General features: G+C 38.7%; 1 protein-coding gene and 1 pseudogene across 2 annotated transcripts; one reads left to right on the top strand and one right to left on the bottom strand.

Annotated features, from left to right (window-relative positions):
• The first annotated feature begins 14722 nt into the window (after positions 1-14722).
• Positions 14723-42371, top strand: LOC134847554 (structural maintenance of chromosomes protein 3-like). 2 transcript variants are annotated; one of them, XM_063864626.1, is made up of 6 exons: positions 14723-14806; positions 14903-15142; positions 15233-17635; positions 32751-32900; positions 40763-41070; positions 41755-42371. In XM_063864626.1, the coding sequence occupies exons 1-6, from the start codon at positions 14792-14794 to the stop codon at positions 41852-41854; spliced, it is 3216 nt and encodes a 1071-aa protein (XP_063720696.1). In that variant the 5' UTR covers positions 14723-14791; the 3' UTR covers positions 41855-42371. The 2 variants fall into 2 exon arrangements, with proteins under 2 accessions (XP_063720696.1, XP_063720697.1); XM_063864627.1 differs by lacking the exon at positions 32751-32900.
• Positions 42372-54357: 11986 nt separating this feature from the next.
• Positions 54358-56292, bottom strand: LOC134847829 (cytosolic non-specific dipeptidase-like; annotated as a pseudogene).
• Between the last annotated feature and the right edge of the window lie 15797 nt (positions 56293-72089).

Genomic DNA, 72089 nt, shown 5'->3' with positions numbered 1-72089 from the left:
ACACCAAGATCCGGATATGCCTCGGTCGTCTGTTGCGCTCGCGTCATCGACGGCACCCTACTCGAGCCCTGGCCTGTAGGTCTTGCTGTTGGCCTAGCTGGTAGTGGGAATTCCCCTGCGCCATATTCAGTGTTGTTACTCAGGCCAGGATTCCTTGCCAAGTCAAAGCCCCTTACTCCTCCATCCACATTCCAAGACAACCATCTGGTCTGTTCTTGGTTTGATATACCTTCGGTGGTGTAGCCGAGCATCAAGACAGCCTCCGTCGCAGACTCCCTGCATTCACCCTGGTCTTCCAACTGGAGGATGGCATTCAGCATTACCGCCATTCTCTCGTCTATCTGGGTATAGTCCAGGTCCCTCAGGCGTCTGTACAGCTCATCAAGTGTAGGCTTCTTCAGGGCCGCGGGCATGGATTTCCAGAATCGGTCTGCCATTCTTTGTGACTTCGGGGTGTATACAGGTATGTGTTAACCAGCTCAAGAATTACCTTACCGACTCAAGTATTACCCAACTCAAGAATTCTCTAGAAATGTTCCCTTGCAAACACTTGCTGTAGGTTCCGATTATCACTAGTTCAATCAAGATTTCTCTTTCTGTTTCTCGCTTGAGTATAGTTGGATTTTCAACTTTGTTTTTCAAACTTGATCTGAAAACAGGAACCATATTAAAACTTAACATGTCATGTTCCTAACCTAGAGACCACCCCCCCCTTTTTTACCAGTATGGTTAAAATCTTATCATTTTCATTCTACTTAAAACGATTCAATTGGAATTTCATTAAAAGCATGCATATTTATTTTATGTTTTAGCACCGTTAATTCTTTTTTTAAAATTTAATTGTCATGCCAATCACGTCTTAAGATCCCTTTACCTGCGCCGCACCCTAGCACCTAACTCAAGACTCCCCCTTTACACCCAACTCGAGACCCCCGTGTCCCCAACTCAGGCGATGCTCAAGTAGTTTTTTTTGTGCAGATACACCATTATCTCACTTTCCGCAAAGACTACATGTAGGATAGCGTACAATTCCCTCGAGCTCAGTTTGCCCCTGTTTGGGTCATACACCGGCATTGAGACCTCCGTTATTCGTCTTTCAATCATGGAGTCTCGTAGTCTTGTTAGTGCCAACATCACGTGTTCGGGATCAATTGTGTTCCTGTCATTGACCCTCGTCACTAGGAAGCACAGATATTTGCCCGGGACTTGTGCTACTGATGGTGGAAGCGCTGCCATCCCTCCTAGTCCTGGTCTCTGTCTGAACAGGAACTCTACATTCTGGTACTCTCTTTTGAAGTCAGCTTCCAGTCTTGATTTGAAACTCATGTCCGCCGTGATGCAGATCGCGCTAGTCCTGTTTGACAGGATGAAGTCACTATCCGTTATCATGATGTTCTCCGAGTACTCATTGGGTATTTCAAATTTCGTTTTGAAATTCCGACCTATGGTAGGCTCTGGCTCTTCTTCTTCCAGTTCCAATTCGCTTGTTTCTCTCACTTCCTTGAGCTTCTTTATCATCAAATTTTCGGTGTGGGTAAGTCCTACCCCCACTCCCCGGACAAAAATATTTATCGACGTCCCCGTCGATGTTGTCGGGTCTGAATTGTCCTGAGGAATGTCCAGTGGCCTGTCTGTTGCCGTCCATCCGAAAAGAGGGTCCTCTGTCTTCATGTAATTTGCCGCTGATACATCGACTTGTTGAATGCTTTGTCCTTCGTGGCTCTCGTCTTTGACATCGCGCATCCACTCTAGTATCCTCAAGTTCGTGTTCTCCCTCCTCTCTATCTCACTCTGTTCGAGATCCGTCTCCAATTCTGGCGTCGAGTAGTCTTCCTGCGGATAGTGTCCACCATCGTCAATGACCTGCCATTCCTCTCCGGCTTCCAGTTCGCCTGCACTCATTAGTTCCTCGCCCAATTTGTCTGGCTGTATCTTATCGATCAAGAAGTCATCCCCGTACCTGTTGTACCTCATGCCGGTGCGTTTACGATTGCCAGTCCTGGTTTCTGGTGGTGTTGGTCGATCCGGCTCCATCCACTTCGGCACCTCATCTTGCTCCGGGTCGTTCCAGTCTTCTTCTACAAATGACCCTGCATCAGACTCCACTCCTATCTTTTCGTTGTCGTCCAAACTCAAGTTCTCATTACCATCATTTTTCTCTCTGGTACCTTTTTCATTCACTTCACACGCTGGCTCTACCACCAGGTACTCAAGACCCTCCATGCCCTTCGGTATGCACCAATCCTCTGGGGACGGGACGTGAGGCTTCAGATTTTCATAATGTGCCGCTCGCCCAGTACTTAAGCGATAGAACCGTCCTTGTTGATGAACCTCCGTTATCATGAATGGTCCCCTCCACTTCTTGAGTAGTTTCTTTGTTCCCTTGGGCGGTATGACATTCTGGAAGACCCACACGTATTGGCCCACTTCATATGGCTTCGCTCGTAATATTTTTTCGTCATATTTTCTGCGTTGCCTCATTTGCGCTTGCGCCGTGTTCCTCCTGCATAGCTCGTTCAACTCCTGTTGTCTTTTGATCGCTTCTTTCACGTATGCCTGAGGCGACGTCCTTTTCCCTTCGTATTCCGGGTAAAAGAATGTCAGAGGCATTGCTCTCTCCCTGCCCGTCAACATCATGAAAGGACTGATGCCCGTCGTTGAGTGCTGTGTACTGTTGTAGGCTCCTACTACTTGTGGCAGGTATTTGTCCCAGTCCGTCATGTATCTTGAGCAGTACACCCTTAACATGTTGACCAGTGTCCTGTTCTGTCTCTCTACCAACCCATTGGTCTGTGGATGGTAGGTCGTCGAGTGTGCTTGAGCAATGTGCGATCACTTCATCAATTCTTTTGTCGAGTCCCCCACGAAAGCTTTGCCGTTGTCCGACTGGAAAGTCATTGGAAACCATACCGCGATATCCAATGCGTTATCAGATGATCACATGTCTCTTCGGCCGATGCTGTCTGGCACGGAACCGCTTCCGCCAACTTTGTGAAGTGATCTATTATAACCAGTATCTGGTTATATCCCGAATCTGTCATGCAGATTTTTTGATGGTCTATCTGCACCACTTCATTGAACTCTGAGCTCTCAACGGACTTGAGGGGGAACTTCATCTTCCTTGGGTCTTTTACCTGGAGACATGCCAGGCAGGCATTCACCCATCTCTCGCAAGCTTTTCTCATTCCTGGCCAATCAAACCTGTGAAGTATCCTTTGTTGTACTTTGTCTATCCCCTGGTGGCCCATCTGGTCGTGTGATCTGAAAAGCACCTCCGTCTGGTACAATTGTGGTAGTATGATGAGGTTGTGTTTGTGTAATATCTTTTCCTCATCTCTCCTCTTGCACGCTACCACCCCATCAGCTGTGTGATAAAGTAAGTCTTTCTTTTCTTTGTAGAACTGGCTCAAGGTCTTGTAGCTGTCTTCCTCAAGTTCCCCCTTCTCCTTGACCCCCGACTGGATCCATTTGGAGAGGTTACAGGTCATTTTGTCATTCTTCTGGGCTCTTATTAGGTCTGACAGCCTATATCTCGCCTTGACATGCTCCTTTAGCGCCATGATCTGTCCATTCATCTCACCAGGGTTGTGGATGTCATCACTCAGCTTCACGCATATCATCCTTTTCACGATTTTCATATCATCTTCTGGCACCAGATTCGTTCTGATGTTTGAGTTGCATGATAGTTCCCTGAATGGTTTCCTTGCCACCGCAATTTTCTCAAGTTCCTCACCACCTCGCATCTCCTGTATGTCCATGTTGTATGTCCCTGAAGATGGATCCGTCTGTAACTCCCTGTCGTGGTGCCTTGTCTTCTCTTCCGCCAATATCATGCACAGACTGTCTTGGTTTTCGCTGCTCTCATCCGAGCCTTCATCTCATCCTTCACGCTCCCCGGACAATTTTCCTTCTCCGGTTCCATCTTCCGTGAACCTGGAACACTCCCCGGACTCTTGACCTAGTCCCAGGTGTTCAGTATCTTCTTTGAACGTCACTTTCTTTTTCCTAAGCTTGGTCTGCTCCAGAATGTCTTCGGGGATTTTGTCAACTAGTGACCGCACGACATCTTTGCTGTCAGTGACGCTTCCTCTTGATGAGTCAGTATCGTTCACTGTCTCTTTTCTCCGAAGTATAGTGACTTCCGGCTCCTCTTTACCCTTCTCTTGGATCACGGGCTTATCATCTGATAGTTTCTCGAGCAACCTCATTAAGTCATCATCTATCTGTGCAGTTCCTGTTTTCACCTGGTTAAGATCATAGCCTTTTGCCTTGAGCGTCTCCTTCACGATCTTCGACTTGAGTATAATCTCAATCGGAATCCTCTTGCTCTTCTTCAAGATGGTCTTCTCTGGAGGCCCTTCAAGCAATTCAGGATGATCTTCTATCGGTTTGCCTGACTTGTCCAGCCATCTCGTGAGTGGAAGACTGTCGTACGTTTCCTTGTCCATGAATGAGAAGCCATCTTTGATTTCAGGTCTGTCTGCTTCTCTTTGCTCTTGTCTCTCATAGAACTCCGTCTTCTTACTCAAGCTGTCGGCATTCTGATGTTTATCTCGCGTTCTATGCTCAATTATCATGTTGTATCCGTCCAGGCGAACTATCCACCTCCCAATGTAACTTTGGTCCATTGAGTACGTTTTCAGCCAGCTCAGTGCTCTGTTGCCGACTCGCAACTTGAATGGCTCACTGCCCAGGTATGCCCTTTATTTCTCGACAAAGGTAACCACCGCGAACATCTCTGCTTTCGGTGCTCCGTACTTCATTTCTGTGTCGCTCAGGACTTTGCTCCCGTACGCTATTGGTCTCAAGACTGTCTTCCCATTCCATTCTTGTTCTTGGTGGAGAATCCCAGAAATCGCGACTACCGACGCATCCGTGTCCAGCACGTACATCCCCTTCTCAGTCGGCATACCAGTACTGGTGCCTCATATAGCTCTTTCTTTATTCTCTGGAATGACTCTTCTGCTGCGTTGTTCCACGTGAACTTCTTGCCCTTGTGTCTCATTAATTGTTGCATCGGTTATACCTTGTCTGCATAGCCTTTGATGAACTCTCTATAATAGTTAGCGAAACCCAGGAAGCTCATCAACTGGTGCTCTGTCTTCGGTGATTTCCAGGTCAGGACTGCTTCCACGGCGTCCGTATCAGGTCTGATGCCGTTCTTGTCTACCATCCTGCCCAAGTATTTTATTGAGTCCTTAAGTATCTCGCACTTTGATGGTTTACACTTTAGCCCCGACCTCTTCATGCATGCAAACACTTCGTCAAGTCTCTCAATGTGGTCTTCCAGTGTTGGCGTCACTATTACCACGTCATCCACGTAGCACATTACCAGGTTGCCATACTTCTTCGTTACGCCTATCAGCGCGTGTGCCATCAACCGCTGAAACGTGGCTGTGGCATTGCAAAGTCCAAACGGCATCCGTTTCCATTGAAACAGACCCAACTCGCAGGCGAACCCTGTCTTGTCCCTGTCCTGCTTCCTTAATGGTACCTGCCAAAAGGCCGAGCCTAAATCAAGAGTCGTAAAAAATTTTGCATCACCTAACTTCGAGAGGCTCTCATCAATTCTAGGTATGGGATAGGCATCCTTCACCGTGACGGAGTTCAGGTATCGAAAGTCACAACAAAACCCCAACTGGTCGCCTTTCTTTTTGGCCATCGCTACTCCACACGCCCACGGTGACTTGGATGGTTCTATCATGTCATACTCTAGTAACGTCTCGATTTCTTTTCTACACGCGTCCGATTTGTGTGGGGTCATGCGCCTCGCCCCCTCCCTGTGTGGTACCGCGTTTTCCTCAAATTCTATTTCATGCTCAACGAAATTACAAAACCCGATATCCGCCTTATGCCTCGAAAAAACTTCCTCGTTCCGCTCTAGTACGTCCTTGATGGCTTCGAGCTGTTCATCTTTCAGTTTGCCCCTCAAATGTTCAATCTCCGGCAGAACCGGTTTATCAGTTTGCATTTCATCTAGTGTGGGTCGCTCTGGAAAGTTCGAACAGCTCGACAGCCCATCGTCCGTTTCTGACTTAAGTGATTTAATAAGACCTGAAGAATCTTTTATTTTCTGCAATTGTCTCAAGATACAAATTTTGTCCCTGTGATTGGGACAATCAACAACTTCATTTTGTTTTGAGTTCTCAATCGTTTCATATCGAGTTTTAACCGGTAAAGCATATCCCAGTTTCCTCCCTCTCTGTATCGTGATCGGTATATCAAGGGTATTCAACAAGACACTGACGCAGAGGCCGCTCTTCGTTATCGAGAATGATCTTCCTAAAACAGCAGCACTTTGACTATTAGGATTTGGAACTATACACACTTGCTTGTTGTCACTTAGTTCATTGTAATTTTTCATCCTCAAGCTTACGATTGCCGCTTCATTAGCTTTTAGCCTCACCCTCCTACTCAAGAATACCGGTGCTTTGTTTTCATTTGCCATTATTAAACTTACCGGTTTGATTGCGTACCTCCTATCCGGGTTCCGTATCCTGAACATTGCGTTATTTAGGTCAATCGTTACGTCGAAATTCCTGATGAAGTCTCTGCCCAAAATGAATTGGTCAGATTCATCTAGGTTTTCTACCACGATAAAGCTCATCCACAGGTTACGTTCCCCCAAATTGAGGGCTATTATCGGCGTCCTGCCCAGCACCCGAAGGGCCCCTTTGTTTGCAGCTGACAGCCGTATTCTCGAGTCTATCAAGTCACCTTTGTCAAAGCCCATCCTTTCCCAAGTTTCGATTGGTATGACGCTCAAGACTGCTCCCGTATCAAGTAACACACGCAACTGAGTCTTTCTGCCACTTATATCTAGCACGTGCCCTGTCACATCTGCCTCCGTCCCGATGTGCATTGCATCTTCTTCAAGCATGGCGCAGTGTCCAATCGATCTCACTTTCAACTCTTCTTTCCCTACGTAGATTTGCCCAATTAGGTCTTCGTCACATGTTATCATTGTCTTGGTATAGATGTTGATCCCATCTATATTTAGCATCACCTCGTGTGGACCATAAGCTTCAGTATATCTGTTATCAACACGTACCGGCTTGCTGCCCCCTCTCATGAGTAGTGCTCTTAGCGCTCTAGAAGTCGTTTGTGGGCTTATACCACTCAAGTAATCTGCGTACACGTCAATGTGCATTATTGTCTGGTCGCTCGGTTCGCTCAAGTTTCTGGTTACCTCGTGGCCGCCCACTGTGATTATCGACATTATTCTCGCCCCAATTTTCGATATGCCGAACGGATTTCCCGTCACCATTTTTACAGTGTTGCAATTCCCGGTCTTTGTTGAGCCTGGTACAGCCTCTGGTGTTGGGTTTGCTCCGGTTAATGCCTCCTTGAAATTCTGTCTTTCGATCTCCAGCTTCAACCGTTGCTCTATTTCTTTCGCAGCCAGATCCTGTTTCACTTTGGCAATTGCCTCCGTCGCCGCTTTCTCATAATTTATCTCTAGAGAATTCCCGGCCGCGGATTCTATTGCACCATTAACATGTGTTACAGCTTTCACTGTCTTCGTTGGCAATTCCGTGCTTGGTGCTCCTAAGTTCTTCGATTCAAACTCGTTTTGCCTGTTCCGCTGATTCTGCACCGCCGCTAATGCCAACTTATGTTTGGGGTGACTCTGGTCCTTGACCGCTTCCCAGAACAAGGGACAATCCATTCTGAAGTGCCCCTCCTGGTTACAGAAGAAGCATCTAGCGCCTATCTTGATGATTAAGCCATTATAGTACTCGTGTTCCTCCATCTGGCTCATGTCCTCCTCATCCGGTGCGTATCCTAGGCTCTTCATGCCTTGTTTGTATGTTGTGCAGTCAGCCACGTGGTGGTCCGCTGACCCGCAGTTCGCGCATGATCTGCGCTTGTCCATATCATCTCTAGGTTTGTACCATGATGACCTCTGGGGTTGGCCTCCCCCCTGTGTGTTCCTGTTTTCTGAATATGAGTATTTCTTGGGCTTCATCAGCATGTATTCCCTTGATTTCTGTCTCATTTCTTCTGGGGTTGGTGCGCTGTCTTTCGACAATGTGTAGTATGTTGCTAACATCGTCCTTAAGTCGTCACTTTTTACCCCATCAATGAACTTCGAGGCAATGCTAAAGTTTCTTCTGTTTGTCGACTCCTCTGGGTCACTCCTTCTTCTCAAGCTCTCGAGATCATCTAGGAACCGATCTATTGACTCGTCGTCCCTCTGCCTTCTCTTTTCAAATCGCATCATCGCTTGGTGACCCTTCATGGCTGACCCGAATCGATTCAGCAATATCTCGAAGATCTTATCCGCGGTGTCGCGTTCTTCTTCTTTCTTTGCGACCACGCATTTTAATGCCGTGCCTTCTAAGTTGCTGAGTATGGCTGTGCATGCTTGTCTTTCATCATTTAAGTTATCTTGCTCTAGGTGTAATCTCATCACTTCCACCCAAGTGTCGATGCATCCATCGGAGTCGTCTTTGAATTCTTTTGGCTTCTTGAAAATTTTTCTTGATTTTCCGTCTCTCCTATCTCTCGAGTCAGTGTTCCTCGTGGCGAAGGCCTCTAGAGTCCTGTTCATCATCTCCCAAGTGCTTGCCCACGTCATGGCATCCGGACCTGCGTTGCTGCTAGCTGTTGAGTCCCCCGGACCACTCGTTGTGTTTGATGTCCTATTTTTTATGATTGTTTTAGCAACCGTTGGTGCTATGCTTACAGCATCCCGGTTTAAAGGCAACGGTGTCGATTGCCGTTTGTTCCTTTGTGGTTCCACAAAGTCCACTCTGGTGCCTTGCGTGCGATCCGCTGCCGGTCTTTCTTGTGGGGTAGAATTTCTCAAGATTGCATCCAACTTCGCCTGTATTGCACACGAACTTTCGGCCTGATTCCTGTTCATTATGTCCATTCTCTTTTCCAGGCTACCTAATTGGCTGTTGATATCATCATATCGGTTTTTCAACTGTTGCATATCTTTTTTGATGTTCTTATCTCGTTCTTCATTGGTGGCATCTACCTTGTCCGACATCTGCTGGAGTCTCTCGTCTGTCGCCTTAGCCAGGTTAAAATAACTATCCAGATACTCGTGTTTGTTGTATTTCAACTCTTTCCTTATTAAGTCTCTATCTTCCTCACTGTACTTCAGTTTCTTGTCGATCTGATTTAGTTTTGTCATCAGGTCTCCAAGCTCAAGGGTAGCTGTTTCATGATCAGCCGTTATCTTGTTTTCGGCTGTCGCTTCCTTTCTGGCTTGTTCTTCCTTTGGGTCGGCTTCTGTCGCCTTCGTGCTCACTGTCCCAAATGTTCGTGCTCTTCCAGCTGTGATTCCTCGGCCGTGTTGTCTTTCGATTTCATTCCGACCATCATCGCCAACTTTTCTGTAAAAGATGACTTCTTTACTTGAGAGTCATCTTTCACCGTTTCTCGGGTATTGTCTGTTGTGTCTTCCAACGCGTCTATCGGCAAAAACTCCACGGTTTTTGAATTTTGATCTTCCATATGGGGCATCGGTGTGGATTCCGTTGTCTTTTTATCCACTTCATCTACGCTCTGGTCTGGTGTCTCTAGGTCGATTTCGATTGTGGGCTCCACCTGTTTTTCCCTCGCATCTTCTCGCGTCTTGCTCTCGGTGCCACTCCTCGTGCTGACCATGCTAACTGAAAAGTTATTTTTTTTTGCCTGGGCTCCTTGATGTCGTTCCACGCAGCGACGAGTTATATTTCGTGTTTGATCCACTTGACCTTTTTTCAAGCACCGGTACCCTACTCCATCTCATTATTTCTATTTACAATTGCTCTTATTTACAATATTATTATATACACATTTCTATTCTAAGAATAAAAAATTTTGTGGAAACAAATTCTTAAAAGAAAATATACAACGTGATAAAAACCTTGTTCCAGTTCTCTAAAATCTTCGAGTAACTTTCTTTATTTGTGGTCCCAACCGTACCGGGTTCCAATCAGTCTTGTTCTGTCTTAATCCTGTCTTAAAACAACTTGTTGTAATTTTACTTCAATTTTTAAACTGTCCTAAGACTTCCAGTTACCGTCCCTACTCTTCTTTGTACCGTCCCAGGCTTCTTTTTACACTCCCAAGACTGTTCGGTAATGTCCCAGTACTTCGTCAGTGTCCCAAGACCCTTGTCCTGAGAGTACTATCCCAAGGCTACTGTCCCAAAGCTAGTGTCCCAAGGCTAGTGTCCCAAGACTACTGTCCCACGATCACTGTCCGAAGACCACTGTCCCAAGACCCTTGTCCCAAGACCCTGTCCCAAGACCCTTGTCCCAAGACCACTGTCCCAAGACCACTGTCCCAAGACCCTGTCCCAAGACCCTTGTCCCAAGACCACTGTCCCAAGACCACTGTCCCAAGACCACTGTCCCAAGACCCTGTCCCAAGACCCTTGTCCCAAGATCACTGTCCGAAGACCACTGTCCCAAGACCCTTGTCCCAAGACCCTGTCCCAAGACACTTGTCCCAAGACCACTGTCCCAAGACCACTGTCCCAAGACCCTGTCCCAAGACCCTTGTCCCAGGACCACTGTCCCAAGACCACTGTCCCAAGACCACTATCCCAAGACCCTGTCCCAAGACCCTTGTCCCAAGACCACTGTACCAAGACCACTGTCCCAAGACCCTGTCCCAAGACCCTTGTCCCAAGACCACTGTCCCAAGACCACTGTCTCAAGACCACTGTCCCAAGACCACTGTCCCAAGACCACTGTCCCAAGACCACTGTCCCAAGACCACTGTCCCAAGACCACTGTCCCAAGACCACTGTCCCAAGACCGTTGACAAGTGTCTGAGCGGTGGGACCTCTTTCTTCTTCGTTATGGGGACTTGTTGATGTACTGTACCTTGTACCACCACTCAAGCTCTAGTAAAATTTTCCCAAAAACCCTCTCTTAAAAGCCAAATGCTGACCCCCCTTTTTCTTATTTCTTTTTAATTACCTCTCTTTCAATGTTCCAAGCGACTTGAGACCAAAACCTGTGCGCAGGTATCTTGTGATCACCTGTTCGTATAAAAACTAAACACAAATCCTCACCAAAATGCTACAAAAATCCAAGCTAGAAAAAGTAATAAAAACGGAAAGATGAGACCACCTAAAATTCAAAGGTGACAAATGTCTACCTTCTATCGAAAAAATGTCTGGTACCTAATTGCCACGCGTTTCCTTCCCCCCTGCTAGCGATCTTATGGGGTATCACAAAAACTGTCTATGTTCGTTCCCCCCTACCGATCCGACCAGGGTACCTACCTTTACTCGAGTTCAAATTTCGATATCCACCTATTATTACCAACGCGTGTTAATGTCTAATGTAACTAAGTCAACGATGTCGACTAATTAGTTAGTCTAATTTTCTCCCTTTTTTACAATTTACAACCACCAACCTCTAACTTAACCAGCCCCCCTTCTAACCTCCCCCCTTTCTAGCCCCCTTTCTTAAGCCTAAAAATTACCTTGAGCGCCGGGTGCTAAGCCTCTCAAGAGAAAACCGTAGACCTGTTTCCAGGCCTGCTTAAGAAAAAACGTTCCTCAAAACCGGGGGATTTCGCTTATCCAATTTTACACTTATCTCCTATAATGTAGTTTGGATTTTAACGATACCCGTTCTGCCCAACTTGCAAACTCGAGATCTGCCAAATCCTTCTTGGCTGCTTTCCCACTCGACTGGTCACCTGTTCCAGTCCAGTATCCTATTGGTTCAGCTCAAGTGTTCCTGAACCACTTTCCCACTCGGCCGGTCACCTCTTCCAGTCGAGTCTCCTATTGGTTCAGCTCAAGTGCTCCTGAACCACTTTCCCACTCGGCTGGTCACCTGTTCCAGTCAAGTCTCCTTGTTGTCCAGCTAAGTTCCAAGCTATCTGAAAACCCTTGACAACGCCCCACACTCGGGCTCTTTATTAAGGTTACTGGGTTAAATTACTAGGTTGATCGAAACGATCGAACTTGTAAAACAGTATGGGTATACTATTTAATTAATATAAAGGTTTGATCCAACTAATCTGGTGTCAAAGTCACTGTCTTTTTTCGTTTTATGGTTTTTGTTCCTTTTTCTATTCTTTTTTGGTTTTTGTTTTGCTTTTTGTCTTTTTGCTCGTGTTTTTGTCCCCCTAGTTGCCCCCCTTTACTCGGTTAGCTAAGCCTCGTTCGGAGAGCGTACCAGGAAGTTTTCTCGAGTTTTCTTAAAAAGCTATCACGGTACAACCGGAAGGTTTGCACGTTCCTGTCGAACCGCACCGCCGGTACTCTAGAATGGGCATTCAGCCCGAAGCTGTCTCAAGTGGGTTCGACTCCGTAGTCTTGATGTCGTAAACACCCAGGAGCGCCATAAAAACACTATGTAACATTCGTCTACTGCAGTCACACATGAGGCTTAAGAAAAATAGGCCCTATAACTATTGGCTCAAGAGTCAGGGACACTATCTCTTGTGTTTTTCTACCTCAAATCAGTCGGAGCCAATCAGGGATATCGATTCGAATCCGAGTATTCGACCCGAATACCGAGTATTCGGCACTTCGAAGCCGAATCCGAATATTAAAATTTTGAAATCCGAATATCGAATCCGAATATTTTTTTTTTTTGCCGAATACCGAATAATCCAGGGTCCACTACTAAAAAACCCGAATATTCCGAATATTGTATTACTGTTTTGTTTCACAATATTCTTCTGTTTTTTTTAAGATGGCTAATGTAGAAGAGTCTGATGTCGCTGCCGAGTGCGAGTATAGAAAAGAAAAAGGAGTTCGAAAATCCGAATAGTTGTTCGAGTAGTAACATTTGGCCGAAGCCGAATCCGAATAGTAAAGGCACTATTCGGCCGAAGTCGAATATCGAATAGTTGGGCCGCGGCGAATAACGAATATCAAAAAATCCGAGTATTCGACATCCCTGGAGCCAATTCGGTTCGTTTGTGACATGAGACTACGACCCGTTACAGCTTAAAGGCTACTACTAAAATATCCCCCCACTCTAGAATTAAAAACGTCCTCATACTTAGGTCTCTAGATACCCAAAATACATGAACGCCGTTAAAAACCGGGTCGGAACAATCCGTTAAGTTACTTTTTATTAGACAGTGGAACTTTGATCCATTTCAGATGGATCAACCTAAGACTCGCCTTACCTCAACATAACAATTATAAAACACACTCTAGAAATTTAAATTAGTACTCACATTGTAGCACGCTCAAGAAAGGGAAGTACTTCAGTCGGTAATTAACTCGAGAATTAAATAATGTAACTAAAATGAGTTTAATGTTTGTCAGTTTTAACAACAAGAACAAGTTTGTACTCTAGACTATAGTTTCTCGTGAACCATTGGGACACTCAAGCTGTCCACTTTTCCACCGAAGGTTCACTCTAGTCCAGTTTAGAATAATACTCCAGTCAAGTCACAATAATCCAGTTCGTGGGAATACGCTTCTTTCTGTTGCGAATGGGACAGCTCTACTCTAGATTATTACTGTGACGGAAATTGCGAATAGCAATTTCCTACTGATTTATCCTGCAACTTTCCCGCGATTGTCACTCGCTTGTTCTGACTTCTCTTTTTTGACTTTCAGTTATCGCGAGAAAATCGTGCATGACAGGCTCCATTCGAATTTTTGAAAAATTAAATTTCACCCCAAAATTAAGTGCTCTTTTCTCAAGGTCAAACTTCCAAATATGAGCGACTGGCACATTTTTCTTTCCTTTTCATAACGAATGCGTCAACAACATCGCCTCTAATTGGTATTTCTCGTGCGACGGAAGGTTCCGCTGTGCCATACGGGGGAATGGTACAATGGCTGGAACATTTTGTGCTATTTGCACAATAACCTGTTGTCCTTGTTTTCATTTGAAATATTTAGAAGTCAATAAAGTATTAGAAAACATGGATAGACACTTACTCTGCAAGTAGCACATAATGTTTCGATCATAGTCTCTAAAATTAAAACAAAATAACAGCTCCTGTTATTTGTGCTTAATAACAGTTTTAGAGAGTTATTCAAATGTTTTTCAATAGAGTAGTTTTTTCTGTATGGTGGAATAAAAGGAGCTGAACGAGAAACTAAATCTTAAGCACATCCGACAGTCATAAAAAATAAGCAAAATGAACGAATTTTTTTTTTAAAGAAAATTGATTAAATAAGCACAAAAAATCAAATTTGTGAAGTTTTTGAATCCCAAAACGGCGTTAAAAATTCTAAGAACTATATATTTTTTTAGTAAAAGTAAATTAGGCCTAAATAAGATTTTGTAATTAGGCATAAACAAGCCAGCTCGCTCGCTTTGTTTGCTCGGAATTATACCAAAGTTAAAAAACTTGAAACGGGTCAAGTTTGTTGAATCACGACTGGAAGGACTTTATACTATTCGATAATTCCGAAAATTATTTGTGGTGCCTGATTTTGCGTGGAAAACAAAATAGAAAAACGAAAACACCCGTATACAAAATTCCTCCCCATTTTTCAAACTGTCGGAACAAAAACGAACGTTTTTGTATAACTATCATCATCAGGTATGTACAACGTTAAGTCAGAGTATTTAGATGAAATTCAAATCCAACCAGCTCTGCTTTTGCTGTATTGCAAGTGACGCGAAACACCGTTTTGTGTCTGTGTAATAATTATTACAATTCATGATAGTTATTAGTGTAAGTGTTTATGAACTAAACTCGCTTAAAGCTTTTTATAATTATATTTCATTTTCTGGAAAAGCTGTAATCATGTTTTCATTTTAAGAGTATTGACTGTATTTTCAGATAAAGCTTGTTTATCTTTAGCCACCATCAGGCTCGCACAGTTTTCTAAACATCAAAGCCCTTTTAAATGCATATAAAGCAGGTTTGTAAGCCGCGGAAGTCGAATGATAGCTTTGTGTTTTACATTTGTTTTTTTTTACATGTTTACAATTTAGAGTTTATATTGTGTCTTTTATAGGTCATTATAGACGGTTTTCGGTCATACAAGGACCAAACAAAAATTGAGCCCTTCAGCAAAAGAGCAAATGTTTTCGTTGGCCTAACTGGTAGTGGAAAGAGTGATATCGTCTATGCGATTGAATTTGTGCTAGCTGATGATTTTTCCAACTTACGAGCTGAGCAAAGATTGGCGTTGCTACATGAGGGGACTGGTCAACGAATCACTACCGCGAATGTAGAAATAATTTTCGACAATCGGGTTAGCGTTTATAGTAGTATAGTTTTTCAATCAATAGTCGTTTCGTTGGATCAATTTTTCATAGATCGCCAAAATTGTTTTTTTTTTAAGGACAACCGACTACCGATCGAACAAGAAGAAGTCTCCCTGCAGCGTGTGATAGGAGCCAAAAAAGATGAATTTTTTATGGACAAGAAAAGTATCCCAAAAAACGAGGTGTTGAGTTTGCTGGAGGCGGCTGGTTTCTCGCGAAGCAAACCGTATTACATCGTAAAACAAAGTGAGATAAATGAAATAGCTACTGCACCTGATTTGCAACGATTAAAACGGATTCAAGAAATAGCAGGAATAAAAGTCCTCGATGAGCGCCGAGAAGAATTGAAACAATGCCAAAAGTGGGATAAGTCGCGCCGAATGCTTGAATATACTATTCAAGACAACGAGTTGAAGAAAAGGAAACAAAACCTGGAAGATTTGAGCAAAAAACGAGATGAGATATCGAGTGCTTCATTACCTCTTCAGGATAAATTGCAAGAAATTCTGAAGCGTGGGAAGCAAATAGGAAAAGATATGGGGGACTTGAAAAACAAGATTTCATCTATTGTCGATGAAAAGGATACGCTTTTAAAAGAAAAGTCAGATTTGATCGAACAAAAGGCGAAATTGGAACTGACGGCTAAAGATTTGCAGGACAAAGTTGACAATGAAGAGAGTATGAAAGAAATTTTGCAGTCAGAGCTGAAAACTGTCAATGATCAAATAACGGAAAAGCAGGAAAAATTTACTCAATTTGCATCCCAGCTTGAAGAGGTTAACGGCAAGGAGGGTATTTTAAGTTTTCGTTTGAATTGTTTAGACCAACATGCAAAATTTTTAAATGCCAAGGAGCCCCTAGTACCTCAGTTTGAGTATAAAGAGCAAAGGGACAAGTGGCTTGGACAAGAAATTAACGAATTGAAACTGGTCGGAGGAAACTTGCAAGAGCAGATACAAAGCCTGAACTCGCATTTGGAGAATGATCGAAGCGATCGCATTGAGCTGGAATCTCAGATCACCAGTCTTAATCAAAATCTAGATGAAGCAGAACAGCAGATTAATCATGCTCTGAGTGAAATTGAAAGAGCCAAGACAAAAGCTTGCAAGCATCAAGAGATGACAGAACGGCTCAAAGCAGATTTGAGATTGAAGAACGAGCTGCTGAATAGTATACAGAAGAGCTATAAAGCAAAAAAAAGGCCACTGAAAAGATTACAGCTAACTTTGGATCAAGTCAACGCTTCTATGAACTCGTATAGGGTTGAAATGGAGACCGAACTATTGCCCCAAATAATTGCACAGCACCAAATTGAAGTGGGAATAATTGCGAATGAGAAAAAGAAAGTGATGAGCGAGCTCAAAGCGATTGGTTCAGAAAGGTCCGAGCTTGAAGAGAAAAGAAAAATGATATTTGAATATGAACTAGGAAATACTTTGAAGAGAAAACAAGAGTATCTCGTTAACCAGTTACAAGATTTAGGAAGCGCGAAAAAGAAACGCAAGCTAGAAAACGATTTATCTTTGATGGCCGAAAGATTTGAGGCTATTAAACCACGATTGGACGAAATTGATACTCAGTTAGATAATTTGAATCTCGATTTACAAAATTTACAGGAAAATTTCGAGGAAAATAAGAACCAAGAAAAAGAAATACAGGACAAAATTGAAGGTAAAACCAAGTATTTAGAGACAATAACCAAAAAGCAACACTTAATTGTTAAGCGAATCGAGGACTGTTCGAAGAAAATAAGAGATTTGGGATCCTTGGCCAATGAATCATTCGGTAACTATCAAGAGATGAACAGAAACCAACTTATTGAGGAGTTGCACAAATGCAACAATGAGTTGGAAAAGTATATTCACGTAAACGAGAAAGCGTTACAACAGTTTGTTAGTACCACAGAAGAGAAGAAGTCATTGCACCGGAAAGCCGAAGTGGATAGGGGATCTCAGGCTATTCAAGACATGATGGATTCTCTTGATAACCAAAGATATGAGGCCATTGAGTGCACGTTTAAACAGGTTTCGAAATACTTTTCAGAAGTGTTTCAGAAATTGGTACCTGGAGGACAAGCGCAATTGGTTATGCGTCGGAAAGAGGCGGACTCTCAAGAAGGTGGCTCGCAACAACCTGAACTCCCCTCAGTTGAGCAGTTTTCGGGAGTGTCTATTAAAGTGTCTTTCTCGGGTAAACCTGCCGAGACACGAGAAATGAGTCAGTTACTAGGAGGCCAAAAATCACTGGTGGCTTTGACGTTTATATTTGCGATCCAAAAATGTGACCCAGCGCCTTTTTATCTTTTTGAAGAAATTGACGCGGCTCTGGATCCGGAACATAGACAATCGTTAGCCAATATGATTAAAGAACTCTCGAATAATGCTCAGTTCATCATTACTACTTTCAGTCCCGAATTGAGTGAAGCTGCAGACAAGTTTTATGGTGTTAAGAGTCATGTTCAGACAATTGGGAAGAAAAAGGTGAAGAATTTTTGTAGAAGATGATTAAATTCATCGATGAGATGAATACTGCTGATGTTTTAACGGTCAAATAATTCCTCAACGTGTTTGTTTCTATTACTTTAACAAGAACTTCAATTTTTAACTTAGTTCGTTCAATTTTTAACTTAGTTCGTTTATAAGTTAAAGCGGAATAAAAGCTTTTCCTAGTAATCTAGTTTTCTCAATTGTGTTAGTTTTATCAAAAAAGCGTCAATTATTAATCTTGAGCTGTATAGTCATCTTTTTTTTGTTTGAATGTCAAAATTTGAAGTTGTTTCAAAAAACGAGTCCAATTTTTATGTTTATTTGCGTTCATTGACTCTTTTTCAACTGTCTGTTGGCTGATTTTTATTTTAAAAAAGTTTTGAGTTATTTAAGGAATACTTGTAAGAGTCAATTTTGACATCAAATTGAAGCCTTTTCGTTGCTTTCCGTATTTGATATAGGACTTTCTTTTTTTTTAAAAAAATCAATTTTTTCAGAGCAATGAAAGTAGTGAGTACTCTTATATAAGTCTTGCTTTCTCGATTTGACTTCTTTTGATTTCTTTTCAAGTTCAGTGCATTTTCATTGTTAGAAAACCCCCTCTTCCTCCCCAATTTTTGATTTGGATTAAAATTGGTTAGCGTTGCGTGTAATATACTCTATCTACCCTATTGGCTGAAAGATCCAGTTTACACCCAATTTAAGTCAACACACACCTCCCTAAATACTTGTAACAATTTAGGCGGCTGGGGGACATGATTTATAGTTGTAACAATCACCCAATCAAAAGAGAGTATTTTACACGTCACACTCGGAAAGCTTAATGAAAATTAAGTAATGAGGTGGAGAATCCTAACTTGGTTAGAGGCAAAGATTTTCAACTATCCAATTTCAAATGAATACAAAAATATAACTTTCAGAATATTGTTGGAGGACGTTTGACTACTTTTTGCCATTTGTTAGTCTTTTTGTTTCCGAAATGCAGCTTCGCTTCTGTGTTTACGGTGTTTGTGTCTATGATTTGGGTTAATTTGCCCTCGATCTGTTGAGAAAATTCGTACGCTGTTCTGTGACTGGAACTGAGGAGTTGTTCGCGTCCACTTCAGTGACCATTTCGGACTGGACCAATGCCCCATTGCCCGGAGTGGCACTGTCCACCACTCCAGACCTACCTCCCAGTTAAACTTCAGGCACAATCCTTCCCTCATACTCATTCTCTAAATTACAATCAAATAAAAATTATGTCTTCTCCATGGCAACCTTTGTTTCCACTGTGAGGGAACTTTTTGAAGAAATCTTTTTGATCCGATAAACGATGGAAAAGGTTCCAATACACTGCCATGCTTACACTTGCGATGCGAGTGTATTAGTACGAGCTTTCTTTTTTTCCAACCCAAGTCGCAGATATTGGTGCCACTTTTGGCGCATCTTTACAGCTTTTTGATAGCAGGTGATTTGACATTCTAATAATAATAAGTTAACACAGTTGATGCATTTTAATTCATCAAATAAACCACAAAAAGTTATTTGTTTCAAACGACATAACAATCATGAAAACTCGATATCAGAAAATTTTTAACTCAATATATCACAATTTTTTGAAAGGCATAATTTATACATAATATGGCTTGGCGATTTGTGATTTGTTACATGCGAGGTTAGTGTGGATGTCTTCATCTTGTTGTATTGCAAATTATTTTAAGGAAAATTGAGTCTATTTGTATTTGCTGCCACTTTCTCGATTTGACTTTGAATTATTTTCAAATTCACTGCATTTCCTTAACTAAGAGGAAAACAAAATTCAGTATCGAACAGCAAAAGCGTTAGGTTTGCCAACAACGTAATCGACTCCTAGTTTCGAAAGTGGATTTTAAATTTCAATTATACCAGTGAAATAAAAAATTTCTCAAAAAGGACTGAGCAGAAACTTTTGTATTTATAAAGAGCTTAAGGCTGTAAATATTTCTTTAGAATTCGAAAGTTAGAATTTTTCAAAACAAGAAGTCCATTCTTTAATAGTAATGAACGTAGGGAGTACTCTTATATAGGTGATTTTTTTCAGGAAAAGTCCTTAAAATTGTTCAGATTAAATTTTGGTTTTTCGCAATTTGACATGTTTTCTTTTCAGGTTCATTTTTTTTGTTGTTAAAAGGAAGACAAACTCAACTATCGAACAGCAAAAAGTCATGAAAAACGTGATCGACTTCTAATTTTGAAAATGGAAATAATTATCAGATATCCCAGCAAATCAAAAGTTTTGCTTTTTGATCCAGCTTTCTCAAATTGGGTTAATTTTAACAAAAAGTGTCCATCATAAGTTGTTTTACGAAATCAAAGAGCTTTAAGGCAATCTATTTTCTTCGAAATTCAAAAATTTTCGGAAGGTTTTAAAAAACAAGTCGTTTTTTTTCAGTTTCTTTGCGTTCATTACTCTGTCAGTTGGCTATGTTTTGGCTTGACTGGAGTAGTATATGTGTGAGGTGATCAGGGGGGGGGGGTGTTTGGAGACCCCCATGTATTCTCTACACCAATGCGATTAAATGTGTTTTCTTTGGTGGCACTTTGGCTATAATTACGATATGTAGCATTGGCAAGTAACTCGCAAATAAGAGTTATCTTATTAAATGTGTTTTCTTTGGTGGCACTTTGGCTATAATTACGATATGTAGCATTGGCAAGTAACTCGCAAATAAGAGTTATCTTATTAAATGTGTTTTCTTTGGTGGCACTTTGGCTATAATTACGATATGTAGCATTGGCAAGTAACTCGCAAATAAGAGTTATCTTATTAAATGTGTTTTCTTTGGTGGCACTTTGGCTATAATTACGATATGTAGCATTGACAAGTAACTCGCAAATAAGAGTTATCTTATTAAATGTGTTTTCTTTGGTGGCACTTTGGCTATAATTACGATATGTAGCATTGGCAAGTAACTCGCAAATAAGATTTATCTTATTAAATTTGTTTTCTTTGGTGGCACTTTGGCTATAATTACGATATGTAGCATTGGCTAGTAACTCGCAAATAAGAGTTATCTTATTAAATGTGTTTTCTTTGGTTGCACTTTGGCTATAATTACGATATGTAGCATTGGCAAGTAACTCGCAAATAAGAGTTATCTTATTAAATGTGTTTTCTTTGGTGGCACTTTGGCTATAATTACGATATGTAGCATTGGCAAGTAACTCGCAAATAAGAGTTATCTTATTAAATGTGTTTTCTTTGGTGGCACTTTGGCTATAATTACGATATGTAGCATTGGCAAGTAACTCGCAAATGAGAGTTATCTTATTAAATGTGTTTTCTTTGGTGGCACTTTGGCTATAGTTACGATATGTAGCATTGGCAAGTAACTCGCAATTAAGAGTTATTTTATTAAATGTGTTTTCTTTGGTGGCACTTTGGCTATAATTACGATATGTAGCATTGGCAAGTAACTCGCAAATAAGAGTTATCTTATTAAATGTGTTTTCTTTGGTGGCACTTTGGCTATAATTACGATATGTAGCATTGGCAAGTAACTCGCAAATAAGAGTTATCTTATTAAATGTGTTTTCTTTGGTGGCACTTTGGCTATAATTACGATATGTAGCATTGGCAAGTAACTCGCAAATAAGAGTTATCTTATTAAATGTGTTTTCTTTGGTGGCACTTTGGCTATAATTACGATATGTAGCATTGGCAAGTAACTCGCAAATAAGAGTTATCTTATTAAATGTGTTTTCTTTGGTGGCACTTTGGCTATAATTACGATATGTAGCATTGGCAAGTAACTCGCAAATAAGAGTTATCTTATTAAATGTGTTTTCTTTGGTGGCACTTTGGCTATAATTACGATATGTAGCATTGGCAAGTAACTCGCAAATAAGAGTTATCTTATTAAATGTGTTTTCTTTGGTGGCACTTTGGCTATAATTACGATATGTAGCATTGACAAGTAACTCGCAAATAAGAGTTATCTTATTAAATGTGTTTTCTTTGGTGGCACTTTGGCTATAATTACGATATGTAGCATTGGCAAGTAACTCGCAAATAAGATTTATCTTATTAAATTTGTTTTCTTTGGTGGCACTTTGGCTATAATTACGATATGTAGCATTGGCTAGTAACTCGCAAATAAGAGTTATCTTATTAAATGTGTTTTCTTTGGTTGCACTTTGGCTATAATTACGATATGTAGCATTGGCAAGTAACTCGCAAATAAGAGTTATCTTATTAAATGTGTTTTCTTTGGTGGCACTTTGGCTATAATTACGATATGTAGCATTGGCAAGTAACTCGCAAATAAGAGTTATCTTATTAAATGTGTTTTCTTTGGTGGCACTTTGGCTATAATTACGATATGTAGCATTGGCAAGTAACTCGCAAATGAGAGTTATCTTATTAAATGTGTTTTCTTTGGTGGCACTTTGGCTATAGTTACGATATGTAGCATTGGCAAGTAACTCGCAATTAAGAGTTATTTTATTAAATGTGTTTTCTTTGGTGGCACTTTGGCTATAATTACGATATGTAGCATTGGCAAGTAACTCGCAAATAAGAGTTATCTTATTAAATGTGTTTTCTTTGGTGGCACTTTGGCTATAATTACGATATGTAGCATTGGCAAGTAACTCGCAAATAAGAGTTATCTTATTAAATGTGTTTTCTTTGGTGGCACTTTGGCTATAATTACGATATGTAGCATTGGCAAGTAACTCGCAAATAAGAGTTATCTTATTAAATGTGTTTTCTTTGGTGGCACTTTGGCTATAATTACGATATGTAGCATTGGCAAGTAACTCGCAAATAAGAGTTATCTTATTAAATGTGTTTTCTTTGGTGGCACTTTGGCTATAATTACGATATGTAGCATTGGCAAGTAACTCGCAAATAAGAGTTATCTTATTAAATGTGTTTTCTTTGGTGGCACTTTGGCTATAATTACGATATGTAGCATTGACAAGTAACTCGCAAATAAGAGTTATCTTATTAAATGTGTTTTCTTTGGTGGCACTTTGGCTATAATTACGATATGTAGCATTGGCAAGTAACTCGCAAATAAGATTTATCTTATTAAATTTGTTTTCTTTGGTGGCACTTTGGCTATAATTACGATATGTAGCATTGGCTAGTAACTCGCAAATAAGAGTTATCTTATTAAATGTGTTTTCTTTGGTTGCACTTTGGCTATAATTACGATATGTAGCATTGGCAAATAACTCGCAAATAAGAGTTATCTTATTAAATGTGTTTTCTTTGGTGGCACTTTGGCTATAATTACGATATGTAGCATTGGCAAGTAACTCGCAAATAAGAGTTATCTTATTAAATGTGTTTTCTTTGGTGGCACTTTGGCTATAATTACGATATGTAGCATTGGCAAGTAACTCGCAAATGAGAGTTATCTTATTAAATGTGTTTTCTTTGGTGGCACTTTGGCTATAGTTACGATATGTAGCATTGGCAAGTAACTCGCAATTAAGAGTTATTTTATTAAATGTGTTTTCTTTGGTGGCACTTTGGCTATAATTACGATATGTAGCATTGGCAAGTAACTCGCAAATAAGAGTAATCTTATTAAATGTGTTTTCTTTGGTGGCACTTTGGCTATAATTACGATATGTAGCATTGGCAAGTAACTCGCAAATAAGAGTTATCTTATTAAATGTGTTTTCTTTGGTGGCACTTTGGCTATAATTACGATATGTAGCATTGGCAAGTAACTCGCAAATAAGAGTTATCTTATTAAATGTGTTTTCTTTGGTGGCACTTTGGCTATAATTACGATATGTAGCATTGGCAAGTAACTCGCAAATAAGAGTTATCTTATTAAATGTGTTTTCTTTGGTGGCACTTTGGCTATAATTACGATATGTAGCATTGGCAAGTAACTCGTAAATAAGAGTTATCTTATTAAATGTGTTTTCTTTGGTGGCACTTTGGCTATAATTACGATATGTAGCATTGGCAAGTAACTCGCAAATAAGAGTTATCTTATTAAATGTGTTTTCTTTGGTGACACTTTGGCTATAATTACGATATGTAGCATTGGCAAGTAACTCGCAAATAAGAGTTATCTTATTAAATGTGTTTTCTTTGGTGGCACTTTGGCTATAATTACGATATGTAGCATTGGCAAGTAACTCGCAAATAAGAGTTATCTTATTAAATGTGTTTTCTTTGGTGGCACTTTGGCTATAACTACGATATGTAGCATTGGCAAGTAACTCGCAAATAAGAGTTATCTTAATAAATGTGTTTTCTTTGGTGGCACTTTGGCTATAATTACGATATGTAGCATTGGCAAGTAACTCGCAAATAAGAGTTATCTTATTAAATGTGTTTTCTTTGGTGGCACTTTGGCTATAGTTACGATATGTAGCATTGGCAAGTAACTCGCAATTAAGAGTTATTTTATTAAATGTGTTTTCTTTGGTGGCACTTTGGCTATAATTACGATATGAAGCATTGGCAAGTAACTCGCAAATAAGAGTTATCTTATTAAATGTGTTTTCTTTGGTGGCACTTTGGCTATAATTACGATATGTAGCATTGGCAAGTAACTCGCAAATAAGAGTTATCTTATTAAATGTGTTTTCTTTGGTGGCACTTTGGCTATAATTACGATATGTAGCATTGGCAAGTAACTCGCAAATAAGAGTTATCTTATTAAATGTGTTTTCTTTGGTGGCACTTTGGCTATAATTACGATATGTAGCATTGGCAAGTAACTCGCAAATAAGAGTTATCTTATTAAATGTGTTTTCTTTGGTGGCACTTTGGCTATAATTACGATATGTAGCATTGGCAAGTAACTCGCAAATAAGAGTTATCTTATTAAATGTGTTTTCTTTGGTGGCACTTTGGCTATAATTACGATATGTAGCATTGGCAAGTAACTCGCAAATAAGAGTTATCTTATTAAATGTGTTTTCTTTGGTGACACTTTGGCTATAATTACGATATGTAGCATTGGCAAGTAACTCGCAAATAAGAGTTATCTTATTAAATGTGTTTTCTTTGGTGGCACTTTGGCTATAATTACGATATGTAGCATTGGCAAGTAACTCGCAAATAAGAGTTATCTTATTAAATGTGTTTTCTTTGGTGGCACTTTGGCTATAATTACGATATGTAGCATTGGCAAGTAACTCGCAAATAAGAGTTATCTTATTAAATGTGTTTTCTTTGGTGGCACTTTGGCTATAATTACGATATGTAGCATTGGCAAGTAACTCGCAAATAAGAGTTATCTTATTAAATGTGTTTTCTTTGGTGGCACTTTGGCTATAATTACGATATGTAGCATTGGCAAGTAACTCGCAAATAAGAGTTATCTTATTAAATGTGTTTTCTTTGGTGACACTTTGGCTATAATTACGATATGTAGCATTGGCAAGTAACTCGCAAATAAGAGTTATCTTATTAAATGTGTTTTCTTTGGTGGCACTTTGGCTATAATTACGATATGTAGCATTGGCAAGTAACTCGCAAATAAGAGTTATCTTATTAAATGTGTTTTCTTTGGTGGCACTTTGGCTATAATTACGATATGTAGCATTGGCAAGTAACTCGCAAATAAGAGTTATCTTAATAAATGTGTTTTCTTTGGTGGCACTTTGGCTATAATTACGATATGTAGCATTGGCAAGTAACTCGCAAATAAGAGTTATCTTATTAAATGTGTTTTCTTTGGTGGCACTTTGGCTATAGTTACGATATGTAGCATTGGCAAGTAACTCGCAATTAAGAGTTATTTTATTAAATGTGTTTTCTTTGGTGGCACTTTGGCTATAATTACGATATGTAGCATTGGCAAGTAACTCGCAAATAAGAGTTATCTTATTAAATGTGTTTTCTTTGGTGGCACTTTGGCTATAATTACGATATGTAGCATTGGCAAGTAACTCGCAAATAAGAGTTATCTTATTAAATGTGTTTTCTTTGGTGGCACTTTGGCTATAATTACGATATGTAGCATTGGCAAGTAACTCGCAAATAAGAGTTATCTTATTAAATGTGTTTTCTTTGGTGGCACTTTGGCTATAATTACGATATGTAGCATTGGCAAGTAACTCGCAAATAAGAGTTATCTTATTAAATGTGTTTTCTTGGGTGGCACTTTGGCTATAATTACGATATGTTGCATTGGCAAGTAACTCGCAAATAAGAGTTATCTTATTAAATGTGTTTTCTTTGGTGGCACTTTGGCTATAATTACGATATGTAGCATTGGCAAGTAACTCGCAAATGAGAGTTATCTTATTAAATGTGTTTTCTTTGGTGGCACTTTGGCTATAGTTACGATATGTAGCATTGGCAAGTAACTCGCAATTAAGAGTTATTTTATTAAATGTGTTTTCTTTGGTGGCACTTTGGCTATAATTACGATATGTAGCATTGGCAAGTAACTCGCAAATAAGAGTTATCTTATTAAATGTGTTTTCTTTGGTGGCACTTTGGCTATAATTACGATATGTAGCATTGGCAAGTAACTCGCAAATAAGAGTTATCTTATTAAATGTGTTTTCTTTGGTGGCGCTTTGGCTATAATTACGATATGTAGCATTGGCAAGTAACTCGCAAATAAGAGTTATCTTATTAAATGTGTTTTCTTTGGTGGCACTTTGGCTATAATTACGATATGTAGCATTGGCAAGTAACTCGCAAATAAGAGTTATCTTATTAAATGTGTTTTCTTTGGTGGCACTTTGGCTATAATTACGATATGTAGCATTGGCAAGTAACTCGCAAATAAGAGTTATCTTATTAAATGTGTTTTCTTTGGTGACACTTTGGCTATAATTACGATATGTAGCATTGGCAAGTAACTCGCAAATAAGAGTTATCTTATTAAATGTGTTTTCTTTGGTGGCACTTTGGCTATAATTACGATATGTAGCATTGGCAAGTAACTCGCAAATAAGAGTTATCTTATTAAATGTGTTTTCTTTGGTGGCACTTTGGCTATAATTACGATATGTAGCATTGGCAAGTAACTCGCAAATAAGAGTTATCTTAATAAATGTGTTTTCTTTGGTGGCACTTTGGCTATAATTACGATATGTAGCATTGGCAAGTAACTCGCAAATAAGAGTTATCTTATTAAATGTGTTTTCTTTGGTGGCACTTTGGCTATAGTTACGATATGTAGCATTGGCAAGTAACTCGCAATTAAGAGTTATTTTATTAAATGTGTTTTCTTTGGTGGCACTTTGGCTATAATTACGATATGTAGCATTGGCAAGTAACTCGCAAATAAGAGTTATCTTATTAAATGTGTTTTCTTTGGTGGCACTTTGGCTATAATTACGATATGTAGCATTGGCAAGTAACTCGCAAAAAAGAGTTATCTTATTAAATGTGTTTTCTTTGGTGGCACTTTGGCTATAATTACGATATGTAGCATTGGCAAGTAACTCGCAAATAAGAGTTATCTTATTAAATGTGTTTTCTTTGGTGGCACTTTGGCTATAATTACGATATGTAGCATTGGCAAGTAACTCGCAAATAAGAGTTATCTTATTAAATGTGTTTTCTTGGGTGGCACTTTGGCTATAATTACGATATGTTGCATTGGCAAGTAACTCGCAAATAAGAGTTATCTTATTAAATGTGTTTTCTTTGTTGGCACTTTGGCTATAATTACGATATGTAGCATTGGCAAGTAACTCGCAAATAAGAGTTATCTTATTAAATGTGTTTTCTTTGGTGACACTTTGGCTATAATTACGATATGTAGCATTGGCAAGTAACTCGCAAATAAGAGTTATCTTATTAAATGTGTTTTCTTTGGTGGCACTTTGGCTATAATTACGATATGTAGCATTGGCAAGTATCTCGCAAATAAGAGTTATCTTATTAAATGTGTTTTCTTTGGTGGCACTTTGGCTATAATTACGATATGTAGCATTGGCAAGTAACTCGCAAATAAGAGTTATCTTATTAAATGTGTTTTCTTTGGTGGCACTTTGGCTATAATTACGATATGTAGCATTGGCAAGTAACTCGCAAATAAGAGTTATCTTATTAAATGTGTTTTCTTTGGTGGCACTTTGGCTATAATTACGATATGTAGCATTGGCAAGTATCTCGCAAATAAGAGTTATCTTATTAAATGTGTTTTCTTTGTTGGCACTTTGGCTATAATTACGATATGTAGCATTGGCAAGTAACTCGCAAATAAGAGTTATCTTATTAAATGTGTTTTCTTTGGTGGCACTTTGGCTATAATTACGATATGTAGCATTGGCAAGTAACTCGCAAATAAGAGTTATCTTAATAAATGTGTTTTCTTTGATGGCACTTTGGCTATAATTACGATATGTAGCATTGGCAAGTATCTCGCAAATAAGAGTTATCTTATTAAATGTGTTTTCTTTGGTGGCACTTTGGCTATAATTACGATATGTAGCATTGGCAAGTAACTCGTATATAAGAGTTATCTTATTAAATGTGTTTTCTTTGGTGGCACTTTGGCTATAATTACGATATGTAGCATTGGCAAGTAACTCGCAAATAAGAGTTATCTTATTAAATGTGTTTTCTTTGGTGGCACTTTGGCTATAATTACGATATGTAGCATTGGCAAGTAACTCGCAAATAAGAGTTATCTTATTAAATGTGTTTTCTTTGGTGGCACTTTGGCTATAATCACGATATGTAGCATTGGCAAGTAACTTGGTAGATGCAAGTGTTCTTCATTGTAGTGTGACAGATTTTTCTAGTGCTGTAAGCAAGTAACTTGGTAGTTGCAAGTGTCCTTCATTTAATTTTAGGAGACTTGAAACTTAAAAATATTTTTTATAAATCATTTTTTTCGGATCAGCTGGTGTCTGCTCAAAGATTGTCGGCTTTGTTTTAGCTTCGTTATCCGAAAATTAATTAATTTGCCTGGTCTGTTTGTTTGCCTAGAATTCTTTTTTGATAAAGACAGATATTATGAATATGTATGTGGTTAGGTTTTTTATTTTGCTTTTTTTCCGAGACGCTTCAGAATTATTTTTTTTTGTGACGCTTTCGAAATTTTTTTTATTTTTTTTCTCGTTATTTTTTCTTTATATTGTTTTCCATTGAAACAACAGTTTTTTGAAAAGATAGTTTATAATTGCACTACGCACAATTTCTTTAAGAAAAAAATCATGTCCTTTACACTACTCAAAGCTTGGAAATTTTGACTTTTTTGGGATCTTTGACTTTACTCGAAAACTACCGAGCCAAATTTCAGTTTAAGTGATTTATCCAGAAACCCGCTTTTGGGGATCTTGGCTACTTTCTCGGCCACCATCTGCATTTTTCAGAAAAAAGTTGTAGATTTCGGGAAGTTTTTGAAATTTTGAACGTTTTTTAGAAACTTTTTGAATTTTCTGAAAAAGTACCAATCAAATGTGAGATGAAAACTATAATCAAAAGAACTGTTTACGATAATTTTTCCTGCAGACATAGTGAATCATTTTTCGTAAGAGAAATGTTGTCATTTGGAAAATCTCAAAAATTTTCTCTCTTTGACTTATTTCAATAGATGAACAGATAAGGTAGTGGGCACAGTCCAATTTTTGATATAACGCATTTCGTCCCGCATGCCGAAAGTTAACAAACGCGTACCGCCAGTTTTATATGGGCCTCTAGTTGTCTTTAATCGAGACGTACGAAAACTTTGGTTCACTTAGGTTTTTTCATATATTTTTTTTCGACTTCGTGTTGAAATGAACTTGTGATGTTTTTTATTTTTGCGTTGTATCGCAAGTGGTGCGAAGCTCCGCTTCGCCTCTGTGTTACGCTCGTTCATTTTTTTTTATTTTTGCAATTTCAATTAATTTCACAAATGCAATGTAGATTACGGTATCCGATAACAATGGTTAATATGGCGCACAAAAAAGAGATTGACCATTAGTTTCAATCGTGGAGAAAAGTTCTTATGCTAAAAAGTTACTGTAATTTGCTCTATAAACTCGAAACTTTTTAAAGCGTTATTGAGCGTATGGAGGACGCATATTGGTCGGGTGTAAAATTTACATTAATTTGCTAAATGGAAGGGAAATGCAGCTCTGGATTAACTAATCGCGCAAAAAAACGTAAATGACTACTTTCAAAAATGTTTTTTTTTTTTTAGAATTCACAGCGGAATGAAAAAAAAAACTATTTTGATCCAGTTTTCTCAAATTGGGTTAATTGTATATTTAAACAGTTCATACATCTTTCATTTGTTTCAATCATTTTTTTCTCTGCCTCCTTGAGTTCATTGACTCTTCCAACTGTCTGTTGGCTATATTTTTGACAAAAAAATAAATTCAAACGCAATATAAACAGCGAGGAAGATATCCTTGAGATGTTTATAAATGAATTAGCTAAACATGTTAAGGCTCAAGATAATCAGGCCGGTAGAATTGAGCGAATAAGCTGCAGCTGGAATTCATTTTGCCGATGTTTTAGCGAATTTTCTACTCGCTTGAAGGGCATCCGCTGAAAGCTCCGAGGTTTTGGAGAATGGAGGCGTCGAGGTCCTTCAGGCCAGAGTTCTAGCCTTTGATTTTTGGAGAAGACTGAGGTTCAGGTTTGACTTTGTAGACCAGAAATCGCTTTTATCAACGCTGAGCTCCAGAAAAATCCGAAATTATAGCTAAGGAAAGCTTGAGAGAGGTTGTTGGCTTTGTGATCTAAATACCAGGAGGTGCAGACGAGCTCGGGTAACTGGGGTATCAAAGACTTAATGATAAAGTGAATGGTATTGAAGTGGGGCTAGGGGATTGTCTTGCTGATTGACTTGAAAATGAGAGCTTCAACAAATTAAACCAGGATGGTTGCCTGCAGTATGGCTAATGATTTTCAGATAGTTTTTTGGCCCCGTTGATCATTAAATCAAGTCTTTTGACTCGCGATAGCAAGTGTTTAGTAATCGGGTGCTAGACTTTTTTGGTTGAAAACTTTGTCAAAAATTTGACGTAGACGTAGGTGGCGAACTGACTTGCTCAATTTCTCAACAAGTTAGTGTACTACCACTTTCTCATCTCATATTATGCGTACGAATATGTCTATAAAGATTTGAAATAATTGGGAAGACCTATAAAAAATCTGCGGTTTTTTGCGGCTGCATGGCTTTCGCCTTGATTTCTGTTTACTCAGATGCCCTTTTTTTAGAAAATTGCTAAATTTAATGCATTTTTTCGCACCATACTTAAGATGGACTTTTGTATACTCTGTTTAGAATAGGTTGATGAAACTCACGAGCTTTAGCAGGCGTCGTAATAGTAGGCGTTAGGGCAACTTTTAGGGCACCTTTGCGGTATTTAGTAGCATGTTCTTTGACATTCGACAATGAACAGAAAAAAGCTATTTATTTCAAGCAACAGTGCAATAATTAGACTTTCGAGAGCAAGTGTCTTGTAATCGGGAACTAGACATTTTTTTCCGTAAAAAAATTTTCGTACATATTTTAAGGGAATGTGAAGTTGCCTTATTAGTGAAATTCAGCAACTTCGAGACTGCTTGCGACTTAGCCTAGAGCTAATGCTGTTGTCTTTGTACCCTATTTTCTGGAGTTCGCTTCAGATAACTACTCATTTTTTTCAATGTGTATGCAATTAAAATGTTTTTCGGGAAAAATTAAACTGTCGGTCTTTCGTTTGTCTGCTTATGTTGTCAGCTTAATTGGGGAATTTCATTGTGCCATCAGCATTATTTATTGTAGATGCGAGTGTTTTTAATTTACTCTTGTAATTTTTAAGAGTGATGGCCCTGACGTTGTATATTTTCCTTGGTTTTCCTTTCGTTTTTTGCTAAAAAGCTTTGTGCGGCCTGAATAGTTTCGGCTTATGTTGTATAGGTTTTTTTCGCTAAAAAGTTTTTTTTTTCAGCCTGAAGGTTGTGTTTTTCGACTGCCCGTTTTTCTGAAATTCTTTTCATTTTTTTCACGAATTGTTTTTTAGCTTTTCGATTTTGTTATTTTCATCTAAACAGATATAAAAAAAATAATCGAACTTCAATTTATCAAATTTATCGTGGGATGCTGTCAAGGTAAATTCAGGAATGGCAAATCTGGCGTCCAAGTATGACTGTTCAAGTTCTTTTGGTTCTCGACATATGGCGTTTTTTTATGATTTTTTCAATTTTTTTTTGTCAAAAAGTTAAGATATAAAAAAACCTAGACTTTGAATTTCTCAACCCTATAGTGGGGTGCTGTCAGGGTAAAATCAGGGGTGGCAAATCATGAGTCCCGGTATGACTGCTCAAATCCTTTTGGTTTTCGAGAAGTTGCGTTTTCTACGATTTTTTTCCATTTTTTTGTTAAAAAACAGATATAAGAAAAATAACCGATTTTCAATTTCTCAACCCTAAAGGGGGTGCTGCCGGGGTACATTTAGGGGCTGCAAATCTGGAGTCCAATAATGACTGCTCAAATCATTTTGGTTTTCGAGAAGTTGCGTTTTCTATGATTTTTTTTTTTCATTTTTTTGTTAAAAAACATATAAAAAAAAAATAACCGAACTTCAATTTCTCAAATTTATCGTGGGGTGATGTCAGGGTATATTCAGGGGTGGCAAATCTGGCGTCCAATTATGACTGCTCAAGTTCTTTTGGTTTATCGACATGGTGTTTTTTATGATTTTTTCAATTTTTTTTGTCAAAAAGTTAAGATATAAAAAACCTACCGATTTTGAATTTCTCATCCCTAGAGTGGGGTTTTGTCAGGGTTCATTTAGTGGTTGCAAATCTGGCGTCCAAGTATGACTGCTCAAGTCTTTTTGGTTTTCGAGAAATTGCATTTTTCATGATTTTTTCATTTTTTTTTTCAAAAAAACAGATGTAAAAAAATTAACGGAACTTCAATTTCTCAACCTTATAGTGGTTTGCTGTCAGGGTACGTTGAGGGGTTGGAAATCTAGAGTCCAAGTATGACTGCTCAAATATTTTTTTTTTAAGATTTTTGGTTTGTCTGTTTTCTGAAGACTTGGTTTTGTAGCACCGGAGGTGCGATTGACGCGCTAGTTGGTTCTGAAAATTATCATGATAGATGGTTCGCAACAAATTTGATGAAAAGTGTCAAAATTGTCATCTAAAATTTTAAAGCTATACTTTTTCTTCTGCCCCGTGAATAATTTAGGGTTTCGAATATCTTGATTTTTCCAGGTCGGCGACTGTCTAAGCTGGACAGATTCGAGACTGGTGGTTGAGCGGGATAAGCAGTTACTACCCTTAGTTGATAACAACCACTGCTTTCGTCACTGGAGTGGCGAGCGATGGTTTTGCTTTTCCAGGCGTGCCAACCGTTTTCGTCTGGTGACTATTACTAAGACATAAAGTGTGTGAAAATTTGAAATTGAGTGCGCTGAACACAATTTTACAAAATTTCTGTCATGCAAATTGCCGTGTGTTGTGATTTTACATCAGGTTTTGCAATTATTGCTAAACATACTTATTTAATTAACCGGTCACTTAGTTATGACCTTCACTAGCCATTCTCTCCGGCGGAGAGAATGATCTCTCATTGTTTTGTTTTAATGTTTTAACTTACCGACTAATTCATCTTAATTCTTATTCTTTTTAATAGTTTTAACTTAGAATTAGCTACAACAAAGTAACATTTTATCATGGCGCAGTCATCTAACGAATCTAACGTGAGAGGAATACCTCCCTTTTGGCAAAACCATACGGTAGACCCACCCATCCCCTGGGAAGATTGGAGTGATCTGTTTCAATTAGCAATTATAGCTAAAGAAAACATAGATATAGAAAATCTACTCAATCCGTCGGAGAGACAACATCCACTACCACCAAATTTGGAAAACTCACCGGACGGTGAAACAGACGCCCAAAGACGCTTGAGATTGGAGAGAAATACCCAAGAACAAAGAAGATATGACGAAGAAGAAACAGCTTCGATAAAAACAGAAACTAAGAAATTTAACGGAATGCGAATAGAAGAAGCAGACAAGAAATTACGTTCGGTCTTATATCTGGCATTGGGTTTAAGGAAAAAGGATCTTCGGACAGAAATTTACCAAGGTGAAAGTCTTACAAATTTCTTTTAAAGAATTCTGGGAGTTTTTAGCGATTGCTTTCGTAAGAAAATCAAATGTCACATTTGAACGACATAAACTGTTAAATAGAAAACAACGCGACAGAGAATCCCTCGAACAATTTTGGGGTGCCTTAGCTGAAATGGCGAAAAAGTGCGACATATCCGCAGGAGAAGAAGAGTGGATAAGAGATACTTTCATAAATAATATGAAAAACTACGATATACAAAGGAAATTATTAACAGAAACCCTCCCTCCACGCGAAGCACTAAACGTAGCACTCATCGATGAAAAAACAAATTTTAAATCACTTGAAGTTAACTAATAATTTTAAATCCAACGGATCATCTGTACATAAACCAAACAACCATTTTAACGTCAAAAGAGAACCAACTCTCAACATCGAAAGAAGTAACAGCTGTATGAAGTGTGGCGGTTCATTCTCAAAAGGACACTTAGCAGTTTGCCCAGCAAAGGACACAACTTGTACTTCTTGTAAATTCAAAGGTCATTTCACCAGACTTTGTAGATCTCGACGTAAAAATGTAAACATTGTAAATACTCAAATTGTAGATAATACAGATTTTAATCCGTCGGATTTCCCGGATGTAAATACCGACCACACGGATAGAGAATGTTGCGGCGTCATAAACGCATGGTCGGAATCTGGACAAAGTGAAAACGACAATTACTCTGTACTAAATGTAACTACAATTTTTGATAACGACGGAAAGGAACTGAAGAAATTATTAAACATCGGACTCGGAAAAGAAAACCAAGTAATTTTAAACATTCAAGTGGATTCAGCTAGCCCGGTGAGCTTTCTTAAGAAAAACGTACTTCACGAATTGAAATTACGTGATCCATACTTGAAAATTTATCCGGTGGATAAGACAACCAGAGACCTTTACTGTGGATTCACGGATAATGCCATAAACATCACTGGAAAGGTGAAGATTCCGATATTCTCAAATGGTTGGTCAGACAACGACTGTCAATTCTTCTTAACCGAAGGACATGAAAGGAATATCTTAGGAAACGACAACCTTCCAAAAGTGGGAATAGAGGTCTCTCAGAAACATTTTCCACACTTCCAGACCAACAAGCAGTGTAAGTCAGTAAATTCCATTTCCCAAACAAACCAAGATAGGGAAATCCTTAATATATCAAAGTCATTTAAAAATTTATTCCTTCGGATTGGAAAAATTAAAAATCAAATGAAAATTACCCATTTTCACGAACCATTAAAACCAATTCAACTAAAAGGAAGACGAGTTCCCCTCCATTTACTGGATGCGGTAAAAACAGAACTCAATAGATTAAAAGCAGAGGGACATATTAAAAAATTAGAAAATTGCGACGAAGACAGATTTATTAGCCCAATAGTCATCACTTGCAAAAAAGACAAATCCATCAAACTGGCGTTAGATTCCAAGTTCACAAACAAACAGATTTACAAGAACAAATATCAAATGCCAAACATCCACGAACTTGTAGACAACGTCGCGGCACAAATTACTAATGATTCCGTTGGAGAAGTGTGGTTTACTAACTTAGACTTAAAAAATGCATACAGTCAATTAGCATCAGACAAATTTACTAGTAACCAATGTAACTTCAGTATTGTGGGCGGTGACATTACGGGTACTTACCAATTTTTAACTGGTTTTTACGGCTTAGGGGATATGCCCAACGAATTTCAAAGAGTAATGGACTCTACGTTAGGTTCAATCCCATTTACCAATTGTTACTTGGACGACATTTTAATCTCTTCCAAAGGAACATTCTTAGACCACAAGAATATTGTATTAAAAATTTTATCGACCCTCGACGAATACAACTTTGCCGTAAAATGGTCAAAATGTAAATTCTTTCAAAAAGAAATAGAATGGTTGGGATTTAAAATCTCTAAATCAGGAGTTACCCCGTTATTCGACAAATCGAAAGCTATCAAAGACCTACCTGTACCGAAGAATCTGAAAGAATTACGATCATTTTTTGGTTCTATAAACCAATACATTAAATTTGTCCCAAACCTTGCATCCTTAGGAAGCCCACTCCGACCGCTCCTAAATAAGAAATCAATATTCCAATGGAACGATGATCATACAAAAGCGTTTGAAAGAATAAAAGAAGAAATCGTAAACTTAACAGAGAATACACATTTCGACGTAAAACGAAAAACTAGAGTGAAAACAGACGCATCACACAATGGACTTGGAGCCTCGCTGGAACAACTCCATGGGAACGATTGGAAAACAATCTCATTCGCGTCACGTTTTTTAAATCCTCACGAGTCTAAATACTCTACTAACGAACTTGAACTTCTAGGGGTTGTTTGGGCTGTTGAGCATTATAAAAATTACCTTTACGGCTCCGATTTCGAAATAATCACTGATCACAAGGCCCTATTATCCGCTCTTTCACCAAACCACGGAAATAAAACCTACCACAGTAGATTAACAAGATGGGTAGACAGATTATTACCTTTTAATTTCTCAATCAAACTTATCGCAGGAAAAGACATGGGCTTCACTGATCTTATTTCTAGAATTCCATCCGGAAAAGCCCTCCCAACATCACATTACGACGAAGAATTCGTAGTAGCAAACATTAATAAGATTAATAAATCATTAAATCCGTCGGAGAAACTAAGAACTACCTGCTCAGCCATTGGTCACAATCTGGAAAACTCCGATTACGTCTTATTACGTAATTACCTAATAGCAGCAGTACTAAAACTTATTAACTCGTCTTTTCCAATTTGCTCATTCAATCACAGAAGAACAGAATTTTGTACATCAAATTGTATTCCAACGGATTATTCCAACACAAATACTTTAATTATTTCCATTTCAAATTCCGCATTTCTTTATTTTTTAATTCTTAATTGTAGCCTAATTAATTCACCTGTAGATAAAAAAATTGTAGATACTGTTAATATGAATAATAAGAATATTGTAATTAATCCCACCACTTCTGGTATTTCCGTAGATTTAGAATTCAAACTTTTACCAAATCATATCAATCTCGTTAAAAAATACCGTGAAAACTTGAAGTTGCCGGATCGACCCTTGGATTTAAATATTTTATTTAACGCCAAGTTAGTGGCTCTCTTGACAGAAGACGATCCCATGTTAAGCCCTATTGTTAAAGCACTTCAAAATAAGGCGGAGAAGATTAATGCAGATTCTCCTTATTTCAAACATTTCACCCGAGACCTTCACGAATCCGATGGATTACTTTACATGGACGGCAAACTCGTTATTCCATTTACTCTACGAAACGCGATGATGAAGACCCTCCACGAAACACATCCAGGTCAATTCGGAATGAAATATTTGGCCCAACACAACAAATCTACTTTCATGGAATTAATTGCTCAGAGTGTACATCGGCGGGTAAGAATATAAAATCTGTTATCCCTAATTCACAAATTAGTGAACTTCCTCCATTATCAGAACCAAATGAAGAACTTAATTTAGACTTCGCGGGTCCTTTGGATTCTTATTGGGGGTCAAATAAATACATTTTACTTTGTATTGACAGATTTTCTAAATTTCCGTCGGCAAAAATTACATCTACCTCTTCAAAAACAGTTATAGAATTTTTACAAGACTACATATTCTTACACGGTATACCTTATTCTATAAGGGTGGATCATGCTACTTGCTTTACAAGTCAAGACTTCAAATCATTCTGCGATTCTAACAACATCAAAATAATCTTTTGTACAGTAGGCGATCACCGATCCAACGGATTAGTCGAAAAACTCGTACACACTGTAAAAGTCAAACTACTGGCTATCTCTAAAGAACATCATAAAACCACATTGCAAAATGCCGTTTCAAAAATCATTTGGAACCTACGTTCTACTTTCCAATCAAAAATTAAATGCTCACCTTTCGAGATCCACTATAACAGAAAACCAAATACTATTTGGAAACAATTAGCTTCGGGTAAACCTTCCTTTGGAATTTTAGACAAAGGGAAATCAATACTGTCTAAGGATCGAGCTAAGGATTGGAACGCGGATGATAGAATCGAGGACGGATACAAGGACGATTTGATTGCGAAGAAGAACCAAAATCCGACTGAAAAAGGCTACGATACAGACTATGCCTCATCCTCGAAAACGACTCAAAACAGAATACCAATCGAAAGCCCTTTTAAAGGTAAAATCCTTCGGAAAACTAATGGTAATATCAACCGAGACTGTTTTTATAAAGAACTAAACAAAAGAATTATAAATTCTTCGACTTCGACAGTTAAGTTATCCGACGGAAAAATAATACGAAAATCCGACATTGCGATTCCTATCTCTACCTCAAATAAAATCAGACCTTTTAGAGGAAACATTTCATTCCCTTACTTTTCTAACCCTAATGTTGAAGTAGGTCAAAAACTGGAATGCTCAAAAAGAAAACCAAAACCCAAGAAGCCAACAAAAAGAAGGAACAGACAATTAGACCCGACATCATCCGACAACCTAACTAGGACACGCATTTCTGGATCATCATCCATCCCGACAAGAAGACAGACACGACGCTCAAAGAAGCCACCAACTCCTCCAGGTTACCTTGCTTCGGATGAATCTATGCTAATTCCTTCGGATATTTCGGATACTAGTGAATGGGAATGGATAGCGGGCGGTTTTCCTTGTAGAGACGTAGCCAGAGAGCGCTTTATTTCGGATTCACTTACACCTCACATATCACTCGGAAATAACTTTAACTCTTCTATAACCAATCCTGAAATAAAATCTGAGATTTTAGAAAACGACAGTTTCCCAATCAGTGAACAACCCATGGATCAATCATATGAGTGCCCAATAAGTATAGTGCCAGCCAGCCGAACATCTAACTCGGCGGATCAGAGAACCGTGAATCAGGGAGGGGAAAATGACACCATTGGACAAAATGACCTACAAGTGGAGCATAATCCGACGGAGACCGACTCAAACATAGACTTTCCGGTGTATGAGATAAGCGACTCAACGGATGAGTGCGCTATATCCAACAGTCCTGCCATAATACCCGGTAAAATTCCTGCTACTATTCGCCGCTCTAGTAGAAATGTCGGCCCATCAAAATTTTATGGTCAACGTTACTTCATTGATGCCGTAGAGAGTGTCCAAGAAGCCTCTGGTTCGGCGGCCGAGCCTATTGTGTTAGAGATTGAGGAACCACATGAGACTATCAACAAGACGAATCCGGCGGAGTTAATTGTTCTAGATTCAGATTCATCATCTTCATCAGATCAAATGTCAAACTCATCAACCGACGAATCACTGAGAATGGAAATAGCAAATTTCGGCGACCACTCTGATCTTGATAGTGAACTTTTCAACACCGAACTTGAGAACTTTTTAAAAAATTATAAAACTTTATAACCACTTAGATATACTTTAATCTGATATTCCGGCTTACCAAATAACACACATTACTGAGTAAACCGGTGCTAACATTCAGATATTAACATCTGCTCACTAAACTTGAGAACTTAATCCTGCGGATAAATTTTCATGTAGAAGACATCTTCAAGTGTCCTCCTAATTTCCTTAATTCGCCTCCACTCCAGTTTGTGTTTTACAAACCAAGACCACCTCCATCAACATTTTGTGCTATCTACGTATTTTACCTTGTAAACCGGTGCTAATTTTCCAGTTACCAAAACGTGTTTGCTAAATTTGACAACTTTATCCTTCGGATAAATTTCACCCTTTAAAAGAAATTATCATCTGTTGCTCCCATAATTTCTTTAAATCATATCCTCTTCACTCGCGCATTATAAACTATGACCTCACTCATAAAACGTGGTTCTAAATTTCAGCGTTATGCCAAAACGTGATGCCTTTATCTCATCTTAACATAACCCTTATCCATCGGAATCTGGATAATCTTTGTTCTTTCATTTAACACTAGTGGAGCTTACTTAGTGTTAGTACCTCATCTTAAGGCGCTTTAATTTTCTTTCCTCGTCCTTAAAGGGGGAGAAAGGAGTCAGTCATATTTAGTTATTGTGCATTACTTATTGCAATTTAAATTTTTTTCCTGCTTAGGGGAATGTTGTGATTTTACATCAGGTTTTGCAATTATTGCTAAACATACTTATTTAATTAACCGGTCACTTAGTTATGACCTTCACTAGCCATTCTCTCCGGCGGAGAGAATGATCTCTCATTGTTTTAATGTTTTAACTTACCAACTAATTCATCTTAATTCTTATTCTTTTTAATAGTTTTAACTTAGAATTAGCTACAACAAAGTAACATTTTATCACCGTGTGAACAATTTTCGAACAGTTTAATTTTACAAGGTGGTGGGAAACTGGAAACACAGATTCACGCGACCAATATCTCGTGCCGAATGTAGCGTAGCGGAGCAATCGGTTGCTACTTTGTCAATGCCGCGTTCGAAATTAGCGTTAATTGTTATGAGTGCGCTAAAAAAAACTGGTCTGCTAAAAAACCGATCTGCTAAAACACCTAGCACCTAGTTTTGATTTAGTTCTGAATTTCCCAGCGGAATAAAAATTTATCTTATGAACCAATTTTCTCAAGATGGGTTACTTTTATCAAAAGAGTTTCACTTGATCTTCGAATTCAAAGAGCTTTGAGGTCATAGGAAGCGGGAGTGAAGTGGTTACGTCTCCGCCTCTCAATCGAAAGGTCGGATGTTCGAGGCCCACCATGATCCGTGCTCGTTGCTTGAGGGTGAAGCAAATTTACCCAGCCCAGAAAAATAACCAAAAAATTGCATGTAGTTTTTAAGCAGGGGCACAACAGTGGTTCGCCGTAATGAGCCGTAAAGCTGGTATGTTGGTCATTTCGCATGTGAGTAACTCGCTTTAAAAACAGCAATTAAAACCATCTGTGTTTTTGCGGAAAAAAGATTCTATAGATTGCACGAAAAGTCTTTTTGAAAGCTTCAACTTTGGCGAGTTATCAATATGCGAATATTGAGTAATAAATTATGCTGCTCCAAATCTCAGTTAAAAAATCAAAATTTGCGCTAGTAGGATAGTTTGTCGATTTGTGTATTATTACCCGACTTAGATCTAACAGTAATTTTGAAACGGTGCACAATGAAAGTGATATTAACTATTTCGCCATTTTTTCAGATCGCCAAGCTGGTCGGCGTAGTGAGCACAAGTCGAGCAGCCCCGTTCCAGATTCTAATCGAGTATCTATCTATGGGGAACTTGAACTCCTTCCTGAGACAGAAACAGAGAGACAATGAATCCCTCTCCCTGTACAGATTGCACAGCTTCAGCCAGCAGATCTGGAATGGGATGAACCACTTGAGTGAGGGACTAATTGTCCATAGGGATCTGGCCACTAGGAATTGTCTGTTGGCAAATGCGGTTACAGTCAAGTTGGGTGATTTTGGGTTTGCGGAACAGCTCGAGTCTCTGGATGACTTTATCCAGTGAGTATCTCATTGGTTGTTTGTTCTAGTAAATGCCAAATTTTTGGAATATTCTTTTCAGCGAACGAATCTGAGCAAAGTTAAGTAACCTAAAACTGCTCCTTTTGCTGAAAAAAGGTACTCATCTGAACGCGCAAAAAGCAGTGCCAGGAATCTAAAGCTTACCGCCTTCCCTCTAGTAATGTTTGTCTTTTGAACTATAATCTTATCTTCGGACAAATATTTTATAGTGTAAAAAGCCGTAAGTATCATCTTCGTCTGTTTTGGCCTGGGAAATTTTGAAAAATCAAAATTGGAGGAAAGTTTCGGCATAGACATTAACACAATTTGCGTGGTGAAAGATGAAACTATTAATAACTATTAAATTTTCAAAAATAATTTAAAATACGAATCAAGTCATTTTCATTTTCAGTCAGTTTTATATTCTGCTAAGATACTTTTTTATCGAATACAATTTTCTGTCAGATTGATAGAGTTGTATTCAAAAAATTGAAATTTACTCTTTCTTGCAAATAATTTGACTTTTTATCTGGCAGAATACTGTATTAAATAGTGCTCGAATTAAAGCTATAAATAGTGCTTGAAATCTAACAACGAGCGATCCAGCTATTTCGCGTGAATATGCCACCTGTTTTATTATATCATCAAATCGTGATGTGATTGGTGGTAGCGATGTTTGTGTAGAGTGAATGACGACTCAGACTTGCCTCTGCGCTGGCTGCCTCCAGGGATGTTGAGTGAGGTCAAATACTGCCTCAATCAGATGTCTGGCAGTTCGGAGTAGTCGTGTGGGAGATATACTCTCTGGGCATGAAACCCTACTGTGGAATCAGCAATGAAGATGTCATCCAGTACGTGTTGGACGGAAAAGTGTTGCCCAAAATGGAGCCAAAGCAGGATCCGCATGGACTGGGACCCAATCTGAAAACGCGAGACTACCCCCGGACGCTATTTATAAGTTCATGAAAAAGTGTTGGAAGTTCAACGTCGCTGATCGACCCTCGTTCGGAAAGTATGCAGTTGCAGAAGAGCTGTTCAATTTGGTAGACGTGATCACTAAGTTCTGTTCATATCAGAACCTAGAACTTTTCCGAGAAGACTAAAGAAAGAAAAGTAGAAAAAAAAACTATTTATCACTCTTATAAATAATTAAATTATTGTTAATTAAACTCTGATAGTTGGCCTATTGTCCGCCTGTTTTATCAAATCATTTTGATTTGATTCGTTTCTTTTAGTTTAAATATTCTACTTATTCTGTTGTTAAGATAGGATAAAAACTCGAAATTTATTGTTATTTTCTGAATTACTGAAACTTTCAAACTGTTTGTCATCTCGAGTTTTAACATATGATTAAGTAAATTAGCAGATTCAGTATTCAGATCTTAACCTGTCAGTTGACTTTCCTGTAAATTTTCCTTTTTTGTAAAATAAATATTGCTGCTTTGAATTGTGTTTGTCCCAACTCTTGTTTTTGTGGCTATGATATAGATAGAAGTGCCTTATCTCAATTTATTTTTCTTAAATTGATGTTTTGAGCAAGTGCTGTATAAGTTGATGGTTTATCTGAATCTCCTAAACTCAAGTTTTAAGTTGCATGTGTGGCGACTAATTTGTCAGATTCTTCGATTTCCTTGCATTTTTTGAGCAGACGTTTTTAGCAGTAGCGGATTTAGGGGGGTGGGAGCGGATGCCCCCTGCAGAGATTCGAACCTCTGCCTACCCAAAGGGTCCCCCTTTGTACTATTTTGAGATATCCGTTTATGGCTGACTGACCTTAAAGTTTTTCTAAATGCGCCTTTGGCGCCAATCTATACTAGTTTTGAGGGGGGAGCGCGGGCCGAAAAAACGCGATTTTTTGGTCGAAATTTTCCAAAAAGTGCCTAAAAACTTTTTTTTTTGGTTTTTTAAAATTTGCCTGCGGCTCAGAAAATTTCGTCAATTAAAGATCTTTATAGTTGTTTGGGAGAGCTCAGAAACACAATCTGGTCAACCTAAAAAAAATCGACAAAACTTTGAAAATCCGCCCCGAATTTCACCCCCCCCCCCCCCCTCTCGAGAAATTCCTAGATACGCGCCTGGTTTTTATTGTACTAAAGGGTTTTCTTTTTTTAAATCGCTTTTTTGGATTATCGGATTTTTGATATTATTGGCTTTTTGAAGTCCCTGTGCTTGATATTTGGGTCTACTTAATAATCTGCCTCCTTATGGTACCTACTTAAGAAACTCCACCCCTATAAATAAATACAGCAAATTAGCACTGAGCTTTCTATTGAGAACTCTAATTTTGCTGCATTCTGATTGGTGGAAAAATCGACCATTATAATCTACTTAACAATCTCCCCCCCCCCTTTTTCTTGAAAGGGTGGAGATTGTTTAGTAGGTCCTGATATGTGTCCCTGTAATTGATATTTTATGGGATATATAGTTCAGCAAGATGTCTTTGAGGTATCAAAACGTTGTTTGATCAAATCGTCGCGAGTTTTCGATTAAACTTTAAAAAAAGTGAGGCCATGAAAAAATTATAATTCCTATACAAGCAATGGCAAAATATATTTCCAGTAATCAATTAGAAACTCAGATCTACTTAACAATCGCATCCCCTGTGGTATCTCAAGAAATTCCACCCCTATAAATAAATACAGTAAAATAGCACCCGAGTTTGTATTGAGTCGATCCTAAGTCGATCCGGAAATGTGACTTTTAACCGATCTTTTTCGATAAAAGTTCTGTGTCGGTAAAAAATTTGTCAAAAGCACTGGATAAAGCACTGTCAAAATCATTTTTTTGCGGAACAGTTTTTAGCATAACTTAGATCGGCCTACTATTGCCTCTATTTGCATAAACTGATGGTTTTAATTTACTTGGATCATCCGCGTAGCTACGAATTTTTTATTTCCAAGTACACAAAAAATATTTACGATGATAATAGGAAATTTGTATTTTTGCAGATAAATCTCCAGTATATTATGATTAATTCCTATTTATGAAGTCAATCAAATTTAAATAATGTTAATCCACGGATTCAATTATGATAGCAGTAGCGGATTTAGGGATCTCAGGGAGTCCACCCCCTGCCGACCCAAAGGGTCCACCTTTGTACTATTTTGAGATATCCATTTTTAGCTGACTGACGTTCTAAAGGCGCCTTTGGCGCTAATCTATTATAATTTTGAGGGGGAGCGCGCCCCAAAAAAATACAAATTTTTGGTCGAAATTTTCCAAAAAGTGCCTAAAAACACCTTTTTTCGATATTGTTCCAAAAATTTGTCTGCGGCGCAGAAAGTTTGGTTAAATTAGGGTCTTTATACTGGTTTGGTTGTTTGAGAGAGCTCAGAAAACCAATTTGGTCGACCTAAAAAAAAGGTCGACAAAGTTTCCAAAAAATTTTTTGAAAACCCGCTGCTCTCGAGAAATTCCTAGATCTGCGCTTGTATGATAGTATGAAAATCTGCACGGACTTTTACTTGATTCAATTCATTTAGATAATTGTTGAGCATAATGATCTTCAAAAAATTATATTATAAGCTAAAATAAAAAAAAATTGAAATGTGTCCTATATTTTTTATTAATGCACAAGCAAATTATTGAATGTAGTGTTATAAACCGAATCCGTTTAACCCAACACAGACAACTAAGTCTAAAAAGTTCATTTTTGCTGCTTAACATAGTAACACAGTCAGGTCTGCCGTGGGAATAGGAACGAAACATCCTTCCCTTAGTAGCCGTGATTTTACTAGCATGTGCTAATTGGTTGTTGGTGAGACTGCGTGTCTTAATGGCAAATGGCAAACATGGGAAGAAATTAATCTCAGAACCTCCAGATCGGAGGTTTGTTTCCGGTAGATGGCAATTTCTTTTTTTCAAAGCTCATGTTTTATATTTTTTCCTTACTTTGTTTGATGTTTCCTCGCTTTTGTTTGCGCAGTGCAGCTTCAACTTATATAGGTAATCATGATCTCTATATAACGGCTGCAATTAGCGCTTTGACTACGGGAACCTTGTTGGGCATCCATCTTTTCACTGGACAACTTGATTGCTTGTTATATAATCAGTTATAATCATTTAGTTTCTAAATCATTCGATAGCTTGATAATAGCTTGATTTATAATCTATTGAAATGCAGTGTCTGATTCGGCACATTCATTTGAATCACTTGCACCGTCATTAGAAGATCATAGGTCCTGCGCGAGGGGTTCATATTTCTATTTCTAAGCAAAGTTAACAATTTTTAAACAAGAAATTTTCAGTTGATTTTTTTTTTAATTTTTTTTTGTGAAACTTCAACCATGCTAATAAAAATATTTCCCCTCAATTTCATTGAAAATAGCACAGAAAAGTTGCAAAATTTGGCGTTTTTGAGCGTCCTCGCTTGTTTTATCTATAGGAAAAACTAGTTGATACAAAATTATTCTTTCCTTGATAGAAATTTCAAGCAATTTTTAATGAATGAATGAGTGTATTCAATTTCAACTATTTATCAGGTTTTTTCTGCCGTTTGCAAATATTGCGTTGATTTCCTTCAACTGCGGTGAAAAAATAATTTATCGTATTTTTCAGTCTTCCTGTTTATACACTTGCGAAGCGAGTGAATTAGTGCGAACCTTCCTTTTTTTCCAACCCAAGTTGCAAATTAAAATGCTCAGTTGATGGCACTTTTGGTATATTTGATTTTAATCTTATTTAGGCTTATCTAAGCGTGATTAATTGATGGAATATGTTGCTGCTTTGGTTTTGGCTAGTGTAGGTCCCATTTGAATAAACTTGTATTATGAAAATTTATGGGATTTGTTGTTCGTTTGTTTTTGGAACAATTTGGAATTTTTTGTGCACTTTCAGCAAATTTCAAATTTTCTCAAACACAACTGGGCCGATTTTAAAAAAAATTGTATCAATGGAAAAACTGGCTGCCGTTCTTTGTGAAATGATTCGCTAATCGTTTTGATTTTACCTCACGTACTACAGCCGTCGAAATTTTCAGTACGGGTTATTTTTGGCCTACTTCTTTTGATTTTTTCAGTTTCTCAAACATTGAATGCACAAATCAGAGTTGAAGGTTACAATAAAAAGAAGAAGTTATAGGATATCCCCTTTTCTCCGCTACTCTATTACCTAAATTCGGTAGAAAAAGTTATGGCCTCAAACAAGCCCTTTTTTGTTCATTTTTAAAACTTTTTTTTTCAAAAACTACGCTGCAAAGTTGGAGATTAGGGGTTTAGCTGAAAATTAAAACCAGTAATGCAAATCTTACTTTGGCAAGCGGCTATGCTCTGCCTTTTAAAAAAGTATGGAGTATGGCCTTAGAAAATGTCCAATTTTTGAAATTTTGCCCGTTTTTCCGAAAATTATTTTTGTTTTCAAAAACTAACACGTTGAACCTGAGGTTGATAGTTCAATAAAGTTAACATGTCGCTTAGATTTCCGCTGCGTAATCTGCTTTACCTGTTTTTCAAAATAAAAATCTGTTGTGGAGTTCAGAAAAATTCGTTTTTGAACTTTTAAACTTTTTTAAAAAATTTCGTCACTTCTCTTGAAAACTACTTGCAAAATCGGATTTTAAAGACTGCATCTACAAAATCAAGATGTGGAAATCTTCAATCTAGAAATCATGGTGCGGAAAGCAGAGGCGCTTCTTATGCTTTATAAGAGAAATTTTCATGGATGTAGGAAAAGGTGAATTTTTGCTGCATAAAATTGGCAGTTAAAAGAAGCTTCGCCTCTGTGTTTGATACCTAAACGATGTGAATCATCCGCTGCACTTTTCAGCGTCAGCATCACCATCTGCTAATTATGTATGTTTACTTTTTTCAATCAAAACGTAACTTGACGCATTGTTTTAAGTTGCTTTTTAAATTTTTACTCGATCTTCTGTTTGGTCTCAAATAGTAAAATTTTAATAAACTTAATTGAACTAGTACCTAACAGGTAACAAAAACTTTGGGGCTGTTGAACTATTAATGAATATATAACTCTCACATTTACCTAATAGTTATATTATTGTTTGATTAAAAAAAACCGACCAGTATGACAAAAACATGATCTAAAAAACACTAAAAAGCTTTAGAAAATTGATATCATGAACCAAATTTTGGTTTGAAGCATTTTGAAGGCAAGGACAGGAGCGGATTTAGGGATTTGACCCCGTGCCGAGCCAAAGGGTCCCCCCTTCGTACTATTTTAAGATATCCATTTTTGGTGACTGACCCTGAAATATTGCTAAAGGCGTCTTGGGCGCGAATATATACTTATTTCGAGGGGGGGTTGCTCGCCGAAAAACCGCAATTTTTTGGTCAAAATTTTCCAAAAATTGCCTAAAACGCTTTTTTGGACTGTTTTTTCTTTAAAAATTGTGCCTGCAACGCAGAAAATTTGGCCAAAACGGGGTCTTTCTAGAGCTTTAGGAGAGGTCGGAAACTCAATTTGATCGATCCTCAAAAAAAGTCGAAAAATTTTTTGAAACTCCTACCCCCACCCTCGAGAAAAACCCCCTCAAGATCCGCCCCTGCGTAAATTTATGTTTTTTTTCATGTCGTTTTTTTATTAAGTGAAGATTTTTTACAACTTGGGCCAATGTTTTGATAACAAAGTAATCTTATTTGGGCCTTACAGAAAATGAAATATATAACATTATAGCAAGGAACAAAAATTAGGGAATTTATGAGGCGAATAGTTCGTTTCAGATTAGCCTCAAAAATATTTATTCTTATTGATGAACTGATTTGAGCAGAAGGATGGTTGGTATTTTGTTACCTTGTTCCTGGGATAGTTATTCAGACAATAAGCATTTTTTCATAGTATGAAAGTTTATAATAAGCATCTTTTGTCACATTTTGGAATTAAATAACGAGCTTTTTGTCATACTTATACCATGAAATGTTTTTGAAAAAAGCAAAAGCATATTTTTTACCAGTAAATTGTATGATACGCATTTTTTCAATAGGATGAAATTGTATAAGCAATTTTTCCATAAATCAAAGTACAAAATTTTTTGTTTTAAGATTTTGTATTTCGTCCAAAACACGCTAACCCAGGCCATTAAGAAAAAAATATTTTAGACGGTCTTATTCAATGAATTGGCTAGATGGTAAGCAGAACAGAAAGTTCTGACTCCAACAAACCACTGAGTCTGAATGCCACGACGCTTGAAGATGTCAATTATGAAAAAATGAAAAAAATCTCAATGATGAAATGAAGAACTTCTTAGAAACCAAAACACAAAATTTAATAATTGAAGCAAATAGACTATGCTAGCTGTTTTTTTTTTTGTTGCAGAAGACGCGTCCCACAATTTTTACCATAGATAGCTTATAAAAACTAGGATTTCTACCTTAGTTTAACGATCTGATGATCAACTTTTACGTATGAGATAGTAGCTCGAAAAAATAAAAAAAAAAGTGCTCCGAGAACTTGCGAGACATCATAGTTGATTTCAACGAAGCACGGATGCAAAGATGCTAGGGAACACTATTGTACTAAAAATTGGAACTGAGATGCTCAAGCGAAACCTCTCTTGTTTCCCATACAATGTAATTAAACAACTTATGCATAATTTGCATCAAAGTCGATAAGGTAGCTCAATTCTTAGCAACCGTGAAAAAATTGGTTCCAACTAATCACTTTGGATTCGAAAAAAGTTACAGTCATTTTTGACTGTCAAATCAAACGCGCAAAACTGTAGTTTTAGTTAAATGACTGAAAATTTCAAAGACCACATCGTTTTAACCCCAATTTTACGGATAAGTGATATCGCTGATAAGTTCCAAAGGGTAAAAACGCAGTTTTAGACTAATTCAGTTTTACCAATTGTGTTGTGATTGCATCATATTTTGCATTTATTGCAAAACGTATTTAGTTTAATTAACAGGTCACTCCTTTATGACCTTCATTGGCCCTTCTCTCCGGCGGAGAGAACGATCTCTCTCATTACTTTAATATTTTAACTTACCGACTAATTCACTTTAATTCTTTAATCTTTTAAAAGTTTTAACTTAGAATTAGCTACAACAAAGTAACATTTTATCATGGCGCAGTCAAATAACGAATCTAACGTGAGAGGAATACCTTTATTTTGGCAAAACCATAATGTAGATCCCCCCATTCCCTGGGAAGACTGGAGTGATCTGTTTCACTTAGCTATAATTGCCAAAGAGAATATAGACATAGAAAACTTGCTAAATCCTTCGGAGAGACATCACCCACAACCTCCAAATTTGGAAAATCCGACGGACGGTGAAACAGATTCTCAAAGACGCTCGAGAATGGAGAGAAACACCCAAGAACAAAGATGATATGACGAAGAGGAATCAGCATCTATCAAATCTGAAACCTCGAAATTCAATGGAATGCGACTAGAAGAAGCTGATAAAAAACTACGATCAGTTCTATACCTAGCACTGGGAAAAGAAGGAAAAAGGATCTTCGGACAAATAAGTGTCAATGTTAGTGATGGAAAATGATTGGTTAGTTAGTAACATTTCATAGAGATAGTTTTATCAATAACATAACTGTTTTATAAAGACTAGTTAAGAACTGGTTCTAGTTTGCTTCTATATTTATTGACACAGGTTGAATTTTCAATTGTTTAGGGTTTACGGTTAAGATAAAGTCAAAGATTTTCTTCTGTGCTATTTTATCTAATAATTGAAATCAGGGGCGGGGTTTAGATTGGGGGCGGACGCCTTCTCTCCGAGATTCGACACCCCTCTTTAAACTATTTTGAGATATCCATTTTTGTTGACGGACCCTATAAGTTTTATAAAGATATGTACTAATTTTGAGGGGAGCGCGAGCCAAAAAACGCAATTTTCGGTCAAATTTTTCCAGAAAAAGCTTAAAAACGCCTTTTTGGCCTGTTTTTTTTTCGAAAATTGCTCTGCGGCGCTCAAAATTAATGCTTTGGGAGAGCTCGGATTATCAATATGATCGACCTTAAAAACCTTCCCCCATCGAGAAAATCCTAGATACGCCCTTGTTGGAATAATCTGAAGAAATCCTCAAAAAAAATTTTTTTGCAAGCTGTCTTTATAGATAAATAGTTAAATTTGTTGAAACTGAAAGCTAAAAGGTATACAAAGATAACATAAGCCACTTTTAGTACGGAATTTTTATCGTTTTATACATGAAAACTTGATTATCTACAACTATCACAGTAACCCAGCTCAATTGCACAAAACTAGCAAGCGTGTTTCCAATGATCAATCAATCGCTCGCAACAAGTTGGTTGTTGTTCTGATCCAGCTATTCGTGTTAAGCCATATCAAAAATCGGTTTGAAAAATTTTAAACTTCATAGACCAAGTTGATTAGCGATAAGTAAGTATTTCGAAGCAAACTATTCAGGCAATGCAATTTTGAAATACTTCAAGTTATTCCATGAGGCAAATCATACGATGAAAAGTTTTTCAAGTTATTTTATGTGAGGAATCAGATGGCAAAAAAATAAAGTTTTTTTTGTTGAAGCCGTTCAAGTGACAAAACTTTGAACTTTGAAGTTATTTCATGGGGCTAATCGGATGACGAAAAAATTTTTTTAAGCAAGCTATTCAAGCCTTGAAACGTCGCCAGGCAATTAAAATTTTTAGTCCGCGCTTCTCCCTCAAAATTTTTTTGTAACTAGGCTGTTCTTTTGAAACTCGTTTGCAATTTCTATGAGAAAACGAGTAAACTCGAAAACAAAGACAAAAATGATAGTGTCCGGCAAATAAAAAAGTTTTGAAAGGAAACCATTTTGATGAAGCATTAAAAAGACGCTACACACAATTTCCCAAATGTCAGCCGTTTAAATCCAAAACGTAAAATCGCTTTTACGAGAACAAACTAAAAATAAAAAACCTAGAAACTGTATGCAATTTAACTTTCCGGCAAAACCGTTGTAATTTCCCATTCTTTCAACATAGAAAAAACGAAAAAGTCGAAAAAACTAGATCTATTAAAAAAGATTGAAGCTGATTTTGAAACAAAAACATACCAAGACAGTAGAATCTGAAATAAGCATTAAAAGATAATGAACCCAGCCAGCAGTAACAAAGCCGAAAATTTCTTGGCCGCAAACCTTTAAGCCGGAAAAAAAACCACTAGACTTAAGCCTTGTGAAAATTATTAAGTCTCCTCAACCTCAAAACACTTTCCTTGCTCTTCAGATGAAACACCAGAGGGCCACTAAGACTATATATTTAGGTCGCAATATATTAGGCCTACAAAAAAACAAAAAAGCCGGAACGAAACAAAAAAAACTAATAAGAATTTATTAAGTCCCCCTCACTCTTAAAAAACAGATACCTACACACAAGCCTTTTTCGATCATCAAAAGAAACAATTTGAAGCCAATAGTCCGGTATAACACAGGCCGAAAACTACCAAGCCAAAAACAAGGAAGAAAGCAACCGGAAAACAAACGTTGTCATGAAAAACTTGAACTATAAATTCTATTGAGATTTTTAGCATTTTATAAGGTATGTTCATATTGAGATGACTCTAAATTAGGTCACTAAGTTGATAGAATATATAAAATAAATTTATTTGGGCAAAAAGAAGTATTTAAGCTAAAAAATATTCACTAAGTCAAGGTTGAAAACATTACGAAAAGCAGAGGTAAATCAGAACTGTAAAGGCATTTTTAAGGTAAACAAAAAAATTCTAAACAAATGTACTTTATGGCAACCAAACCGTAAAAACATAAGCAGACAATTTTTTTAAATTGATTGTTTTTCTGTCCCAGCCGCCTTCGTTTCCTCAAGACCAGGTGTGACGGAGACGCAAAAAAAAGTGAATTCATAATGAACTGAACCTAAATTTACCATTTCTGATTTTGACCATTCTGTGAACAAAGTTATTTACCCCGGAAGAAAGTCTAATAACCGATTGCAAAATTCGCAAGGGCAACTAAGAAATTAGAGTTCAATTTTTTTTGCCAAAGACGGATGTTGTTACTCAACGGTGTCCAATTTAAAAACATCACAAAAACTAAATTCAGTTTATTGATTTTCAATTTGAGAAAAATTTAAAAACTGAAATTATTTTGTGTGATGTTTATCAATTGGACACCGTTGAGTAGTGACATCAATTTTTGGAAAACAACAAAGCTGATTGACTCCCCTCGATTGTCGCCTAAATCTGTAGTCATCTTAAACAATGTCTTCATGCCCTATCGTTTGTTTTAGCTATCATCGTAAACAAAATTTGCGTTTTCTGTTTGTCGGCTCAAAAGACTATCAGTAGGGTAGGCTGTAGGCAACAACCAATATGGTAAAACTTAACTTTTTATATAAACTAACTATTAATACGTATATGAAAATTTCAGCCCATGTAAAAAATGAAATCCATCATTACCTTAATCAAACCTTCATGTATAGGTGTGTTTTTAATTAAGCTTCATGCATAGGTGTGTTTTGGAATATTGTAAATTCATGTTTCATGCAATTGAGCGGTAAATTCGTTGGTTTCAGTTAATGAAAAAAAATATGCTTCAATTATTTGTTTTTGAAACCCACCAATAAAAATCTGAAAAAAAATTGTTGTTATATTTTCAACCGTACCTACAAGCTCGATTAAAACAATGTACAGAGCTCAATTTTGCAGTGCGCCTCCTAAATCTTAATAAGAAACTTAAGTTTATGAAAAAAATCATTATTTTTAACGCCGTATAATTTTTTGAAATGAGTTCTAATAAAATAACGTATCATAGAACTTCGATGTTTTAATTTAAGAATTTAAGATAATCTTAAGAACTTTTAAACCAAAGGTTACTCAGAATTTTAAAACTATTAATTGAGTAAATACTCACCGAGATCCTATCAAAATTTTTCAAGACATTTAGAAACAGAGGAAGCAGAGCAAATTATTTCAAGCAAATTTAAAACAATAAACCAAACAATTTTCTCCGTTTGCCACAATTCGAACAAAATTGGAATCTATTTTTTTTAACAGAGTATGATTCCGATGAAATATAATCCTGTGGATAACAATCTAAAAATTATTAAAGTAATATAAAGCAATACCAAAACCAAATTAACAAAAACCATAGCAAAGATGCATGCTTTGAAAGCTTGCTCTCCTCGAAATTGCTCGTACTTTTGCCCCGAAACATAAGACATCAAATCCGCGTAAAATTGCCGTTACTGAAGGTAACAAGTTACAGGCATTACATAAGCGAAAATTGATTATTAGCAAAGTTACATGGTTCAGAAAAACTGCCAGCACAAAAAATTAATACACAGAGGCGAAGCGGAGCTGCGCACACTTGCGTTTAAAAAATTTAAGCACAAAAAACATAAGTTGAAAAATTGGAAAACGGTAAAAAATCGAGTTCTACCAAAAAAAAAATAAATTTTATACTAAAAACTAGCTAAAACTGGAAGTACCTGTTTCATAATTTTTTGAACTAATGCGGAATGAATCGGGTAATTTCAAATTTTCAAAAAATGGGTTTCACTCAAAACCTTATTAATTTTTCTTATAAAATAAGTAGGAGTGGTTATTTTAGAGAACTTGGAAAGTTACCAAGAACAATGTTTTTCCTCACAATTCTTAAGGCGTAGCAGTTTTTGCACGGAAGTTTCCGACAACCTGTTGTTCGATTAAATAATTGATATCAGATTCGGCTGGGTAGTATTCAGTTTGAAATGAAAAACAATCAAGAAATCAAATCCTTCATCTTTCTCAGGGCCAATCTTTTTTTTTAAATGAACTATGCTGCTTATATAGCGGAACTTCTCTCAGCCCTTCTTTTGATTGAAATCAAAACCTCACATTTGAGTTTTTCGTTTCCGAGAAAAGTCAAAAGGTTTCAAAAACGGTCAAAAAACCAAAATTTTGTTTTAGCCGAAGACCATAAATTTTCGTGTTAGGCAAATTGTGTGAGCTATTTATGCAGTAGAGCCTAATACGACCCTTTTTTCCAATGAAACTAAACACTCAGATTTCAGAGGGTAGTTTTCGAGAAAAGTTTTAAACAAAAAAATCGAAAACTTTTTCCGAGGGTCATAACTTATTGCGTAAAAACATTTGGGCGTAACTGTTTACGCAAGGGAGCTTTTCGTATCTTTTCTACTCATTGTAACCAAAAACGCAGATTCGGGAGGGTAGTTTTTTACAACGGTCAAAAAATCGAAAGTTTGACTTTTCTCAAGGTTAAAACTTTTTGTGTAAGAGAACTTTGACAGAGCCGCTCCTACAGGGGAGGTTCCTAGAACCTGTTCTATCTATTAAACCTAAAATCTCAGATTTGGGAGAGTTGTTTTGGAGAAAATGTGAAAAGCTTGAATCAGTTTTCTTACCAATGTTTTCACTTCAACCGCTGCGTATGTTTAACCAATTTAGGAACAAATCAGCTCGATACTGCTCAACTGCAATTTCCAAATGAGAAAAGCAAGATAAAGCTTTTATTTACACTGCGTATATCTCGAATCATTAACAACAGTCAATTTCAGTTCACATTAGTTTACTTAAGCATCAATTAGCGCAACTTGAGTCAGGTACTCAGCGAACAACTCCATTCCTTTGAAATAGTTTCTCTGGTCTAGCTTCTCGTTTTGAGAGTGGGCAGAGTCGTCACATGCGCCCATTGGTAGCAACATTACACTTTTCTTGAGTGCATCTTGGAAGGAAAGAGTGACTGGAATATTCCCGCCTTCTCGCGTCAGATCCGGCTCCACTCCAAACACATTCTTACACGCAATTCGTCCCGCTTTGAATTGTGGGTCATTAAAGTCTGCCAGCCATGCTTGAACGCCGTGTTCCAATTCAATTTCTCCCGAGTCGAGTTTTTTTAGACAATTACGCTCAAAATCTTGCTTCAAAATGAGCGGTTTATCCAAAAAAAAACCGCTCAAATCTTGCTGAAAAACCGCTCAAACCGCTCATATCTTGAGGGGTTTTTGAGCGGGATCTCGACCCGGGTAACTTATTTGGGCTGCCTAATTTCGCAAAAACACTTTCAAGATGAGTCTTCACAAGTTTTTCCACTTTTCCTTCATCCATGTTTAGGACAAGTCGGATAGAAAACTTCGCAGTGACCTTTCGAGGAATGACCGTTTTGGACTCTGGATCCACAAAAGCACCTTCGATACCATGGAGTGACAGAGATGGGAATCGCCATCTGTTCATCATGAGTAACTCTTTCGAATCGTGGATCAATTTGGTTGCTCCAATTTCGTATTGAAATGTTCCGGGTCGAAGTCAAGTTTTGGGTACACAAGTTTCTCATCCTCTGAAACTGGTGCGACCATATCGTAAATTCCAGGCACTAAAATTTTGCCTTTGTTGTCAACCAGACTTGACATTAGGTTTACAAGATCAGTCATGGCTTCCGAAACTGCGCCTCCATAGACACCAGAATGAAGATCTTTGCATGCGCATTGGACAGACACGAAGAAATATGCCATTCCACGGAGTCCATAAGTCAAAGCCCAGCGAGTAATTGTCAGATATACACTCGTAATCAACGCCTTGCAGAAACTTATCCTTTTCATCATAGACTAATTCCTGGAGACCTTCAGATCCACTTTCCTGGAATTCAGGTTCACTGGAAGCTTCGCATGCTTTAAAAGCTTCCACTACATTCAACCAGCCAAATACTTGACCTTTGTCATCGGTTCCGTGTTCCAGCCATCGGATAGAGCGGCTGGTTGTACATCCATATGTCCGTACACACAGATTGTCTTCTTTTCAGGGTCGTTTCCCAGTTTTCCCAGAAGGATCGGCGGCAGTGGAATTTTGCCCTCGGGAGTCTTCTGCATTCCAATGTCTTTCAATGTGGTTTCAGCACCAAGTTTATCCCATTCGGCTTTCACAAAGTTAACCATTCGAATTATTTCAGGTCTCTGGGCGGGACTGGCAGACACGCTCTGGATAGCTACCCATTCTTTCAACCTCTCAACGCAAAGCTTATGATTCTGCTGCAAATGTTCAATTACTTTAGCAGTGGATGCCATATCAAGATTATCAACACAATTAATCAATCTGAAAATTGAACGGTTCGTTTACTAAATGGTTTTATATATTATCTAAGAAACAGCAAATAAAAATATACTGCCAGTTAAATATATAATTGGACCTTTGATAATAAAAAAGAGAATATGATCTCAAAATATTCGCTAAGATTTACGCCTGAGAAACCCGATAAGAACAATCGCGTGCGTAAATACTTAGTGGAAGAAGCAAATTAATTCATGAATTTATAGAAACAAGACATGACACTCCAAATATAGGTGCAAAAGTTACAGTGCGTCAATAACCTGCGTTTTATTTAAGCACAAAACTATACAGCGCGCATCACGGAATAAACCTGGTTGTTCAGATTGGATGCCGGACATCAAGCCGACGGGACTTCAAGCCGAATAGTTCTTTATAAACTCGTGAAATATGATTAATTTGAAAACTTTTTTGAAGAATTTCTGAATTTCACGATCTTTCTTCACAAGTTATTGGCGTTTTCATAAAAGTTAACCCTCCAAATGATGTTTCGGAAAGTTCAAAAGTAAAACATGGTTGAAGGCATTTTTCATGTTCATAATTTATGCATTTCAAAACCGGCTGATGATATTAACGGATGCTAAACTTTTTGAAAAATTTCTGAATTTCACGATCTTTCTTCACAAGTTATTGGCGTTTTCATAAAAGTTAACCCTCCAAATGATGTTTCGGAAAGTTCAAAAGTAAAACATGGTTGAAGGCATTTTTCATGTTTATAATTTATGCATTTCAAAAACCGGCTGATGATATTAACGGATGCTAAACTTTTTTGAAGAATTTCTGAATTTCACGATCTTTCTTCACAAGTTATTGGCGTTTTCATAAAAGTTAACCCTCCAAATGATGTTTCGGAAAGTTCAAAAAAAAACATGGTTGAAGGCATTTTTCATGTTTATAATTTATGCATTTCAAAAACCGGCTGATGATATTAACGCATGCCAATCACAAGTGGTGCATCGTCATGAATAACGTTTATTATGGACTAAACTAGCCAACATTTTTGAAAAATAACGTTTTACAGATGATAACATAGTGTTTTGAGGTGCTTGTAAAGTTTTAATTTCGGCTTGAAGTCCCGTCGGCTTGTTGTCCTAGACCCGTTCAGATTACCCTTAAACGCTTATCGAGTACATTTCAATTCTAAAAGAGATGAAAAAACAGGTTACATATCAGTATTTAGACAACCGCGTATTCAGACTGGTCAGTACTTAGACAAATACTGTTTCAACCAATCAGAATCGAGACAAAGAAGAAATTAATAAATAATTATGATTTATTTTGGATTATTTATGTCTTTTCTCGATTCTGATTGGTTCATACAGTATTTGTCTAAATACTGACGATTATGAATACGCGGCTGTCTAAATACTGGCTGCACTCCGAAAAAACACCTCCACATCTTATGCTAAATAGAGGATCTCGTTCAGTATTCCCCCTCTGATAACAAGTAACGAATTGCCGCCCCTATAATGAAACAAGACTGCTCGTATATCAGGGCAAAGCCCTGAATGTTCCGACTGTCCCTTAATTCATATCAAATAGTTTTTGGGAAAAAAAAATATTGAAAATCCCCCTACACTTTGGACAATATCAAAGTGTAAAATTTTGGGTCGTAAGAAATTAATACGACCAATTGGCTCAATTCAATTTGGAGCGATTTTGTTCTGCAGGTTAATTCGCCGCAACGCTATAATAATTCGCGTTACGCTCTCAGCATAATGAAAAAAAAAACCCCACACTTCATATTAAGTACAAAGTGATAGATTTTGCGCCTACTAACAAATCAATTATGGCATATAAGCTTCCTTGAACCAATTTGAAACGATTTCTAAGACGGATTAAATCTCGCTTACGCGTTAATGGCTTGAAATTTATCGCGCGTTAATTGTCCCAAATTGGCCAAAATGGCAATCTTTAAACCCCCACAACTTTACGAAAAATGATCACAGGTGAATTATATTTTCAAATTCAATCTCAGGACAACAAAAGCTTTCGAATGATATTTAAAAAAATGCGTCAAAAACGGCTAGTTAAAAAGTCGAAATTTGTCTGAAGAAAAAAACACACCCCGAGCACAAATATTCCGTTACTTTCGTATCGAAAGTCGGAACAACAATTCAACGGCTACGCATATGTGAATTTTGTGCCTAGTAACTAATCTCCTCCACTTTTGCAAAAGGATGGAACAGTTAAAGAGATCTAAATACAAAATGATATATATAGTGACGTACTAATCAGAAATTTAAGTTCGGCTGATGTCCTGCACCCATATCATTTATGACTCTTCGAACGTTTCGGTCTCCGTCGGCTGATGTTCTGCACAAAAATTGGATATGCTTAACAATCGCCCTCTGTGTTATCTACTAAAAAATTGACACTCATATAAATCAGAAAAAATAGCCTATCTAAAACAATTTACAATGATTTATAAATCGAATTCGTTCGCCGCTTACGAAATTTCGTGCGATATTAATTCCAAATTGACCATTTTCTGCAATTTTGCAAAAATTGATCACAGGCGGAATATCGGTATATGTGAGTTGACTGAACGACTGTTACAGTATTTTATGGCACCCTTGGATGTTTTTACGACATCATGACTACAGGATCAAACACCATTACGTGGTTGTGTGCGGGATGATTAAGAAAAACCAATTTTGAGCAGTTTCAGATGACTGCGCGGGCGCACTCTAAGACGTCGGGCTAAACTAAAAAGCACCGTGTGTATCGGCGGGTACACTCTTAACGGTCAAGGCTAACCGTGTGGCAGCGTGTGAATTGGCGGACGCCTTTCTACACGGGATAGCCGTGTGGCAATTTTTATCTTCAAACAAACTTTCCGATGTTTCCTCAATTGGGCTTCTACCAAAAAAACTGTACGCGAGTAATTTGGTGCGCGAGTAAAATGCAACACTTGGTAATCATGAATCTGGCTTCTACAACTAAGATTGAAGACGTTTCCAAAATTTTGTAGAGAAAAGTAAAACAAAAAACCTAAATTAAAGAATGCATTTGTGCTCGATACAGTTTAGTTTCCAAAAAAACTTGCACATCTTTTGCCCTACCTTATATTATTGTTTAAATTTTGTCAAATCGAGTTTTGTGAATGTAACTCAATCTCAGAGCGTTGTTATGGCAAACTAAATGCTGCTTTGCAGAGAGTTATTGTATCACTGGAAGTGAAATCTTAGCCGAGTTAGTAATTTCCGTTTCAGAGGCAGTGAACTTCTCCTATCTCGGCCTACAAAGCAGACCGTGGATGTGGGGTAAGAAGTCTTACTCAAAGTTGCGGCTGATGCGAGCGATACTGAATTGGACTTGTTCCACAATAGCATTAAAAGTTAATACTATATATATGCACATAAATTATCTGGTCATAGTAAATTTTAAGAAATCGGGGGCTGTTTTCATCCGGATTTATGTACAAAAAACGCATTTTTGGAATAAGGATATCAAGCTTCTGAAATTCAGTAGTTGAAATGATTGGCTTCTTTTCAAAAACAGATTTAGATTCTTAAAATTATCATATAAGGTCGTAAACTGTTTTTTGAGGCTATGTGGTTTTCCAAAAAAAAATGTAACTCAGGTTTTTGAATAGTTTGTAGAAAAAAACAGCCTGGTCTACGCTTCAGACAAAAAACTTGAACTTTAATTGCAAGAATATTTTGTACACAAAAGTTTTGTTTGAGCACAAACATAATTTGCTCGAAAACCTCTAAACTTGATTTAGGAGAGTTAATTGATCGTTAATCCTCCAAGTAGAAAAAAAAACACTGAATAATTGATAATTATGCTGACATTGAGAGAACGAGAAAACAAACAGACTGTGACTAAGAACGTGTGACAAGTTGAAGGACAGCCGGAACATTCAGCGTTTTGCCCTGACTCAAATTTTCGCATCAGCATTGAGAAAAAAAATTTCTGCATCGTGGAAAATCGGTCGTCTAATTTCTCGCTTTCAAGCTAATTTATCGCTAGCCATTTTAAAAGAATGTACATGCAACGATGTATGCCTCAGATCATTCTGCGCATACTAACAGCACCGAGATTCGTCGCACGACTGGTTTGTTTTGCTTGTTTGCGTTTGAACCAAATGTCGGATCATGTCATCTATGGCGAATCTAGGGTTTTCCTGAGGGGGGATTTTCTAAAAAAAAAGAAATATTTGTCGACCTTCTTTTTTAAGTCGACCAAATTAATTTTTGAGCTCTCCTAAATCATTAAAAAAGACCCTGTTGTGGCCATATTTTTTGCCCAGGAGACAAACTTTTGAAGAACATGCAAAAAGGCGTTCTTAAGCACCCTTTGGACAATTTTTTTCGTGCGCGCTCATCCTTTATAAATGGTATATATTGGCGCCAAAGGCGCTTTAAGAGAACTTTTAGGGTCATTCAGTCAAAAATGAAGTCTTAAAATCGTACCAAAGGGGGTCGTCTTGGTTGTGGTGATAATTACAGTTGATTTTCTGAAGGCATCTCTTTTCGAAAGTTTGCAATTTTTTGACGTCGCTTTCATTTATCGGCCAAAAATTAAGATTGTTTTTACGCATGCGTTGAAATTTTTTATTTTGATGTTTCTTGGTATCTTCTTTTGCTTCCAGATGGGGTTTAGGCTGGCGAATGCACCTACGGCTTTCCCGATTCGGGCCTTCAGCTCGGACGTTACACTGCCATTTAATGCAATCCGACTACCCAAGTAAGTGAATTCATCCACTCTCTCTAGAGGCTCGTTCTTCACGGTGAACTTGGCGTTAGGGTTGTTCGAACAGAACTTGGTTTTTTGGACATTTATCTGGAGACCAACATACGCTGAAGTTTGAGTAACTTTGTCTAGGAGTCGTTGCGCATCACTCTCGTTTTCTTCAAGTAGGCATATGTCATCTGCAAATTCCAGATCAGCGATGATCATGTCATCCAGTACAATGCCTAACTTGTCACCCTCAAGGGTTCTTTTCATGACCCAGTCAATGGCAAGGTTAAAGAGAAAGGGAGATAGCACCGGTCCTTGTCTGACTTCACTGAGGATGCTGAATTTATCTGGTGATACTGTTGTAGGCTCGCACTTGGCAGTACGTCTCAGTGACCACCAAACTTCACACCCCCTGCCGACATCTCGCATAAAATAACAACCCGAAGGCTAAATTGGCTTGAACACGTGCTTCGAATGAATGAAGATGAAGTACCAAACGCAACATTAGAATTCGTCAAAGGTGAAAGTTGGAGGCGGGCACCCGGGGGCACAAGAAAAACAAGAAGACTGGTGCAAAACGAATTGAAGCCACATTTGAAACCCCCCAGGATGACTTTCAAAAAGTGGGAACAAGATTGGTTCGACATCTATAAAGAAACTGCTGCGGACAGGCATCAATGGCGTGGACTTGTGCGTGATGTTGTGGCGGGAAAAGGGCAGCATTGCCTGGAAAAGCCCTAACTGGAACTGGAACCAAAGGGGGTCTCTGGGTAGTGAAGAGTCGAATTCCTAAGGAGGAAACTTCCGAGCGTTCCAAACCACAACCCCCATTAAATACGCTCCAGATGTCATCTGGTTGGACCGTTCATTTCCGAGGGATTTCTTACATGGTACAAAATTTGGCACTTTTGACATTTTTAAAACAATGTACCATGCGTATCAATAGAGAATATTTATTAAGACACCATTTGTTTTAAGTGGGCTACAGCTGGGGCGAATGGGAAGATAGCACGGTTTTAAACAACACACATCATATCGGGAAGAAAGGCATGTCCCGTTTGCACTGTGATAATATCGTTTCCGATTCGTCTATGTGCAATTGAGTCCCCACGGAGATCACAAAATGGATCAAATTTGTCGAGGAGCCCCAAAGCAGGAGGAAAACCATCGAATCATGAGGAAAGCTGAATGGACGACTTTTTGAAAACTTCACTTCAACCGTCGACATGTAAATTAACCTAAACAAAATTTCTGAATGTTTCTGGCTCGGTATACAATCAAAAGCTGGAGACAATCAATGGGTGAGTCTTCAAGGCATGGACTTTTTGCTACAAGTACGAGGTAACTGGAAAATAATTGAACTTAAGGATCCTCAAACAGAGCTGAAGTTGAAAAACCAAGGCCGCCCTCGGCTAAAAAGTAGTTTTGACGATGTTAGTCTAAAAATCTGAAAATGAATCAAACCAATATATGAACACCGCCTGAAACCGAGTCTCAGTTTCTATTGACTTCCTGGTTGGAAAAAAATGATCGTTTCAAAACTTTTCCCTGTTTAAGATATTGTTGCAAACTTTTCCTGTCTCAAAAACTAATAGTTTCCAAGGAAATAAGGTCTCACATTTTGTTGTAAATTATTCCCCTTCAAATAATTAATATTTGGAATTTCAATTAATTTATTCAAATCCAAATTTCAGCAATTGTATTGTATGAAGCATTATTTTTTTAAAACTTAATTTAAACAGAAGGTCAAAAGCATCAAAGTAACCGAAGTTACTATGACACTTTTGAAGCATTTAGACCCAAACTTTCAAGCACAATGTTTTGAGTACTAGAAAACGGCAAGCACAATCAAGTTTATTTCGACCAGAATACTTCGACGCAGTTATATTTGTTTGAAGGTTCATTTTTTTCACTTTAGGGCATTTCGAGGTATTTAAAAAATGTATAGGCTCTTTTCCAGTTCCCCCTTTCAAAACAACGAATTTTTTGTTTATTTTACGTGTTTTTAAGGCTAAATTCGTGATGTTACGCTGTAAAGTATGAAGAACAAATCTGTTCACAGTTGTCGATTTGTTCACCTCGCTAAACTTCATTACAACATGACAACGTTAACTAGACTTTTTAAAATTGAATTTGAGAGGGGGAACTGGAAAAGAGCCAATGTATATTACGGAAGTTTTCTCACATTTTTGCATCATCAGGTTTAGAAAAAATTATAAATTGATCATCGATCATAAAAATATCCCAAGGCATTGGCTATACAAAATCATAAAAAGTCAAATCAAAAATTTTCAAAGTTGAAAATCGCGCCAAAATTACATCATGATTATATCACCAGACTTAGTTTCTGACTTAAGTCAAGAGCGACCCTGGGTTAGTTCTCGAGGCTGCCAATAAGTTGCATCCAAACTAGCAGTTCACCATAGCAGAACTTGATAGTAATGGTAATTTGACCCTTTTGGACTTAAATGTCATCGTGAACTCAGGTAAAAAGGTCCCATGTGGGTTATAACAAAAACCCACTGATACCGTCACCATTCTAAATTTCAGATGTTGCGCACCTTTGCAGTACAAAAGAAACGTTATTAAAGGGGTGGTTCTCGGTTCATAGGGTTTTCAGTGTGACATTCGAACAGAATGTATCAAAATGCAGTTCGAATTCGAATTTTTATTTGCAACATTCGTCTTCTTCGGTCACGCATGAGGCTTTAAAAAAACAGGCCCTAAAATCATTGGCTCAAGAGTCAGGGACACTATCTCTTGTGTTTTTCTACCTCAAAACGGTCGGAGCCAGTTCGGTTCACTTGCGACATGAGACTACAACCCGTTACAGCTTAAAGGCCACTACCAAAATATCGCTCCACTCCAGAAATAAGAACGTCCCCATACTTAGGTCTCAAAATACCCAAAAAACACAAACGCCGATAAAAACAGGGTCGGAACAATCCGTTAAGTTTTTTTTCATTAGACAGTGGGACTTTGATCCATTTCAGATGGATCAACCTAAAACTCGCCTTATCTCAACATAACAATCATAAAACACACTCGGGAAAAATAAATTGAGTACTCACATATCAGCACACTTGAGGATTGGAGTAATTAAGATACAAAGTAACTCTAGCAGAAATACAGTTGAATATAACCCAAGAAGTTTTCCGCCAACGAATCCTAATTAAAGGAAATGAGTTTTAACTTGAGAAATTAGTTTTGGGGGTTTGGACCATTGGGAGACTTCAGTAGCCTACCTTTCCACTGAAGGTTCACTCTGGTTCAGTTGAATTTCAATTCGCTCTCGGGAATACTTTGTCTCCTATATCAGATAGGACAGCTCTACTCTTGTTTTCTATGACGGAAATTGCGTATAGCAATTTCCCACTGTTTTTATCTGACCACTTTCCCGCAATTGTAATTCGGTCGTTCCGATTTTTACTTTTGAAATTCAGTTGCTGCGAGAAAGTTGAGCATGACAAGCTCAATTCGAAATTTTGAAAAATTAAACTTCATCCCAAAATCACGTTATTTCGTATTCCTCAAGGTCAAACTTCCAGACATGACCGACTGGCACTTACTCCCCGGACTCAAGATCGATGTCCTCATCGCGTGCTGTCGTCTGTCAGTGAATCCCAGAAAACCGAGTGTTGCTCAAGGTACAAAGCCAGTGGTCATTTACAGATGTTTGCAGCAGACTTAAGTTTATCTACACCCCAAAGTTCACAACCATGTAAAATTTTCACACTATCGCTAAACAGCAATCAAAATCTGCATACACCCGCACCTGCTAATAATCTAAAATTTCTTTTCTCCCATTCAATAAGGAAATAAACATGCAGCATTTTGATTTATATAATAGATATAGCATATTTATAAAAATATCTCATACGTTAAAATTTCTTTTTCGTGAACCCAGATTTCATCCAAGTTCACGCTCGAGCCCCCTTCCCTCTCAGGACTCAAGACTCTAGAATTTCTTTTCGAGCCACCTGCTCATCTCGCGTTCTGCGCCTTCGAGGTACTAGGCACATACGTATTTGACACCGCAAACTGTTTCAACAGTGCCTCTTCATCGTCGGAGCTAATTACGATCTCCTCCCAAGCTTTCAGCTGTTCATAAGATCGCATCCATTCCCTTTGCTCTTGCAATCTCTACACTTGGTTGGGCAAACTCTTCACCCTCGCCTCTCGGTTCAAACAGAAGGAATTGTGCAGACTCAGGATCACAATCTTCGCCAAGTCTTCCTCCAGTATCGATTCTCTCGCCTTAGTATTGTTTCTTGACACTCTACCGCCTCTTTTCCACCCCGTCGTGATCGCATTTCTATGGGTGAGCAGAGGTCTCTTGAAGGCTTCCGGTCCTATTTCGGCCAGGAATTGTCGATACTCCTTTTGATACTTCTTCATGTGGTCCTTCGTCACCATGTACAACCAAGATATCAAAGCCGCTCGAAACCACGGAAAGAATCTTATACGGCTTCATACGTGCCTGACCTCCATTGGTATGGCAAATACCTTGCATGCAGTCTCAAACAACTCAAGTCTCCTGTTGTAATCTATTGCGTATATCGACTCTGCCGTTGGCGTCTTCGACTCCCGATATTTCGTCACATTTTCCTCTATCCATCGCAAAGCTAACATTGTGCTCACCACCAAGAGTGTCTACTTTTGCCTGTGATCCGGTAATGCTATCGACCGATTTTCTTCTACATCCCATGCCAGGCTCCACGCGAACATCAGTTGTTCTGCGGTTCTAACGAAGGGATTCGCCATCAACGGCCATGCCGATGAGGATGTCCTCATCGCTTCTTCAAAATGATCCCTCAACAAATTCTGCCAAGTTCTCTTCAGTTGGCTCCCCAATTCTAGTTTGTTAATCTCAGCCTTCTGCTGGGTAGCCCAGTTGCGTCGCTTGCGTGACACTCCACTGTCGAGTTTCTTTAGGCAGTCTTCCAGTTCCTTCAATGTCTCCAGGGCCACCTACCACGGCCGGGAGGTGTTCCTCGTTTTATTCTTCTTCAGAGGATCGCTACTTACTTGCTTCCCAGTGGCGTGGTGCTCCTTTGAGACCCACTCTTTGCCAACATCCACTTCCCATGTCTGCCCGCTCGTCGAACCTCTCTTCATGTTCGTCTTCTGGATTTCTTCAAGTTCCAACTTTAATTGTTCACAGTTAGCCGCGTTCTCTCGCACGCTTTGCTCTTGCTGGTGCTCGTCCTTCAGCATCTCAAGATCACGCCGCGCTTGATCCCTTTCAATGATTGCCTGATCTCTCTCCAGATTCGCTTGATTCCTCTCTAGCTTCGCCTGATCCCGGTCAAGAACCGTTTTGTTCTTCTCCCTTTGCGCCCTCTCAATCTCCCTCTTCATGCCACTGAGGTCAGTGTACGCCTCCTCCGTTTGCTGTGATTGCGTCATGGAAGGCGGCTTGCTCGTTGATTGTCCCGCAGCCCTTACCGAGGGTCTGGTTGGTAGTGGGAATTCCCCCGCGCCATACTCATTATTGTTGCTCAAGCCTGGATATCTTGCCAAGTCGGATCCTCTCACTCCTCCGTCCACATTCCAGGACAGCCACCTGGTCTGCTCTTGGTTGGATATACCATCAATGGTGTAGCCAACCATCAAGACAGCTTCTGTAGCAGACTCCCTGCATTCACCTTGTTGTTCTAGCTGGAGAAGGGCATTCAGCATCACTGCCATCCTCTCATGCACCTGGATATAATCCAGGTCCCTCAAGCGTCTGTACAGTTCATCAAGCGTGGGTCTCTTCAGAGCCGCGGGCATGGACTTCCAGAATCGATCTGCCATTTCTATAACCTCTAGATGATCTTGTGTATTACCTTACCAACTTGAGTATTACCTTACCGACTTGTGTATTACCTTACCGACTTGAGTATTACCTTACCGACTTGAGTAATTGAGAAAAATCTTTTGCAAATGTTGCTGATCGTAAATCGGTTCAAGACCTTCTTTCTTTTTCAATTGAGTTTTCTTTGGATTGTCGACTTTGTTTATCAAATCAATCTGAAAATGAAAATCATTTTAAGACCAAGATGTCATGTTCCTAACCTAAAACCCCCCTTCATTATTGTAGTTAAAACCTTATCACTCCACTCGTTCTACTGGAATAATTCAATCGGAAGTTTTCTAAGAGCATGCAGATTCATTTTATGTTTTAGCACTGTCAATTTTCTAAAATTCAATTGTCATGCCAATCGCGTTTTAAGATCCTTTTACTTGTGCCGTGCCCCAATACCTAACTTGAGGTCCCTTCATACCCCACTCGAGACCCCCATGTACCCGACTCAGGCGATGCTCAAGTAGTATTTCTTGTGCAGGTGTACCATTATCTCCGTTTCTGCGAAGACCACGTGTAAGATGGCGTACAATTCCCTTGGGCTCAACTTGCCCCTGTTTGGATCATAGACCGGCATTGAGACCTCCACTATTCCTCTTTCAATCATGAAGTCGCGTAGTCTTGTTAGTGCCAATATCACGTGTTCGGGATCAATTGTGTTCCTGTCATTGACCCTCGTTACTAGGAAGCACAGATATTTGCCCGGGACTTGTGCCACTGACGGTGGAAGCGCTGCCATCCCTCCCAGCCCCGGTCTCTGTCTGAATAGAAACTCCACGTTCTGGTATTCTCTTTTGAACTCGGCCTCCAGTCTTGACTTGAAACTCATGTCCGCCGTGATACAGATCGCGCTAGTCCTGTTTGACAGGATGAAGTCACTATCCGTTATCAGGATGTTATCCGAGTGTTCGTTGGGTATTTCAAACCTCTTTTTGAAATTCCGGCCTATGGTAGGCTCTGGCTCTTCCCCATCCAGTTCCAATTCGATCGTTTCTCTCACTTCCCTGAGTTTCTTTATCATCAAATTTTCGGTGTGGATAAGTCCTATCCCCACTCCCCGGCAAAAATATGATCGACGTCCCCGTCGACGATGCTGGGTCTGAATTATCTGCGGGAATGTCGAGCGGCCTGTCTGTTGCCGTCCAGCCGAAGAGGGGATCTTCCGTTTTCTTATGTTTTATCGCTGACACGTCGACTTGTTGAATGCTTTGCCCTTCGCATTTTTCGTTCTTGACATCGCGCATCCATTCTAGTATCCTCAAAATCGTATTCTCCCTCCTCTCTGTCTCGCTCTGTTCAAGGTCCGTCTCTAGTTCTGGTGTCGAGTAATCTTCCTGCGGGTAGTGTTTACCATCATCGATAAATTGCCTTTCATCTTCGGCTGCTAGTTCGCCCACACTTTTTAGTTCTTCGCTTAATTCGTCTGGCTTTATCTCATTGTGCCAGTCGGTCATATTTGGAAGTTTGACCTTGAGAGGAGCAAAAAACACTTACTTTTGGAGTGAAATTTAATTTTTCAAAATTTCGAATGGAGCCTGTCATGCACGATTTTCTCGCGATAACTGAAAATCAAAAAAGAGAAGTCAGAACAATCGAGTAACAATCGCGGGAAAGTTGCTAGAAAAATCAGTGGGAAATTGCTATTCGCAATTTCAGTAGCAATAATAATCTAGAGTAGAGCTGTCCCATCTAAAACAGAGACGAGCGCATTCCCACGAACTGGATTGTTGTGATTGGAGTATTATTCTAAACTGGACTAGAGTGAACCTTCGGTGGAAAGTTGGACAGCTTGAGTGTCCCAATGGTTCACGAGAACTTACATTCTAGAGTACAAACTTGTTCTTGTTATTAAAACTGACAAACATTAAACTCATTTTAGTTACTTTATTGATTCTTGAGTTGCTCACCGACTTATTTACTTCCTGGTTCTTGAGCGTGCTACAATGTGAGTACTAATTTAAATTTCTAGAGTGTGTTTTATGATTGTTATGTTGAGGTAAGGCGAGTTTTAGGTTGATCCATCTGAAATGGATCAAAGTTACACTGTCTAATAAAAAGTAACTCAATGGATTGTTTCGACCCGGTTTTTAACGGCGTTCATGTATTTTGGGTATTTTGAGACCTAAGTATGGGGACGTTCTTAATTCTAGAGTGGGGGGATATTTTGGTAGTAGCCTTAAGCAGTAACGGGTCGTAGTCTCATGTCACAAACGAACTGAATTGGCTCCGACTGATTTGAGGTGGAAAAACACAAGAGATAGTGTCCCTGACTCTTGAGCCAATAGTTATAGGGCCTATTTTTCTTAAGCCTCATGTGTGACTGCAGTAGACGAATGTTACATAGTGTTTTTATGGCGCTCCTGGGTGTTTACGACATCAAGACTACGGAGTCAAACCCATTTGAGACAGCTTCGGGCTGAATGCCCATTCTAGAGTACCGGTGGTACGGTTCGACAGGAACGTGCAAACCTTCCGGTTGTACCGTGATAGCTTTTTAAGAAAACTCGAGAAAACTTCCTGGTACGCTCTCTGAACGAGGCTTAGCTAACCGAGTAAAGGGGGGCAACTAGGGGGACAAAAACACGAGCAAAAAGACAAAAAGCAAAACAAAAACCAAAAAAGAATAGAAAAAGGAACAAAAACCATAAAACGAAAAAAGACAGTGACTTTGACACCAGATCAGTTCGATCAAACCTTTATATTAATTAAATAGTATACCCACACTATTTTACAAGTTCGATCGTTTCGATCAACCTAGCAATTTAACCCAGTAACCTTAATAAAGTGCCCGAGTGTGGGGCGTTGTCAAGGGTTTTCAGATAGCTTGGAACTTAGCTGGACAACAAGGAGACTTGACTGGAACAGGTGACCGACCGAGTGGGAAGGTTGTTCAGGAGCACTTGATCTGAACCAATAGGAGACTCGACAATAGGTGAATCAAGAAGACCCTACATCGAAGAAGAAAGAGATCCGATATCCAGACACTCCGTGACGAGTCTTGGGACAGTACCGAAGAAGTCTTGGGACAAGGGTCTTGGGACAGTGGTCTTGGGACAGGGTCTTAGGACAGGGTCTTGGGACAGTGGTCTTGGGACAAGGGTCTTGGGACAGGGTCTTGGGACAGTGGTCTTGGGACAAGGGTCTTGGGACAGGGTCTTGGGACAGGGTCTTGGGACAGGGTCTTGGGACAGTGGTCTTGGGACAAGGGTCTTGGGACAGGGTCTTGGGACAGTGGTCTTGGGACAAGGGTCTTGGGACAGGGTCTTGGGACAGGGTCTTGGGACAAGGGTCTTGGGACAGTGGTCTTGGGACAGTAGTCATGGGACACTAGCCTTGGGACAGTAGTCTTGGGACACTAGTCTTGGGACACTAGCCTTGGGACACTAGCCTTGGGACAGTAGTCTTGGGACACCAGTCTTGGGACACTAGCCTTGGGACAGTAGTCTTGGGACACTAGCCTTGGGACACTAGTCTTGGGACACTAGTCTTGGGACAGTAGTCTTGGGACGGTAGTCTTGGGACACTGGTCTTGGGACACTGGTCTTGGGACACTAGCCTTGGGACAGTAGTCTTGGGACAGTAGTCTTGGGATAGTACTCTCGACAGGCAATACCCGAGAAACTGTGAAAAACGACTCTCAAGGGAAAAAGACATCATTCACAGACAAGTTTGCAATGATGGTCGGATTCAAATCGAAAGACAACACGGCTGAAGAAGCAAAAACAGAAAGAGCACGAACATTTGGTACAGTGAGCACGAAAGCGACAGAAGCCGGCCAGAAGGAGGAACAAGCTGGAGCAGAAGCCACGGCCGAAGACGCGAGAACGGCTGACCATGAAAAAGCTACTCTTGAGCTTGGCGAACTGATGACGAAACTGAATCAGATCGACAAAAAAATAAAGTACAGTGAGGAAGATAGAGACTTAATAAAAAAGGAGTTGAAGTACAACAAACACGAATATCTGGATAGCTATTTTAACCTGGCTAAGGCGACAGACGAAAGACTCCAGCAGATGTCGGATAAGATAGAAGCCACCAATGAAGAACGAGATAAGTGCATCAGAAAAGATATGCTACAGTTGAAAAACCGATATGATGATGTCAACAGTCATTTAGGCAGCTTGGAAAAGAGAATGGACACAATGAACAGGAATCAGGCCGAAAGTTCGTGTGCAATACAGGCGAAATTGGATGCAATCTTGAGAAATTCTACCTCACAAGAAAAACCGGCAGTGGATCGCACGCAAGGCACCAGAGTTGACTTTGTGGAACCACAAGGGAACAAACGGCAATCGACACCGTTGCCTTTAAACCGGGATGCGGTAAGCATAGCACCAACGGCTGCTAAAACAATCATGAAAAACGGAGCATCAAACACAATGAGTGGCCCGGGGGACTCAACAGCTAACGGCAACGCAGGTCCGGATGCCATGACGTGGGCAAGCACTTGGGAGATGATGAACAGGACTCTAGAGGCCTTCGCCACGAGGAACACTGACTCGAGCGACAGGAGAGAGGGAAAATCAAGAAAGACATTCAAGAAGCCAAAAGAATTCAAAGACGACTCCGATGGATGCATTGACACTTGGGTGGAAGTGATGAGATTACATCTAGAGCAAGATAACTTGAATGACGAAAGACAAGCATGTACAGCCATACTGAGCAACTTGGAAGGAACGGCATTAAAATGCGTGGTCGCAAAGAAAGAAGAAGAACGCGACACCGCGGACAAGATCTTCGAGATATTGCTGAATCGATTCGGGTCAGGCATGAAGGGTCACCAAGCGATGATGCGATTTGAAAAGAGAAGGCAGAGGGACGACGAGTCAATAGATCGGTTCCTAGATGACCTCGAGAGCTTGAGAAGGAGGAGTGACCCAGAGGAGTCGACAAACAGAAGGAACTTTAGCATTGCCTCGAAGTTCATTGATGGGGTAAAAAGTGATGACTTAAGGACAATGTTAGCAACATACTACACATTGTCGAAAGACAGCGCACCAACTCCAGAAGAAATGAGGCAGAAATCAAGGGAATACATGCTGATGAAGCCCAAGAAATACTCATATACAGAAAATAGGAACACGCAAGGGGGAGGCCAACCCCAGAGGTCATCATGGTACAAACCTAGAGATGATATGGACAAGCGCAGATCATGCGCGAACTGCGGGTCAGCGGATCACCACGTGGCTGACTGCACAACGTACAAACAAGGCATGATGAGCCTAGGATACGCACCGGATGAGGAGGACATGAGCCAGATGGAGGAACACGACTACTATAATGGCTTAATCATCAAGATAGGCGCTAGATGCTTCTTCTGTAACCAGGAGGGGCACTTCAGAATGGATTGTCCCCTGTTCTGGGAAGCGTTCAAGGACCAGAATCACCCCAAACATAAGTTGGCATTAGCGGCGGTGCAGAATCAGCGGAACAGGCAAAACGAGTTTGAATCTAGGAACTTAGGAGTACCAAGCACCGAATTGCCGACGAAGACAGTGAAAGCTGTAACACATGTT

This window comes from Symsagittifera roscoffensis, chromosome 6 (genome assembly GCF_963678635.1).
Source record: "Symsagittifera roscoffensis chromosome 6, txSymRosc1.1, whole genome shotgun sequence".
Lineage (NCBI taxonomy): Eukaryota > Metazoa > Xenacoelomorpha > Acoela > Convolutidae > Symsagittifera > Symsagittifera roscoffensis.
Note: the sequence above shows the minus strand (reverse complement) of the source record. Positions and strands in the feature narration are given on the sequence as shown.

What these genes read in the sequence shown, in the direction of transcription:
- LOC134847554 (XM_063864626.1), top strand. An exon ending in AAATAATTTTCGACAATCGG is followed by an intron (nt 15,143 to 15,232) that starts GTTAGCGTTTAT and finishes TTTTTTTTTAAG; the next exon opens with GACAACCGACTACCGATCGA. An exon ending in AGACAATTGGGAAGAAAAAG is followed by an intron (nt 17,636 to 32,750) that starts GTGAAGAATTTT and finishes TGATTTTTCCAG; the next exon opens with GTCGGCGACTGTCTAAGCTG.